This window comes from Macaca mulatta, chromosome 7 (genome assembly GCF_049350105.2).
Source record: "Macaca mulatta isolate MMU2019108-1 chromosome 7, T2T-MMU8v2.0, whole genome shotgun sequence".
Taxonomy (NCBI): Eukaryota; Metazoa; Chordata; class Mammalia; order Primates; family Cercopithecidae; genus Macaca; species Macaca mulatta.
The window spans coordinates 5486164-5558252 of NC_133412.1; the positions used below are offsets into that span (position 1 = coordinate 5486164).

General features: G+C 38.0%; 1 long non-coding RNA gene across 1 annotated transcript; it reads right to left on the bottom strand.

Moving 5' to 3' along the window:
• Window positions 1-19188: 19188 nt before the first annotated feature.
• On the bottom strand, window positions 19189-24030 carry LOC106999082 (uncharacterized). Its single transcript, XR_013395460.1, has 3 exons — window positions 23829-24030; window positions 23531-23662; window positions 19189-19318 (listed from the first exon to the last, which is right to left on the bottom strand). It is a non-coding gene; the product is annotated as an uncharacterized LOC106999082 (long non-coding RNA).
• Window positions 24031-72089: the final 48059 nt, after the last annotated feature.

Sequence of the window (72089 nt, forward strand, 5' to 3'; positions counted from 1 at the left end):
ATTTTACAACTCAAAATAAAAAGGCAAGTATCACAATCGAAGTGGTAAACTATCTGAATAGACATGTATCCAGAGATACTATATTCATGTCTCGTAAGCACATGATATGGGGCCTAAGTCTTTTGTCATTAAGAAAATGCAACCCTAAGCAACCATGAGATACACTTCACAAATCTAACGGGTATATTGTGAAAAAAAGGTAAATTTAAAAAGGCAAAATACTTTGTGAGATTTTGGTGATGTGACACTCTGGAATGTGAAAAAGCAGAGAGATAATAAAATGGTATTTACTAGGAGCTTGGAAGAGAGGCAGGTCAAACTGGTGAGGTACAGCAGATTCGATCTGGGCAGTGAAATTACTCTGGTATCATACAGTAACGATAAATACATTATTGTATTTTACAAATGCTAAATAACTTTATAATACAAAAAGTGAACTTACAATATACAAATTAAACACCTTATACAGCAGGTAGCAGATAGCACGGGGCTATACACATAAAAGAATTAAATAACACATCAGTGAAATCACCTCACTGAATGGAGGGGGGAAAAGCAGCTGACCCAAGTAACGTAGCAAGTCAGTGGATATTCTGAGTCTAAAGGGTAAAGATTTATCCATAAAATCTTCAGTTGGTAAAGTTCTTTCTAACGGCCATGTACATTTCTAATTCTGAATATGCTTATACAAGTCTTTGGATTATGTGATTAAATAACAGAACCATCTTTATCATTGTTAGCGTGGTAGGCTACACACAAGTAAGTGGGAATAGGGGTGCTGATTCATGTGGTACTGGATTAGATCATGGGGTGCTGGAGCGTTATGAGGAAGGAATTCATGTTTAACTTAAAGATACAGATACATGATAAAACATTTGTGTGCGCGCGCGCGTGTGTGTGTGTGTGTGTGTGAATCAGTATACATAGATGTATCTGCTCTGCACACAAGGTCATGAATCAACAGATGCCCCAGGAGCAATGAATATGCCAAGGGCCCGATCTCCATTTCTAATTCAATTTTCCAATAAAATAACTAGGGCTCTGTAAAAAAAAAAAATGGTTAATACCAGGCTTGTGAGGAAATCCACACAATTAGCATAAGCACCTAGTAGTGCCAGAAAAAGTAAAATGCCAAACAGTGCAAACAACTAACCAACCACATAACAATAGCAAAGCTCAGTTATGGTGGTGTTTCAAAACGACAGATGATCCAACTGAAAGAACTTCCAATAGTCAACATTGGAACAATTTAAACAAATAAATGAAGTAGTAGAAGTAAAGAGTAAAATAAATATCCATGTTTGCATACTGACATAAAAATGATTGCATAAATGTAACGATTATTGGAGAAGAATAGATATGTCCAGGATGAATGTTCCAGATAACTTTTGGTAGACCTCTGCTCATAAAGAAGAGCATTTCTTTTGTTTTGTTTTTTGTTTTTCAAGATGGCAGATTGGAGGCTTTGTTAGTGTGCCTCACCTGCTTAGAAAGAGCAAAATAGTGTCTAGAGATTCACACTGTGAATTTGTATCCAACAAACACAGGAACTCAACAAAAACTGTGAAAGAACCTCTGGATACTTTGAAAGGAGCAGGAGGCAGCAACTTGCACTACGTGTAGGATGGGCAACTGAGCCTTGAGAGTGCAAAAGGGTGAGACTCTCTCTGTGATACATTCCCACTAGGGAACCAGGCAATCCAGGTCACAGGGAAGCGCCTGAACCCTGCCCAGCGATGGAGCTGACGTAAGAGAGGTGGGGTGCATGAAAGTAAGAGTGGCACCTGGATGTGCTGCGTGTGCACTCCCAGACCCCAGCAGCAACAGAAGGAAGATATTCTTGACCCTAATTCATAGAATATCTTGAAGAAATCAGCGAAGTAACCCAGGCAGTAGGCATGCACTGGAAGAAGCCCCCAACTGAGGAAGAAGCTGACCAACTAAGATTTGTATTTGATCTAGTATTGAGCAGAGGATGAACCCCCGAAGGCCCGAACCAAGGGGCATCAAGGAAGCATTCTTGTGCCAGGGTCATGGGACCTGGGTACTGCTGTTTCACATGTCAAATCAAGGGGTGTGGCCTCAGAGCTACTGTTCCAGTTTCAGTCTCCAGTGGGAAGTCTTGTGGCCTGGGGTAGGTTTGTGTTCTGAGCCTAGACTGCCTAGGACTTAGCTGGCTGCTGTGGGTTTTTGCCAGCAGAAGTCTGCATGTGTAAGACCTTCTGTGTCAAGGTAATGGGAACTGACCTGCCACTTTCTACCCCTCTCTCCATGTACAGACTCTCATGGAGCAGAGGCTGTTCTCCTCCCTGGAACATTATCCCAGCGGTCAGGGAACTGTCCACCGACCACCACTGCAGCTTCTGCTTACACCCACATTGGAGAGGAAGAGTATGGACTTTCCTGACCCAGCCCACACCTGGCTTTGCCCCTCTACCTGTCCTAGTAGCAGAACTGGAACTGGGACTTTTTAGACTTCCATGTCACTTCCCATCAGCTGAATACTTCCCCTGGGTAACAAAGGCTAAGCATAAATCCCAGCACCATGACACCTGGCTCTCTCCTGCAAGTGCCACCAACTGCCCAAGGTCAACCAACACAGTCCGTTATAACATCTGCTGGCATACTAACATGGTACTGGAATAAATGTAGACATACACACCGGAGGAACAGATAGAGACCCCAGAAATGAAGGCAAATACTTACGATTAACTGATTTTCAACAAAGCAGACAAAAACATATACTGAGGAATGAACATCCTATTCAATAAAAGGTGCTAGGAAAATAAGACGGCCACATGCCAAAGAATGAAATTGGATCCTTATCTGTCACCATATATAAAAATTAACTCAAGATGCATTAAAGACTTAAATGTGAGACATGAAACCATAAAGATTCTAGAAGTAAAACTAGGAAAAAATCTTCTGGACATTGGCCTAGGGAAAGAATATTTGACTAAGACCCCGAAAGTAACTGTAACATAAACAAAAATAAATAAATGGGACTTAACTAAACTGAAAAGCACAGCAAAAGAAATAATCGACAGAGTAAAGAAACAACCTACAGAATGGGAGAAAATATTTGGAAACTGTCCATCCAACAAAGGACTAACCCAGAATCTACAAGAAACACAAATCAGCAAGAAAAAATAAATGATCCTATTAAAAACTGGGGGGATGACGTGAACAGGGAAAAGATATACAAACGGCCAGCAAACATATGAAAAAAAAAATGCTCAACATCACTAGTCATTAGGGAATGCAAATTAAACCCTAATGCGATACCAACCTTAGCCTATTCAGAAGGACCATTATGAAAAAGTCAATAAATGATTGACATTGGTGTGGATGAGGTGAAAAGGGAATGCTTATACACCCTTGGCAGGAATGTAAATTCTTACGACCTGTATGGTAAACAGCATGGAGATTTCTCAATGAGCTTTTACAAGCAGAGCTACCATTCAATCTAGCCATCCCACCACTGGTTACGGGCCCAAATGAAAAGAAGTCATTCTATCAGGCGCCACCTCCAGTCTTCCTGGACCCAGCAATTCAGGGGTTTCAGGTTCGGGACAAGTGCAGGGTTCTCCATAAATGCAGCGTTGGTGGTGGACCCGACCCCTTGCAGCCCCACGCGGAGGGAGTGGAGGGGCGCGTTCTGCAGCCTGCTGCACAGGATAAAAGGTAGATTCCACTTGGTGAGTGGAAGGTGCATGTGGCAGCTCTGCTGGGGCTGCGGGAGTATAGGAGAGAGTGGGTGGCTGCCTGGTGCACAAGTGTCTGCGGAGCACATGCTCAGAAGGCTGGGGCAGAGAGGCAAAGGTGCTGGTCGCAGAAACTTTGGTTCACGGGCTCAACACGCCCGCCAGGGATGTGGCCCATCATCTGACCTTTGGAAGCAACTTTGTGCTCCTCACTCGGGTTCCTGTTACAAATCGTGGCAACATATTTCAGAGGACTTGGGGGAAAATCGCCCTCTTGGCACCATCAGGTCCATTCTCAGTGGCATCCAGGGAAGCCTGTCTCTGGTGTCACTGTGCTCTGTGCCAAGTACGGAGAAATGTTTGTAAGGAGTTGACAACTCCCGAGAAAGCATTTCAGTGGTTACTGGAGGACCTGCACTCTGGAAATGCAGAGAACCCAGGACTGTTACCAGGATTAACTGGGTGACTAACAAGAGAGGGCAGACAGAGCCTGGCTCATTTCGGTACTCTGCATGGGTTAGTTGCCACCATCAGCTGTGATGGGCACATGTGGTGACTGCTTTGTGACACTCCTGGGCATCGCTCCACTTGGTTTCAGGTACCTGTGGAGCTGTTTTGAACAGAGGAAAGAAATTCAGGATTGTACCCAGCCCTTAACTGGGGTTTGTTTGGAAGCTCACCATTTGTTTGTAAGTGTGAGTGTATGACCTTTGAGTGTGGGCCCTGGTCTCTTCCTATCTTTTTCACTTTCAACTTCATCTTCCTGATTATCTTGGAAGCCACCTACAGCCTTACTCATCTCAGTCAAAGGTACCCCTAGCTCTCTCCAGCTGTCAACAGTTTCCTTTGCCCATGACTTGCAGAGGTGGGAGGGATTCGTCTCACACTGTGCATGTCCAGGGTACTGGGGCTCTCCCTGATGGGATGTCAGCAAGAGTGGTGGGGGTGCCAACCCTATACCATGCAGCAGCTAGAAGGTTCACAAACCTCCTTTTCTATCTTTTTCTCTTTCCCTCCATTAAAACCTTTTTCCCAGGTTTAAAACCTGGCTCCCTTGCAGAAGCCTGGCAGGAACTTCATATTCTCATTCTCTTTGGGATTTCAGCTGGTTACTTATTAAGACCTACTTTTGTGAACATTTAAACAGAGAGGCAAACTATAGCAAGAAAACTTGAGCGCTCAAATGGTTAACTGCAGCTATTAAGTGAAGCAGAGTCATCAAAACCTCTCTTTCTTCCTCTGTTTTGTTTTCTGCCTGCTTCAGATTGGCTGTTACTAAGCTGTTGGTGCTGTGATAAGACACATTATTTACGGACTAACTAGAAAGTAAACACAGGAAACTGGTTTAAAACTGAAGGGAAAAAAAAGGTAATAGATGCCTTTTTAAAAACATAACTGCCATAAAGATAGCTTTACCCAAAGTTTGGTTCACAGCTTTCACAGATTATGTATTGGAGAAAACACAATTTAGCCATGGAAACAGGTTCCAGTTTTGTCAGACGATAACAGGTATCCAGCTATTTTTTATAAAATACTGAGTGTGTACTGTTACTTTACGGTTAGAATCCCAAGGTAAAAGCTATGAGACCTTTGCTTGTGTGTGTATACCTGTTTAGACATGTTTGTGTGTATGTACATATGTAGATATGTTTGTGTGTATGCACATACGTAGATATGTTTGCGTGTATGTACACATGTAGATGTTTGTGTGTATGTACATATGTAGACATGTTTGTGTGTATGTACATATGTAGACATGTTTGTGTATGTACATATGTAGACATGTTTGTGCGTATGTACATATGTAGACGTGTTTGTGTGTATGTACATATGTAGACATGTTTGTGTGTTATATCTAGCCTGCTAGCAAATTGACTTACAAGTAAATAAGCGCTCATAAATTAATTTGGGAAGCTTTTCAAGTTCACGTAAATTTAGTAAACCTTGACAAATAAAACTGGTTTTAAGATTATTGGTGACATAATATTAGAAATATCTTCAAAATGATCAGCATATATATTTTTTTAATTTATTATTATTATACTTTAAGTTGTATGGTACATGTGCATAACGTGCAGGTTTGTTACATATGTATACTTGTGCCATGTTGCTGTGCTGCACCCATCAACTCGTCATTTACATCAGGTATAACTTCAATGCAATCCCTCCCCCCTCCCCCCTCCCCATGATAGGCCCCGGTGTGTGATGTTCCCCTTCCTGAGTCCAAGTGATCTCATTGTTCAGTTCCCACCTATGAGTGAGAACATGCGGTGTTTGGTTTTCTGTTCTTGTGAGAGTTTGCTAAGAATGATGGTTTCCAGCTGCATCCATGTCCCTACAAAGGACACAAACTCATCCTTTTTGATGGCTGCATAGTATTCCATGGTGTATATGTGCCACATTTTCTTAATCCAATCTGTCACTGATGGACATTTGGGTTGATTCCAAGTCTTTTTTATTGTGAATAGTGCTGCAATAAACATACGTGTGCATGTGTCTTTATAGCAGCATAATTTATAATCCTTTGGGTATATACCCAGTAATGGGATGGCTGGGTCATATGGTACATCTAGTTCTAGATCCTTGAGGAATCGCCATACTGTTTTCCATAATGGTTGAACTAGTTTACAATCCCACCAACAGTGTAAAAGTGTTCAAGAACCACATGATTATCTCAATAGATGCAGAAAAGGCTTTTGACAAAATTCAACAGCCCTTCATGCTAAAAACGCTCAATAAATTCGGTATTGATGGAACGTACCTCAAAATAATAAGAGCTATTTATGACAAACCCACAGCCAATATCATACTGAATGGGCAAAAACTGGAAAAATTCCCTTTGAAAACTGGCACAAGACAGGGATGCCCTCTCTCACCACTCCTATTCAACATAGTGTTGGAAGTTCTGGCCTGGGCAATCAGGCAAGAGAAAGAAATCAAGGGTATTCAGTTAGGAAAAGAAGAAGGCAAATTGTCCCTCTTTGCAGATGACATGATTGTATAGTTAGAAAACCCCATTGTCTCAGCCCAAAATCTCCTTAAGCTGATAAGCAACTTCAGCAAAGTCTCAGGATACAAAATTAATGTGCAAAAATCACAAGCATTCTTATACACCAGTAACAGACAAACAGAGAGCCAAATCAGAAATGAACTTCCATTCACAATTGCTTCAAAGAGAATAAAATACCTAGGAATCCAACTTACAAGGGATGTAAAGGACCTCTTCAAGGAGAACTACAAACCACTGCTCAGTGAAATAAAAGAGGACACAAACAAATGGAAGAACATACCATGCTCATGGATAGGAAGAATTAATATCGTGAAAATGGCCATACTGCCCAAGGTAATTTATAGATTCAATGCCATCCCCATCAAACTACCGATGAGTTTCTTCACAGAATTGGAAAAAACTGCTTTAAAGTTCATATGGAACCAAAAAAGAGCCCGCATCTCCAAGACAATCCTAAGTCAAAAGAACAAAGCTGGAGGCATCACGCTACCTGACTTCAAACTATACTACAAGGCTACAGTAACCAAAACAGCATGGTACTGGTACCAAAACAGAGATATAGACCAATGGAACAGAACAGAGTCCTCAGAAATAATACCACACATCTACAGCCATCTGATCTTTGACAAACCTGAGAGAAACAAGAAATGGGGAAAGGATTCCCTATTTAATAAATGGTGCTGGGAAAATTGGCTAGCCATAAGTAGAAAGCTGAAACTGGATCCTTTCCTTACTCCTTATACGAAAATTAATTCAAGATGGATTAGAGACTTAAATGTTAGACCTAATACCATAAAAATCCTAGAGGAAAACCTAGGTAGTACCATTCAGGACATAGGCATGGGAAAAGACTTCACGTCTAAAACACCAAAAGCAACGGCAACAAAAGCCAAAATTGACAAATGGGATCTCATTAAACTAAAGAGCTTCTGCACAGCAAAAGAAACTACCATCAGAGTGAACAGGCAACCTACAGAATGGGGGAAAATTTTTGCAATCTACTCATCTGACAAAGGGCTAATATCCAGAACCTACAAAGAACTCAAACAAATTTACAAGAAAAAAAAAAAAAAAAACCAAACAAACAACCCCATCAAAAAGTGGGCAAAGGATATGAACAGACATTTCTCAAAAGAAGACATTCATACAGCCAACAGACACATGAAAAAATGCTCATCATCACTCGCCATCAGAGAAATGCAAATCAAAACCACAATGAGATACCATCTCACACCAGTTAGAATGGCGATCATTAAAAAGTCAGGAAACAACAGATCAGCATATTTTAATCTGAGTTTACTGAACAAAGGGTTTTGTATTTATCTCTGTCTACACATTAAGGTGTCAGGATATGACATAAAGGCTATAAGACCACAAACCCAGCCAAAAACAGAATAATTTTTGTTTGTGTGATTTTATAGATGAGTTAGACTAATTTAATATTACTAGTTCAATGAAAACAGTTAAATCTTCTGTGCTATTAACAAAATGCACATATATTGAACTTTAAGGTTTCTACTTAGGTAAAACACCTTATGTCCACAGACTTTAAAAATGGGTAATAGGGACATAACTAAATAATTACTACTTTTGGGTAATATCCCAGTTTTCAAAAGTACTCTAGGTAAACTGTTAAAATGGAAAAACTGAGTACATGTCAATGAGATCAATGCTTCTTTGTGAAATTTTTGTATAATTTAAAATCTAAAAATCATTTTGGATGCTTACTGGATGTCTTGGTCAATTCCAATTAAGAAAGGGTTATTACATAGAGAAAACTGTTCCAAAAATTTTGAAATGTTTCTCATCTATACAATACTAATATCTGATAGTTCAGGATTTCTTTTTTCCTAGGTTTCTATAAAATGTGCCAAACAAGAGGTGTCCTTATTGAGAAAAAGAATTGTTTTGTCTAATTCAAACGTTTTTTAAAAGTTGATTCAAATTACGAGTTTGAAAAGGTTATTTATGAAACTAACTAGAAAGGAAGCAGTAAATGGTGAAGAGAGATGTGAAGAAAGATATAGACAAGAACATGTAGTTTTGGTAAGGAAGGTTATCAAGAAAAAAGAGTAATTTTATACGAGAAAGAATCTTACATGGTAAATTATTCTCCTAAAGGAAAATGACTGGTTATTTAAGAAACAGGTTCTTATTACAAGGTTAATCTAGAAAAAGAAAATCGAAAAAAATTTTAAAAAGGAACAGGTACCATAGGACAAGTATACAGTCCAACCATGTGACAGATGGTCTGTGTAAGTCATGATAAGGCTTGTGAAGGGGAATTTATAAAAGGAATTTTGTATGTAATTAAGTTAGGTATAATTAAAAAGGAATTGTTTATAATAGTCTTTCTAAAGAATGATCCCCTATATTAAACCAATATTTTCTTAAGGTATCAATTTGCTCTTAATAAAATGACAAGAAATTTTGATTTTCTCCATAATCGATTTCTTTGGAAAACTTCTGAGATTCATATCTCAAATGTTCAATTGTTGTCTTGCTGCTATCAGCTTTTTCTCCCTTTGACGTGCCCTGGGATAACTCTATCCTTCAGCTTCCTGTCAGCTCCTGTAACTTTTCTTAGTTCTAAATGTTGTGGCCTGATGCTGAAATATTTTATCTTAGAGGTCTATAAAAGCAGTGTTTTCCTCCAGGATAACTTGATTCTATACTCTTGGGGTATTTTTTGTGTGTGTGTGTCTAAATTTTCACTGTCATCAGGAAACTTATCATGCAGCTACTAAGAGTCATCTATTCCCTAGTTCTACTCATAACCGTGTACACACTCTTCCCATGTTTGACTAAATTCAAGCACTTTTTATTATCAGTTGTACTTCCAGATCATCTCAACGGGCTTTCCCCTAAGGAGAGGCAGTCGCACTTAAAAGGGTTTTCCTTTGACTTTTTGGTAACTGCCTTAAGAAACAAGAGTTTACATTTCATCAAGATAGTTCCTACGTTGCCTTTATAAAGTGTTTAATTGGTTTTTAAAAACCTATGAAATTTGAAAGGAGTAAGGTATTTACACATGTGTAACTTTCTGTATTGCCTTTAAAGTCTTTCAAATATCACTTTGATTAAATGAATTACTATTGTTTTACAAGGACCTGTAGTTTGCTTTTGATCAAATATTTTAAGCTTTTGAACATCTTTGACAGACATCTCCAAAATTGAATTCTAAATTAAGTCTCTGACTTATTGCTGGGGCTTATCAAAGCTAAAAAAAAATTAATCACTGTGAAGTGTATCACCACCTCCAACACCCTGAAAAAGTTCTTATCAGGTGTTATTAACTAACCTTTGTGGTGTTAAGGTACAAGGAATTGACTCCTGGATACATGTAGCTCCTCTAAAGAAGACAGACTCCTGCCAGCATCTAATATCAACCTGAAGTTAACCAATCTCCAAATCTCCAAATTGAAGAGTGTCTGCCTTTCCTGGCCATCCTGACTGAAACTCCCACATTTTTCCTTGGTTTAGATAAAATATAAATTATCTATTTTATTTCACCTAAGATTTATCCCTTTAAAATAAAAATTTGGAACTGCCTGGTTAAAAACTGTTTGGGGCAGGGAACAGGTAATCAAGAGACTGATGATCTAAAATGAAAAAGAAAAACTTAAAAACTCACAAATGAAGAATCCATATAACTTTACCAGATCTGCTTCTCTATGTCTGTGTATTTATATGCTTCATATAATTAATATTTTGCTAACAAACTATATAAAAGAGCTCTAATTAATTGGCATATTTATGCACTTAAATAAAATATTTTATCAAAAAAATTAACTACAATGCTTTGTAGTTCACATGACTCTAATGATCTTTGAATAATAAAGATAGCTCTAAAGATTACTGGTACAATAACATTATTTCTTCAACATTTAGACATTTGGACTAAATTAGGCAGGTCAGATATTCTCTTTGCTTTTTTAAGGTTATAAATATCTGTGACTTTCTGTAATTGTCCAACCTGCCTGCATTAGAGCCAGTAGCTTCCAGGTAAAGCCTGGGGACATGTTGAGTTAGCCATGCCCCCTAGGTATGTTGGATAGTGTCAGACATTATCTTCATTTCTGTCCTGTGTCCTAGGCTCTGCATTTGATATGAAATTAAAACTGCTTTCACTAAAAATAAAAGTTGTGAAGATTTAACACTGTAACACGTGTGATACTACTGAGAAAACATTTACATTCAAGGCATGTAAAAATTATAAAATGTCTTTTTATAAAAAATTATAAAAAGACCTAAAGATATGATTTTTGTTTTAAAAAGTAACCTTGTCTAAATTAGAGGTTTTAAAAATTGTCTTAAGTTAAAAAAATAATAGGACAAAAATGTAAGGTTTAAGCAAATTATAAAGGTTTGTAGAAGATTGGTCTTGTAAAGAAAGTTCTGTGTGTGAGTGTACCTAGCTTACCAAAACTTGAAGCGGGTTAGTTTTTCTACAGAATGATCATTAAGGTAAAAATCACAATGACACAGGCCCAGAATCTGCACGCTAAAGTGTGATAAACAGAGTTTTCATTGAGCATTAATCAGTTGTTTAGTAGGAAGTTGTAAACAGTTAGAGTCAAACTGATTTAGATTTGATAGTTTTGTTTATAAGGTTTTATGTAAAAATTGGGTTTGACATTAATAAAACACTAATACAAAGGTAAAATTTGGTCTTCTCTTTAAACAAGATTTCTGTATACTACTGAGAGATAATAAAGTATTTTTATTTGTCTTCTAAACTGAAAAAAGTAGAGGAGAGAGAAGATACAGATTCAGATAGCCTCATGCTGACTTTATTTGGTCCTGTTGTTGGGAGATCAGAGTCGCCTCTCTACCAATGAATAAAGGCTTTTGCCTTTTTGAATTTTTGAGCTACTGTTTTGGCTAAGCAAATGATTTGTGGTTATCTGGGATTCTATATGGTGATATGAAGTGTTTTAAGCCTTTAACATTCACAAACTTTGAAAAATACAATTATAAACTAAGAATTTTTCTTTTAACTCATTAGTCTTTTAAGTATTAGGTCCCCTGAAGTCCAAAAGAGACATATTTCATTTATTTGGTATATTAACCTACAGAAAACATTGTCAAATACAAAATTATGCTTAACTTTCTTTGGGTTATATTTATATAAATATGTTATTAGGATGTATTCCAAAATTATATGTTTCCTGTAATTCTAATATGTCTTTGTATATGTTATCACTAATAATTATGTTTATTATGTTAAATTGTTATGTTCCACAGAAATGACCGGATTTCTTTGTCGATTGTGTCTTTAACAATGGCCTCGTTGGACACAGTGGCTCATGCCTGTAACGTCCTCACTGGGCACGGTGGCTCGTGCCTGTAATACTATAACTTTAGGTGGCTAATTGGAAGGATTGCTTGAGCTCAGCTATTTGAGATCAGCGTGAGCAAGATAGTGAGATCTTATCTCTACAAAAAAATGAAAAAATTAGCTGTATGTGGTAGCACTTGCCTGTGGTCCCAGCTCCTCTGGAGGCTGAAGAAAGAGGATTGCTTGATCCCAGGAAGGTGAGGCTACAGTGAGCCATAATTGTGCCACTGCACTCCAGCCCGGGTGGCTTGAGAAAAAAAATCAAAGTAAAATTAATAAAACAGTGGCTGTCCTGAGATAATTGTCATCCACAGATTACTGTGTTTTTTTTTTTTCTTAAACTATTCAAAAGGTGTTTGCTGTTTGAAATGTTCTCCTGAATACAGGTTTCTCATAACTAAAGACTGGGGCATTGAAATAGGAAAAAAACAAAACAAACTTCCAAACTCTCATAGATAGCTGTATGTTTATGAGGACTGCTGGCTCAAGGTCAGACAAAGTTAACTTCATGGACTGAACTAATAGAAGACCAAAATAATCCTTTTATGACTTGTTGCTTGAAAAGTTGCTGAGCCTTTTTGTCATTTTTCAGAGTCAAGACAACATTTTTCGTTTCAGCTATTTACAGCTTCTCATGATTGACTAAAGTATATTCCTGTGAGCAAAAGTTGAAAGATAGTTCATATTCTCCACTTGATTTCTCCAAAATTTGAAAACTACTTATGAGGATTCCATACCAAGGAGATATAGTTATTTACCTAAGTACAGTAAGAATCTGATTTCTTTTGTAACAGAACACAACTGTAGGCACAGATTATTTTACCAAAGATACGGTTATTTTACCAGTGGAATGGCCTACTTTCAAATACAAAAAGACAGGCTTGAGGAATTGAAGTTGACCAACAGAGATGATAAAAGCCCCTTGAAGAAACTGGCCTCATAACTATCTACACAGGCCTTGCACAGGGTTCCTGACCTGTGGTAAGTAAAAACTGTCACATTCTGACAGGCCTATGATTCCCAAATTATCTTGGGAGCTGAAGAAGAGAGAAATTCAACCAACGTGTACTAGTATTTGCAGGCACAGATACATCCCTTCAAGGCTTTAAAAAACTTCAATCCGAGATTCCTTAGGGAACAAAGTTCCAGCAAATCCAGTTTAGAAAGAGCTAATATGGGAAATAATTAATCTGGCTGAACTTTACACAAATAATCAGGCTAACTATAATAATACCAAAACTTATTTTGCAAATAAATGTGTCCTACTATGATATGTCTTAAATAAAAATGAAAACTAAGGAGCGAAACATTATATTTCAGAAAAATACTATAGCACACTTGTTGTTAGATTCTGGTCTTGTCCATTGTTTTTGAGCTTTTTATTATTTTCTGCACTTTGTACTGAATCCTGAAATCTCTCAGAGCTAAAGTCCTCAAACTAATACATCCACATTTTTCTTCCACTTTTCTGACCTGGACTCAATGAAATGGCTACGACCTTCTTCCGGATGCCCTGCATACTGAAGCTTATCCCTGGAGATACAGATAATAAATACGTGAGATTGTCATCGCTATCCTCCTTTGCAACTTAAAAATGCTTTGAATCTGACATCTGGATACATTGTGCCCAACATCAACCTTTGTTATTATTTTCTATTTCCATACAAATGCCTGTTGTTGAAAATATTTTTTGCCTTAATCACATAAGGGAGCCTACTTCATTTGCAGTGACACCTCCTGGAATGAAACACAGCTAGGATATATTCGGAGAACTAGGAAACTAACTAAAAAGATATGAGATGGTATATTTAAATTTGCTCTTTCCTGTTTATCCCAATTTGTCTTTCTAACAACCTCTGACCCAAATCTCTCTTGACTATTGACCCCATGTCTGATTGGTTCTTAGGGCTATTCACTCTAATCCTTCAGGGATTTTGACGAATTACATAAGGACTTCTGAAGCTAGGACTTCCACTCCTTATATTAGGACCCATTATCCTAGAGTTTGCTGTTCACTTAACTGCTGTACTGAAACTGTGGATGACAGTACTAACATCAGCCATGCAAGCCTAGGAACCCCAACCACGCATCTGCGAATACATGCAGACAGCTACAAAGCAGTTTCATTCCACTTACTCTGGGGCCAAACCCTATCTCAAGTACACCCCTTGTCAGCAGACAGAAGTTAGAATGGTCTTTGGCCTTTTCCCAACTCTGTACCTCACGCCTTAAGAATAAGATGCAATGAAACTCAGAAGGGGAAATTGAAATCCCATTTACAAAAACAGTAATTGAGAAAATTATGACAGGGAGAGAGATATAACCTAAGTGACTTCATCTTGCATTCAACCTCCAAGCGGCCCTTGATTATTCCTGGGCAAAAACAAAACCCACTTTGGAAGAAATTTACTTTGTAGCTTAATTTTGAAACAAAGATAATAACAGCTCCTCCCTGAAACAAAACCACTCATTGTTTAGGGACCACAATCACCTTTGTAAAACTAACAAATTAAGCACCGTATTAGAAAGCATGGCTCCGGAGTCATACAATCAGAGGCCACAAGATTAATAAACTCCCCAATGGCTCCTATACATAACATTACTATTGTAAAACCTAAGATTGGTGTTTGAGGTATTTCTCATAACTTGCATTCTGAGAGATCAGCGGGTGCCACCCAAACCAGTAAACTGGCTCATCTGGATATGTGCCCCCACCCAGGAGCTGAGTCAGCAAAGAAGACGGCTTTGACTTCCTAAGAGTTCATCCCTGACCCAACCAATCAGCATGTCCCTTTCTCTAACCCCCTGCCCACAAAACTATCTATAAAAACTCTAGTTTCTGAGTATTTGGAGAAGCAGTTTTGAGTAATATGAAAACTCTGCTCTCTCTTTTAGCTGGCTCTACATGTATAAAATTTTCTCCATAGTAATTCCCTTATCTTGGTAAAGTGGCTTTCTCTGGGCAGCAGCCAACATGAACCCAGTGGGCATTAACAATCCAACGGCCAAATTTTGTATCAAGAAAACTTGTTTTGATTTCATGGGCTGACAGAGGAGACTTTAGATTTTTGCCGAATTTTCTATCAAGAAATCTTGTTTTGATTTCATGGGCTGACAGAGGAGACTTTAGATTTTAGAACTTTCTGTTGGTGCTGGAACAATTTAAGCCTTGGAACTATAGGAATGAAATAAAACTTTTGTGACAGGGTGTGATTTTTAGAGAGTCAGAAGTGCAGTGCTAGGGATGGAATATAGCTTCTTTTCCGAATTTATGCTGAAATTTCATCCCTAACATGGCAGTGTTGAATTGTGAGGCCTTTAAAAGGTGATTGGATCATGAAGAGTCTGACCCCATAAGTGAATTAATCCCTTCATGGATCAATACATTAATATTTAAAGATTAATAGTCTATTATGAGAGAAGAGTGGCTTATAAGAGGGGAGACATGATCTTGCATGTCAGCAAGCGCTACTCCATTGCCATATGACACCCTGTAGACTTCAGAACTCTTCAGAGAGTCCCAACCAGCAACAGGATCTCGCCACATACAACCTGCCAACCTTGGACTTTTCAGTCTCCATAACTGTATGAAATACATGTGTTTTCTTTATCAACTACCCAGTTTCGGGTATTCTGTTATCAGTAACAGAAAATGGACTAAAACAAAGTCTTAGTATTACCTATTCCCTGTTATTAAGTTCAATGGATTATTACAACCATTCCAGACAAGAATACAACTGCTCCAGATGTTTCAGGAATGAAGGTTTGCATCACCCTGCCTGGTAAAGACCCAGGACCACCAAGGGGCTTGCTGAAGACAAAGAGAATACAGAATGGGTAGCAGTAGAAGGGAGTTATAAATACCAGACAGGGCCAGGCACAGTGGCTCACGCCTGTAATCCCAGCACTCTGGGAGGCTGAGGCAGGTGGATCACAAGGTCAGGAGATCAAGACCATCCTGGCTAACACAGTGAAACCCCGTCTCTACTAAAAATACAAAAAATGAGCCAGGCGTGGTGGCGGGTGCCTGTAGTCCCAGCTACTCAGCAGGCTGAGGCAGAAGAATGGTGTGAACCAGGGAGGCGGAGCTTGCAGTGAGCCGAGATCATGTCACTGCACTTCAGCCTGGGAGACAGAGTGAGATTCTGTGTCAAAAAATAAAAAATAAAAAATAAATGATAAAATAAATAGATGCATACATACCAGACAGCACCAGGTGACCAGTTACAGAAACAAGGATTAAAATTGTCACTAGTATTTCCTATCTACTTTGTTAAGAACATATTTGCATGTTTTATATTAATATATTTGGCAAATAACGTTTTTATTTCCCTCTTCTTCTTTTATCACAAAACACAAGAATGTGTTAAATTGATACTAACAGTTAAGTGTTAGCAATTTAACATACTTGTATTGAAATTATGGGGTATCCGAAGAAGAGTAAACATCACCCACAAACTTCCACTGCTCTTAAGACAAATAGTATAGTGTGTTTTGGTTGCACACAGGATGGCTGCATCATGTTAGGTAGAACTATTGCCTTGTTATTGTCTGTATCTAAAGGTTAGTTATGGCTTGAGGTGATACATATAGGTGCCAACTAGAAAGGTGCTGGACTTGTCATGGTTAATTTAAGACGCTGACTGGATTAAAGAATACCTAGAGAATTGGTAAATCATACTTCTGGGTGTGTCTGCCAGGGTGTTTCCAGAGGAGGTTGGTATGAGTCAGGGAATTTAGTGGGAAAAATCCACCCTCAATGAGGGAAGGCAGCATACAATCTCCTTGGGGACCAAATAGAACCAAAAACGAAAAATTTTAAAAGTTTTCCGGTCTCTCTCCAGGAGAAAGTATACTCCGTTTCCTGCCCTTGGAAAATACAACTCCATGATCTATGACCTTGAAACTCCAGAACTTATACCAGTAACTGTCCTGGATTCTCAGGCCATTGGTCCCAAACTGAGAATTACACCAAGAGCTTCCCTGGTTCTGAAGATTTCAGCTTTGGACTGAGCCATCACGCTACAGCATCCAAGGTCCTTAAACTCGCAGATGGCTGTCTTGGGAATTCTCCGACTCTACAATGTTACACGAGTAAATCCCCAAACAAAATGCCATTCATCTAACTATTGTCTATCTATCAACTCTCCATCTACGCATCTATCTACCTACCTACCTACCTATCTATCTCCCTGTAGAAAAAAAAAAAACTGACAAATACACCCATAAAGACTTCAGACAAATGGCGCAATAGCATGTCTTTCTCTAGTTCCTCCTCAATCACCCCTGCTGCTTATGAGTGTGTGGCCTGGAGAGCTCTTCATTTTCATTGGTACTTCAAGGAATGCTGGCCTCTTCTTACTGGGGTTGGTTAGTAATACATTACTAACACCATTATACACATTGTGTTGAGTTGCCTCCTCTGTATTTCACTTGACGAACACACATGGACATCACTTTTCTCCCACTTAGCACTCTCCCTAAAGAGTGGTTACCTTGGTAGAAATAAACTAGACACAGGTCAGACAGGATCCACAGGGTGTCTCACAGTATAAACAAGTACTCTCTGAGAAAGATACCCGGATGTAAGCTAGACAGTTCGGCTTTAGGCCATCGATCAGGATAAGCAAGCATCCCATGAAAGGCACAGCCAGTACCAAACCCTGAGTCGTACTGTGCAAGGCTATAGGTTATATCCACCGTCCATAGAGGCCTTAGAGAAAACATAAGTAAAAATAAAATACATGCTGTGTGATAATTTTACAAACTATAGTTCCAGGAATCCTTGAGAGGGAAAGTAAAAATGGCAAAGCATTATTTGAAAGTTTGCGCTGGAGTCGTAGCTCTCCAAAGATAAAGAAAAATTTCAGGCCTGGTGCAGTGGCTCACACCTGTAATCCCAGCACTTTGGGAGGCCGAGGCAGGTAGGCCATGAGGTCAGGAGATCGAGACCATCCTGTTTAACACGGTGAAACCCCGTTTCTACCAAAACCAAAACAATTAGCCGGGCGTGGTGGCAGGCACCTGCAGTCCCAGCTACTCGGGAGGTTGAGGCAGGAGAATGGCATGAACCTGGGAGGTGGAGGTTTCAGTGAGCTGAGATCGCACCACTGCACTCTAGCCTGGGTGACAGAGTGAGACTCCAATTCAAAACAAACAAACAAACAAACAAACAAAAAACTCTATCTAAAGGATTTGAGCCCTAATAATAGAAATGTAAACAATGATCTCTGTAACTTATTTATGTATTAATTTAATTAATTTATTTAACGGGGATTCACTATGTTGCCCAGGCTGGAGTGCATGGTTATTCACTGGCACAATCATAGCACACTACACAGACTCAGACTCCTGGTATCACATGATCATCCTAACAACCCTCCCTAGCAGCTGGGACTGACTACAGGGGTATGCCATCACTCTTGCACAGATACGATTTTTAAATCAAGAAAGTTGCATTTCTTTTTCTTCTTTCCCATAGTCATTCTAATCATGTGAAGAATGATCATACAAATCATTTTATGATTAGTAACTGAAGATGTAGATGCATTATGGTTTTCATACAATCTTTTATGCCGTCCACTTGTTACTTGGATCAACTTGAGTTTTGGATACTTGAGAAGAAGAATGGACTTTAGTGTTCCCTGAAGAATAGAGTGAGTAAAATAGAAACTCATCTCATTTATATTTTATAATGTTATTGCATTTGTACCATGAGTTAAAACTCCATGAAAGCTTAATTAAGTTAAGAGGAAGACCTGATCTCAAATATATGAGCCATGTCTACACTTCTATTTATTTTGAAATAATTTTAGATTTATAGAGAGTTGTTAAAATCTTACAAAATTTGGATATACCCTTCAATTTCCTGCAACATTAATATCATACACATAACCATAGACTATCTGTGAAAACTCACAAACTGACAAAGGCACAAAACTATTAACTAAAGTACTGACTGTCTTCATATTTTACCAGGTTTTCCACTAATGCCATTTTTCATTTTTTTGGATCTAATCAAGGATAACATACTATGTTTACCATCAAGTGTATTATTGTTTATTGCAGCATAGCCAATTACCTCATAGCTTAGTGGCTCAAAAGCATACACAAATTACTCACAGTTTCTCTGGGTCAGGAATCTACATGTAGATGACTGCAAAGGCTGAGGTCTCATCTGAAGGATCAGCTGGGGAGGAATCATCTTCTAAGTTCATGTGATTGACCAGGTTGAGAAGATTACACTGATGAATTATTCCAAACCTTTAAAATAACAACAGCAATTTTTTACTAACTGTTCTCCAAAAAAATAAAATAACAGAGAAGAGATCAGTGTGCAGTGTGTCCTATAAGGCAGTTTTCTCTGAGGTAACAACCAGACAAAGACAATCCAAAAAATGAAAACTATAAACTAATATGCTTTACGGATAGCTAGGCAATAATTCTCAAGGAAATAGTTTCAACACAAATCAGGATTGTAAAACAGAATTAAACACTAATTTATTTATTTACTCAGGATCATAAGTTTGGTAAAACATATAAAAAGAATTAGTGTAATAACTATATTAATATAACAACAAAATTTTCATTATCACATCTAAAAGTATGGAATAAGCACTTTCCAATTCAAAAACCCATTCACAGTAAAAACACTAAACAAATTTTGCATAAAGGGAATGTTCTTCCCTAAAACAGGCACCTATGAAAAATTCACATGAAAACACATGGTATCAAGTAGGTCTCATTAATATTCCCAAAATTATAAACACAAAAGTTTACCTATTCCCACTAATTCAACTAAACCTTATGCTCGAGGACATAATTTATAAAAGTAGGATAGAAAAATAAATATAAGACTTCCAAATTGAAAGGGAAGAAGTCAAACAATCTGTTGGCCAGTGACATAACCTAATATATAGAAAATCCTAAAATATTCACTAAAACAACATTGAAACAAAAACAAAATTCAGTATGCATGATCTATGTAATAAATTGCATTCCTATACAATGGAAACTAATCAAATAATGACTCTCAAAATAATTTCATGTAACATGGCATCAAAAAGAAAATATATTTGAAAATAACATAATAACTGCAAGATATATATACTGAAAATTACAAATAATATTGAAGTCTTAAAGAAATCCTAAATAAATGAATACAAGAATTAGTGTAATATACTATATAAACTAGTTTTTCATTGATCAGAAAGCTATTAAGTATTAACCAGGATGCTTATACTTTCTAAATACATCTTCAGATTCAATACAAGCCCTACTAAAATTCTAAATTTTTTTCATTTTTAGCAGTTCTTGGACCACTGATTCTAAAACACACAGAAAAATGCAAGTGATCCAGAACAGCCCAAAGAATGTTAAATGTTTTTTACAGAAACTCAAATGATGTTTATAGAAAGTCTGCCCATAGGGAAATGGGGCATAATTTCCTACTTTCTATGTATGCGCTGGGCATAGTGATGTTTTTTCCAAAAGGTACAACATGAAAAGAGGAATAATATTAATTTTATAGTGAAGAAAACTGAGCTAAACTGCCTCATCCATGCGATCAAATAACATTAACCATGATAAAGCAGCTGGGTACAGCGGCTCACACCTGTAATCCCAGCACTTTGGGAGCCTGAGGTGAGAGGAACGCTTGGGGCCAGGGCTTAGAGACCAGCCTGGGCAATGTCTTGAGTTTCTGCCTCCATAAAAGTAAAAGTAAAATGAAATCACCCAGATGTGGTGGCACATGCCTGCAGTCCCATCTACTCAAGAGGCTGAGGTGGAAGATCATTCCAGCCGAAGAGTTCGAGGCTGCAGTGAGCTTTGTTCACGCCACTGCCCTCCAACCTGAGCAAGAGTGCGACCCATCTCAAAAAAAAGTGATAGAGCATGTTGATACTATGTACTCTTGTCACAGTATCATGAGAATAAAACCTTCCCTCTGTGGTTTTCCTCTGCTAAATCCACACCGGCCATCCAGTCATTAGGAAAACACCAGAGACATCCCAAAGGAGGGATTTCAATGACATCAGAAATAGGAAACATCTGAGAAACTGGCACAAGATACCTAAATGTCATGTGGTGTCCTGGGCGGAATCCTGGAACAGAATATGGACGTTACATGAAAACAGAACATCTGATTAATTGTGAATGTTGGTGAATGATAATGTATAATATTGGTTCACCAACTGCAACAAGTGTTTCAAATGAATGTAAGAATTTATAAAAGGGAAATTATGTGTTGAGTATATATAAACTCTCAGTATGTACTTCCAACTATTCTGTAAATCCAAAAGTATTGTAAAAAATATTTTAAAAAAACAAATAAATAGCCCGGGCGATGTGGCTCATGCCTGTAATCCCAACACTTTGGGAGGCTGAGGCGGGTGGATCACGAGGTCAAGACCATCCTGGCCAACATGGGGAACCCCGTCTCTACTAAAAAAACAAACATGAACCGGGCGTGGTGGCGGGCGGCTGTAGTCCCAGCTACTCGGGAGGCTGAGGCAGGAGAATGGCTTGAACCTGGGAGGCGGAGCTTGCAGTGAGCCGAGATTGTGCCACTGCACTCCAGCTTGGCAACAGTGGGAGATTCCATCTCAAACAAAACCCAAAAAACCAAAAAAACAAAACAAGCAAACAAAACAAATAAATAAAACATACATATTTTTTAAATTATACTACTGAGCTTACTAAGCAGAACACTGTCGATCTTGTAGTGTCCCAGGTGCTCACTTCCCTACTACCCTTTTTGTTACCCTGGTGAACAGCACTATTATTTTTAATTTTCCTTTTTCCATTTGCAAACTTTTCTTTCTTAGTTTTGGTCTCTAAATCTGTATTTGTAAATAATGTCCTGTTCGCTGTTTCTTGTCTTCACAAATAGACAATTACATGTCTTTAACTATAAGGCTCAGTAAAATCATGAGAAACATTCAGAGAAATCCAGATTCTGATACATTTTACAAATTATGTGACCTGTTTTCTCACAAAGGCCAAGATCAGCAAAGTAAGTGAGGACTGAGAACCTGTCTCAGATTAAGAAAGACCTGATGTTGGCAGGTGAGCGCTGAGATGGTGCGCAATGATCCTCACAGCTTGGTGTACATAACCCAATATTCTAATCCTTTCCTTTTGACTTTGCGGAGAAACCGAGACTTGCTTTGATACATCAGAAAACTACAATGTGATAGGACGTCACTTGAATAATCATGTTACCTAAGATTATGATTCCTGTCTTGCTGCAGGCTCTCTCCCATGGTGGCTTTGATGACACATTCTGCCATGGGAGAGAAGCCAACATAGGAAATAACTGAATGCAGCCTCTGGCCACAGACAGCAAAAAACTGAGGCTCCCGTTCCAGTATCCTGCCCTAGAGGTTGCAATTTATATTTACAACTAATCTAAGCTCCTTTCATATAAAATCATACTGCTTCAGAAGTAGTGTAACCATCTTATAATAGTTCTAACTATTTCTTCCTTTTTCCTGTATTTTTCCTTTTGTCCCTGTTTTCCTGTCTTTCATTTTACTTAGAAGTGTGTATATATATCTTATACTTACAAAAATATAATTAAATAAATTGCTTCTTTTTTTTTTTTTTGAAACAGAGTGTTGCTCTATCAGCCAGGCTGGGGTGCAGTGGTGCATTCTACGCTCACTACAACCTCTGCCTCCTGCATTCAACGATTTTCCTGCCTCAGCCTCCTGAGCAGCTGGGATTACAGATGTGTGTCACAACGTCCAGCTACATTTTGTATTTTTTTTAGTAGAGATGGGGTTTCACCATGTTGGCAAGGCTGGTCTCAAACTCCCCACCTCAGGTGATCCACCCACCTGGGCCTCCCAAACTGCTGTGATTGCAAGCCTGAACCACCGACTCAGCCTTGCTACTATTTTATTGAAAGGCACCTGTCTGCTATTGAATATAATTATTTTAAATAAGCTTTTATATGTAAGATCAACTAAGAATATGAAAATTATAAGCTTTTTTTAACTAATAAAAAAGTATGAAAAAAGTCTGAGATGCTAAGAAAGAATATTGAATTATATGAAATGCTGAATAAAAACCACAAAAAAAGGAAAATGAATGGAAGACAAAATTGGAAACAGGGGCAGCGCAAAAACGAGAAGACAGTAACAAACATGGTGAATATTGATCCAACTGTATCAATAATCACTTTGAATAAGTGTCAAAACCTAATTCAGAACAATCAGAATCAGAATATCAAGATATGTGTGAGTTAATTTAGGAATTAATTTCAATATTGCTTTCATTTGTATATGAATGAAATGTAAATTTAAAACTCTAGACGAACTTTTTCAGTAAGTGTAAATAATTCTACTATGTGTATAAGACTTTAGATAGAGATATTATTATTTGAGATCCTACTTAAGTCTTTGATTCATTGACATGCTGTGGATGTCCCCAACAAGACTACTACAGACATTACATATTCACCAATCTGACCTTCCCTTTAGTGATACGAAGGCCAGCTCGCTTGTCCATTTTTCTCTGTGAGACTGGTGCACGTTGTTCCTTACTCAGCATCACACTGACAATTACATCCATATAGGCGGTGGTACAGTAATGATGGAGTAACTGCAGGAAGAATGAAACAAAATGTTGTGGTAAAACTTATGGGGATTGGACATGGCTTATCACATTTAAAAATGGATGATTCATCTGGAAGGATGGATTGCAAGACAGTGCACATCAAACAATGAAGGAAGTGACATCCGAGAGAGGCGAAACAATGAGGGTTTACTGTTGCTTCAGGTTACTGCTTGGGGAGAGTTTCCAGGCTGTGGTGTGACACGGACTCTGGAAGACAGTTGGAGTTGAGAAGATGGAACTGACTGGAGAAAGAGGTGGCTGAATTTCATGAGGCGGGAGCACTCAGGCCAATACCCATGCAGGCTGGAATGTGGTGCCATCATTACTCCACTCAGACGTGGTTCACAGGAGTACTGGAGCAGTACAGAAACAAAAAGCAAAGATACAAAGAAAAGTAATTTAAATGAATTCTTTAATAAAGAATAATTTACCTTTATGCTTTCATCTCATTTATGACTACAAGAACACAAAGTTTTCCATGACTCAGTAATCCTGCATCAAGTCCAAGGATGAAGGATATTTTTAGAAATCAAGTAAATGGTTTGTTAGGTAGATTTAGTGACCCTGTGTGGACACCAACCTGCCTTTCCTATGTTATGCTGCTAGTTGTGGCTGGTAAAATCACTACCTTATGAAATAATTAAAGTACAATTGTCTACTTATAAGAGAATATTTCTCACCAAAAGAGGAAGCCAATAAAGGTTTCTTCCTTCACTGATTTTCCTTAAAAAAATCTCCAGTTACCTTTGCACTTCAAAACTATTTTTTTCTCTTTTCGTCACTCCATGAATGCCGCAGGCTATGTAGTTTGCATGAAGTATAGGGTAGCTCTTTAGACACAGTGAAATTATGTTAAATTGTAACCCACTATAGCATTCTCCTAAAAATTACCTGTGTATTTTTTCTCTTTCTCACTGTTCACCTCTTGCTTAGCTCCTTAGAAAGGCAAATTTAACCTTTTCCTTCCTTCGTTTCCTCCAGTGAAACAGCCTGCAAGGACTGCCAGCTTATCTAAGTATGTTTCCTTAGAAATTCTAAGGACCAAATGTTGAATGGAAGCGGCACCATCCAGAATTCTCCCTCACAGGGAGACTGTCTCAAGACAAGAGTTAATCCACATTCCGATTCTGTCCTCAATGACACTGGTCAGATTAACGGATGACCTCTTAGCTAAGTTTTACAGCAAGTCACATAGACCCCGCACCTCCATGTTCCTTGCACGCCCTGCATATGAAAGTTTCTCTTCTTAAAACCCTGCTTTCATCCCAGAAAACCGAAGCGGCTCCTTTAGATACAAACCCGGTTCTTCTCCATTGCTAAACTGTGAAATAAAGTCACTTTCTTTTTACCACCCTCATGCTTGTTATTTGATAGTGTCAGTGACAAGTGGCCAAACCTGTGTTTGGTAACAAATTTGGTGGCCCATATGGGGAGCATTATGTGCTCTGGGCAACCCAAGCCTGTGAGCCTGGTTTTGCTACCAAGGCGGAGGGTTACCTGTGAGTAACTGCAGCTGAAGGCTAGCGGACCCCATGGGAGGAACGTTTGGGAACTTCCAAGTGGCTGCTGAAAATCTTTCATTTCCTAGACCCTCCCTTTCACTTCCTCGCACAACTTCTGCAGCCATCGACACTTTGCTGGTACAAAGAATGTGACCTCTGAAGAAGCTGGCAACCCTTGTAACCAAGGGAGCTGGTCGGATTGCACCCAGCTTTCCCGTGTCTTCTGGGGTGTCGCTGGGGCTCTGCTGTTTTGTCTTGTTCACTAACGGGACTATCATTTGAGTGTTTGACGGATTTGAATTTGTGGCACTCCTGGGCATCGCTCCACTTGGTTTCAGATACCTGTGGAGCTGTTTTGAACAGAGGAAAGAAATTCAGGATTCTACCCAGCCCTTAACTGGGGTTTGTTTGGAAGCTCACCATTTGTTTGTAAGTGTGAGTGTATGACCTTTGAGTGTGGGCCCTGATCTCTTCCTATCTTTTTCACTTTCAACTTCATCTTCCTGATTATCTTGGAAGCCACCTACAGCCTTACTCATCTCAGTCAAAGGTACCCCTAGCTCTCTCCAGCTGTAAACAGTTTCCTTTGCCCATGACTTGCAGAGGTGGGAGGGATTTGTCTCACACTGTGCATGTCCAGGGTACTGGGGCTCTCCCTGATGGGATGTCAGCAAGAGTGGTGGGGATACCAACCCTATACCATGCAGCAGCTAGAAGGTTCACAAACCTCCTTTTCTATCTTTTTCTCTTTCCCTCCTTTTAAAGAGGCCAGATTTTAAACCTGGTTCCTCTGCAGAGGCCTGACAGGAAATTCGTATTCTCATTCTCTTCTGGATTTCAGCTGGCTACTTATTAAGACCTACTTTTGTGAACATTTTAAACAGAGAGGCAAACTATAGCAAGAAAACTTGAGAGCTCAAATGGTTAACTGCAGCTATTAAGTGAAGCAGAGTCATCAAAACCTCTTCCTCTGTTTTCTTTTCTGTCTGCTTCAGATTGGCTGTTACTAAGCTGTTGGTGCTGTGATAAGACACATTATTTACGGACTAATTAGAAAGTAAACAAAGGAAACTTGTTTAAAACTGAAGGAAAAAAAAAGGTAAAAGATGCTTTCTTAAAAACAAAGCTGCCATAAAGATTGCTTTACTCAAATTTTGGTTCACAGCTTTCATAGATTATATATTGGAGAAAACACAATTTAGCCATGGAAACAGGTTCCAGTTTTGTCAGACAATAACGTGTATCCAGCTATTTTTTATAAAATACTGAGTGTATACTGTTACTTTCCGGTTGGAACCCCAAGGTAAAAGCTATGAGACCTTTCCTTGTGTGTGTATACCTGTTTACACATGTTTGTATGTACATATGTAGACATGTTTGTGTGTATGTACATATGTAGATGTTTGTGTGTATGTACATATGTAGACATGTTTGTATGTACATATGTAGACGTGTTTGTGTATGTACATATGTAGATATGTATGTATGTACATATGTAGATGTGTATGTACATATGTAGACATGTTTGTGTGTATGTACATATGTAGGTATGTGTGTTATGTGTAGTCTGTTACTAAATTGACTTACAAGTAAATAAGCGCTCATAAATTAAGTCAGGCAGCTTTTCAATTTCACATAAATTTAATAATCCTTGAAAAATAAAACTGGTTTTAAGATTATTGGTGACATAATATTAGAAATATCTTCAAAATGATCAGCATATTTTTATCTGAGTTTACTGAACAAATGGTTTTGTATTTATCTCTGTCTATATATTAAGGTGTCAGGATATGACATAAAGGCTATAGGACCATAAACCCAGCCAAAAACAGAATAATTTTTGTTTGTGTGATTTTATAGATGAGTTAGACTAATTTAATATTACTAGTTCAATGAAAACAGTTAAATCTTCTGTGCTATTAACAAAATGCACATATATTGAACTTTAAGGTTCTTAATTAGGTAAAACACCTTATGTCCACAGACTTTAAAAATGGGTTATAGGGACATAACTAAATAATTACTACTTTTGGGTAATATCCCAGTTTTCAAAAGTACTCTAGGTAAACTGTTAAAATGGAAAAACTGAGTACACGTCAACGAGATCAATGCTTCTAAGTGCAATTTTTGTATAATTTAAAATCTTAAAATCATTTTGGATGCTTACTGGATGTCTGGGTCAATTCCAATTAAGAAAGGGTTATTATATAGAGAAAACTGTTCTAAAAGTTGTGAAATGTTTCTCATCTATACAATACTAATATCTGATAGTTCAGGATTTCTTTTTTCCTAGGTTTCTATAAAATGTGCCAAAGAAGAGGTGTCTTTATTCAGAAAAAGAATTATTTTGTCTAATTCAAAAGTTTTTTAAAAGTTGATTCAAATTATGAGTTTGAAAAGGTTATTTATGAAACAAACTAGAAAGGAAAGCAGTATATGGCGAAAAGAGATGTGAAGAAAGATATAGACAAGGGCATGTATTTTTGGTAAGGAAAGTTATCAAGAAAAAAGAGTAATTTTATATGAGAAAGAATCTTGCATGGTAAATTATTCTCCTAAAGGAAAATGACTGGTTATTTAAGCAACAGGTTCTTATTACAAGGTTAATCTAGAAAAAGAAAATTGAAAAAAATTTTAAAAAGGAATAGGTACCATAGGACAAGTGTACAGTCCAAGCATGTGACAGATGGTCTGTGTAAGTCACGACAAGGCTCGTGAAGGGGAATTTATAAAAGGAATTTTGTATGTAATCAAGTTAGGTATAATTCAAAAGGAATTGTTTATAACAGTCTTTCTAAAGAATGGTCCCCTATATTAAACCAATATTTTCTTAAGGTATCAATTTGCTCTTAATAAAATGACAAGAAATTTTGAATTTCTATTCCATAATCGATTTCTTTTGAAAACTTGTGAGATTCATATCTCAAATGTTCAATTGTTGTCCTGCTGCTATCAGCTTTTTCTCCCTTTGACATGTCCTGGGATAACTCTATCCTTCAGCTTCCTCTCAACTCCTGTAAATTTTCTTACTTCTAAATGTTGTGGCCTGATGCTGAAATATTTTATCTTAGAGGTCTATAAAAGCAGTGTTTTCCTCCAGGAGAACTTGATTCTAGACTCTTGGGTTGTGGTTTTTTGTTGTTGTTGTGGTTGTTGTTGTTTTGGTGTGTCTAAATTCTGTCATCAGGAAAGCTACCATGCAGCTACTAAGAGACATCTATTCCCCAGTTCTACTCATAACTGTGTACACACTCTTCCCATGTTTGAATAAACTCAAGCACTTTTTATTATAAGTTGTACTTCCAGATCATCTCAACGGGCTTTCCCCTAAGGAGAGGCAGTCACACTAAAAAAGGTTTTCCTCTGACTTTTTGGTAACTGGCTTAAGAAACAAGATTTTACATTTTATCAAGATAGTTCCTACGTTGCCTTTATAAAGTGCTTATTTGCTTTTTAAGAACCTATGAAATTTGAAAGGAGTAAGATTTTTACATATGTGTAACTTTCTGTATTGCCTTTAAAGTCTTTCAATGATCACTTTGGTTAAATGAATAACTATTGTTTTACAAGGACCTGTAGTTTGCTTTTGATCAAGTATTATAAGGTTTCTAACATCTTTGACAGACATCTCCAAAATTGAATTCTAAATTAAGTCTCTGACTTATTGCTGGGGCTTATCAAAGCTAAAAAAATTAATCACTGTGAGGTGTATCACCACCTCCAACACCCTGAAAAAGTTCTTATCAGGTGCTATTAACTAATCTTTGTGGTGTTAAGGTACAAGGAATTGACTCCTGGATACATGTAGCTCCTCTAAAGAAGACAGACTCCTGCCAGCATCTAACATCTAACTCAAGTTAACCAAAGCCTCATCTTTAGACTCAAGCAAAGGCAATAATCAAAATACACTGCTTTCATGCAACACAGGGACAGGCCTATATTATGGTTTATTCAATAATTTTGCTTCTATCTGAAATAGAAATATATGAAATATATAATTTATTTTGTGCCTTAATAATAAATAATTTAAATGTTTAGTTACCTTTAGGCTTCTTTTCCTGTCACTACTGGGTTTGGTAACAAAATGGTGCCAGGGTGAATACAACAGATGAGGGGCACCTTTTTCCTTAAAGCAGGATCTGTCAGTTCTGCTTACAGCACTGAAGCTCACAGACCCTGACTGCTGCCACACCTAGCAGAGCAAATGCCCATCTGTTATTACATATTCCCATACAATATCAGTGTTTTTGCTCTGCTGACTGCTCATGTCACACATCTTGAACAAGTGTTCCCAATCCTCACATGTTTTTTGACTAAAACAAAAATTAAAATCTAAAAAGAGCACAAGCATGAAAGCCTTTTGAGAATATTAAGACTGATGAAAAGGACAATAAATAGAAAATTGAAATACCCTTTTTACAAGCAAATGGCACAAAAATATTTTCTGATCCAGCACTCTATGTACACATTTTCTAAGTGGTATTTTTTGTATCTCTGAGAACTAAAACCAAATTTAATAATCACTCATCAAAAATAAGAAAATAATATCTAATAGAATAGGTGATCTGTACAAAGACATGTCATGTACACATTTATGGAAGTCAGATGGAAGGAATTATGGAGTCCAGCCATTGTCTAAATCTTTGTGTAAGGAGAAAGTAAGGCAAAATCATGAAGTTCACACCTGCACAATTAAGAAGTGGTTGCTCCTTGTAATCAGACGTGAAGTGTTACTATACTGCTACACAAATCAATACCTTGTTAACCTTTCACATGTACAGAAACTGAGCCATATAATGGAAAGTTTCACACATCTTTTTAAGCATAAGAATCTGAGTCAATTTTGCCTTGTGGCTTCCAGAACAGTTTCTGTCCTTCTCCTTTTCAACCAGAGATATTTCAGAGAAAATTTGCAGAAAAACAAAAAACAGAGAACGTGTAACATCAGTCTTTTCTAATAAAAATGATATTCACATTAAATTTAGGAAAGAGAAATATGAGAAAAGATTAAAATAATTAAAAGTGTTCATTGAAAAATAATTGTGAATCCATTTTTAAAACAGAGGAATAAACACCTTAAATATACAACACAAAAATTAAAATATGGTTTTAGATGATGCTTATGAGAGTAAAAAAAGAAAAATATTATACTCAAGTGTTAAACACATTTGAACAACAAATCATATCAAAACCAGGATAAATATTACAATGCAAGAAATAAAGTCTTAAGGTGTCACTGGCCAGCCTGCAAAATCAGTACTGAACAAGCTCAGCTTTATTCAAAACTGAATTCCTCACCTCACCAACAGAAAGGGCAGGAAGCTGCTGCCCTTGCACATGGAGACCCCATACAGTGGCTCTGAGCTCAGAGGCTCCCATGTGGCTCTGACTTTGGTGGGCACGGTCTGGAGGAGAAGGAACCTGTCACAGAGTCGTCTACACCAGTGCAGAAGGTTACTATGGCTGCATCTCAAGGTTTTCAACACTAATGGCTGTTGTTGAAAGTATTTATACATAAAGTGGGGACTGGTGTTGGGGGATTGTCTAAGATTCACAAGGATATTAAGAGACTCAAGAGTTTACAGCAACAATTTAAGTTCTAAACCAGCCAGGTGCGGTGGCTCATGCTTGTAATCCCAGCACCTCAGGAGGCTGAGGTGGGCGGATTGCTTGAACTCAGGAGCTCGAGGTCAGCCTGCGCAACAAGACGAAACCCCATCGCTACAAAAAATACAAAAAAAAGTTTAACTTGGCAGAGTTGTACACTTGTGGTCCTAGCTACTTGGGAAAGTGAGGTGGGAGGACTGCTTGAGCCCAGAAGTCGAGGCTCCAGTGAGCCAAGACCTTGCCACTGCACTCCAGCCCAGGTGTAAGGGCGAGATCCTGTATCAAAAAAAATTAACATTTAATTTTTTTTTTTAAAGTTCTAAACCTACAGCTTTATTCAAGGTACAGCTGAAAGTACTGGTGTAGGTGCAAGGCATGCAGGTTGTTACATTTTTTACTTCATTATGGAAAAGCACTGTGGTTAGAAGAAGAGGCTCTGGGCCAGGCACAGTGGCTTACACCTGCAATCCTAGCACCCTGGGAGACAAAGCAGGGAGGATTACCCGTGGCTAAGAGTTCTACACTAGCATGGGAAACATAGGAGGACCTGGTCTCTACCAAAAAAAAAAAAAATTAATTAACCAGGCATGGTGGCTTGTGCCTGTAGTCCTAGCTATTCAGGAGAATGAGAGGGGAAGATCATTTGATCCCAGTAGTTCAAACACAGAGTCTCCTCTACGATTGAGTCACTGTACCCTAGCTGGACAACAGGACAAAATCCTCTCTCTCTCTTAAAAAAGAAAAAATACAAAACAATCTTTGGAGAGAAAATTATTGTCCTAAATAGACTCTCTTAATCATAAGACAGTGTAGGCTGGGTGTGGTGACTCACACTTGTAGCCCAGCACTTTGGGAGGCCGAGGTGGGCAGATCACCTGAGGTCAGGAGTTCAAGACCAGCCTAGCCAATATGGTGAAACTCCATCTCTACTAAAAATACAAAAGAATTAGCCAGGTGTGGTGCCGCATACCTATAATCCCAGTTACTCGAGAGGCTGAGGCACAAGAATCGCTTGAACCCAGGAGTCGGAGGTTGCCGTGATCCATGATTGCGTCATAGCACTCCAGCCTGGGTGACAGAGTGAGACCCTGTATCAAAAAAAAAAACGAAAAAAAAGATAATAATAAGACTGTGAAATTTGCACAAAGATAGAAGAAACAACCAGTACCTTAAAAAATAAAAACAGAGCTAGAAAGCAGACATATACATATATAAAAGTTAATTTATACATTGATGCATGGGGCAGAGATCAGTTTTTAATAAAATGTTCCAGGAAATTGAATATTCACAGGGAACAACCAAGATACGACCTATGACCTCACATACACACAAAATCAATTCTAGTTGGTTCATAGGCTTAAATATAAAAATAAAAAGAGTATTCAGAACACAATTTAGGAAAATATCTTCATGTCACAGGGTAGGGTGAGCTGTCTAACTAGACCTGAAAATTATTTAGCATGTCAGACAAGACACATTCTATATAGTTGAAGTGAGCAAAGACTGGGGCAGACAGTATCAAACTCAAGGGTCCTTTATACCTTTCCCGCAGAAAGTCAGCTCAGACTCCAAAATGGAGCACAGGAGTGAAAATCGTGCTCACTTCTTGAGACGTCAGTGTGCACTGTAGGAAATGATATCATATAAAGCATGCAGTATATTATCAAGCCTATACTAACCCCTAAAAATTAATTTTCTAATAAATTGTGAGATACATCTTTTGTGTCAATTGTAAGAGGTCATTACTTCATACACCAGAATGGAAGAACAAAACCACTAACAAACGAAGAAACTAATACTTTTATCACTTATAAATAAATCACATAGTAATAATATAAATACATTATAATTACTGGAAAAACTATTTTCAATGTGCATACATGTGGATATTTGTCTTGTGTCATTCCTATGATTACATGGGATGGAACAAACAAGAAAAACACATTGAAAAGGTTTTCCTAAATTTTCTCTCATTCAGATGTAACTCTCCTGAATCACTCGTCAATTCATCTTGCCCATAATTTTCCCCATATTATTATGACCTGTGCTAATCTGAAGCTTGGTGATGCTGCACTTCTTGTGAGATTCCTATGTTGCTCCTGTGAGTTTATCTTTCCAACCTTCTGAAACCCCTTATGCAAGATATGATGTTAATGATATGACCTGAAAATGTCAATGGAAGGTTTATAGACAAAGCTCATGTATATGTAAATGAGGACAATAACATTATGGTTGCCTTCTCGTCAATAGTGTTTTACACTGTCAAATTTAAGGTGCACCTGTGTTTCATAAACGTGAAAATGTGCCCTCTACGATGAGTGGAATACACTGTCCTCTGTGACTGCCAATTTCTCAGTGTTAGATTATGGGGGCTCATCAACTGTATTCTTACCTGTTATTGAAGGAATATGTTTAAATATTATCACATAAGTTTACCAAGTGCATTTACATTCTACGTAGCTATTAGACACATTAGAGTTACTAGTGGAACACTAGAATTCTTATGTTATGCATGGAAACGTAGTTTTATGAACTATGGTTTAAGAAATCCACTGAGGAAGAAGATGGCAATTATAAAGAGTTACTTGAAAAATTCACTGGAGTGATAGCTTTCTAAAGACCTAGAAAAAGCTGTATCTTGAAACTTTCCACTGCAGTCTTAGGAATATAACCAATGATCCTTGTAAGCTTCATTATAAATTCCATTCTTTCAGCTATAATATTTATGTAACTCTTTTTTCTTCATTCCCTTTTGCCGTTTTAACCATATGGCTGGTGATCACAGAAATCACTTTATACTTAGTCACTGCAGACGTAGATGCATAATGGTCTTTATAAAATGTTTTAATCTGTCCCCTTGCTACTCTGGTCAACCCTAATTTGGGTACTTGGATTTGGGGACTGGTTTTGATGTTCCCTCAGGAATACACTGATAGAAGAAGAAACACATAAAGTATGAATTTCTGTATACCCAAAATTCAGTCAACCTCCTAAACGATGGGAGTTTCTTTATGTGTATGCAGAAACTCACATACAAAAACAAAAACTCACAGAATTTAGGAGGTTGACTGAATTTTCCCCTACAGTTTTAAATTCCAGCAAGGCTAAATTAAATACACATAGTGTCATGTTCTCAAATATCCAAGACATTCTTCCACTGAACTCCAACTTCTAATCAGGTTAGAGTGTGGAGTCCAAGTGTTGGGTATTTGCCTCATGATCTGGTCTAGAATTTGGTTTCTTTTAAATGGCATCTCTTTTAGAATTGTGATGTCCAGGCCAACCTCTAAGGAACTGTTGGTTTAAGGTATTGTGGGAAATCACATCTTCCATGCAGTTAGAGTGTGTCTGGGAACTCCCTGCTCAGCACTTTGTCATCTGCTTTCTCCACTCACTAGCATCCAACTGCAAAAATCCTGTTGTGTAAAAGATTCATATCCAGGTCTCTGTAAGTAGGGTGTGGCCCAAACCCATTTTTTAGAAACGTTTGTTGTAATCTGCTTACCTGCTACCTTGGTGGCTTTCGGGTTGGCTGTGGGCAACAGACTGCATGGTCCCAAACAATTCCTGATGGAGTCTGTAGAATGAAAAGAACTAAATTAGGACATATTTTTCTGAAAGGTTTGAAGGTACAGTTGTCTTCTGATTACTTGAAGAAGAAATCCCTGTACCAAGAGAACACTATCCTGAACGCAGAAATATGATTTATGTTCCCTGTCACTGAAATTTCTAATTCTTGGCTTCTAATCTGAGTCATAGCTCCCAAAAATGCTTCAATGGGATCCTGAATATACACTGCTCAATGATGTCTGCACATGGGGCTTTCTGGATATGTGAAGGAAAGGCAGCTTTTTCTGAACAAGTGGTTGCTGACACTCCAACTGGTGACTGGGCAACAGAGAAGGAGACAAAGGATGACAGTCTCTAAAGCTTGATGGTGCCTTCCCGAAGCAGGTGTACCTGGGTTTGGAAAGGTGACTAGATAAAAAATGCTCGTTTTCTATTCTCTCCCTATGTACCCATTCATCTCTGGAAGCCAAAGATTTTTGCTTATGTCTTTGTTTTCTTTTTAAAGATATAATAATTTTAGAAAACAGATTTTGAAATAATTGCAGATTTACAAAAAGATACACAGGTAGAACAGACAGTTTCATATACCCTTCAGCTAACTAAAATGTTACTATAATAACTATAGTATATTCATGAAAACTAAGAATTTCACTATGTTTCAAAACTATTAACTGATCTACAGATTTCCTTCATATTTTACCAGAGTTTCTAATAATGATATATTTATCTGTTCTAAGACCTAATCTAGAATACCGCATTGCAATTACTGTCAGGTATATTACTTAAGACTTGGTGCATAACAGACTACTATACATCTTAGTGGTTCAAAACCACACACATATTACTCACAGTTTCTCTGGGTCTTCAGTCCAGATGTAGGTGATGGCCCAGGCTAAGGCTCAGCTGCGGAAGGGTCTCCTTCCAAGCTCATGTAACCATTCTTAGGATTAACCTCTCTGACCTCATCAAGAAGAATTCATCAGTGAATTATCATAATCATTTAAAAAAAATTAATACTAATTTATTACAAATTATTCCAAAAAAGTGGAGAAAACATGATTTCTCATTGTATACTGAGTTAGTTTACCCTGATACTGCAGCCAGACAAAGACACTTCAAATAGGGAAAATGAAGAACAATATACCTTATGAATACAGGGACAAAAATCATCAAGGAAATGTTAGTAAAACAAAGCAGAAACATGTAAAAAGTATTGTATGCTATATCAAGGGTATTTACCTCAGGAAAGCAAAATTTGGTTCAACATACAACTAGTGCTATGCACTGTATTCATATAATAAAGAACAAAAACCACATAATCATCTCAGAAGATGCATAGGCACTTGAGAATTTTCCAACTCCTTATGAGAAAAATATGCAGCAAATGACGCAGATAAGGGAACTGTCTCCCTTTTAAAGGGGATCCGTGAAAAACTAAAGTATCATCATAAGTTATCTGAAACGTTCACTAATTTCTCCAAGATTAGAAACAAGACACGGATTTCCACTCTTGACACTTGTTTTCAACATTGTACTAGAGGATACAGACATGACAGTTAGTCTAGAAACATAAATATAAGGCTTCGAGGATGGAAAGGAAGTCAAACTCTGTTGGCATATGACATGATCTTATGTATAAAACTTCTAAAGGACTCAATCAAATATGTTTAGAATTTAGAAATGAGTTCAACAAACTTGCAGTATACAAGGTGAAGATATAAAATCCTCTGAATTTCTATATGCTAGCAATTAATAATCTAAAACAAAAAACTCAGAATGTTCCATTTGAGATGACATCAAAAATAAGTTTATCAAATTAAGTATAAGATATATACACAAAAACTATAGAAAATATTTTGAAAAAAAACGGAAAAAAATTTTGACTATTCACTGCTTATAAAGGCTAATGTTGCCAGGCTGGCAATATTCTCCAAAGGGATCTATAGATTTAATGCAACCTCTATCGAAATCCCAGGTGACACTCCCTTCCTCTAAATTCACAAAGCTTATCGAAAGTTCATATATAATGCAATAGACCCAGAGTAGCCTAAATTATTTTGAGAAAGGAGAAAAAAGGTTGGCATGGGAGATACATACTTCCTGATTTCAAAACTCACTGCAAAGTAATACTAATCAAGATTTATAGAACTGGTATAAGAATATAGATGTTGATCAATGTAATAGAATATAAGGCTCAAAAAATGAATACATACATTTATAGTGAAATAATTTTATAATGCCACCAAATAAATTATATATGGATAAATATTTCTAATAAAATATTTCTAAGCAAGTGCATATTCCATGCAAGTCGAACTCCTGCCTCACACTGAAAATGTAAGTGGCTCAAAAGGATCATATATCTATATATAATAGCTAAACAGGCCCAAAAAGTAGAAAATAACACAGGAATACATCTTCGTGGTCTTAGGTTAAACAATCTTTTCTAAGATATGATGCCGAAAGCAAAAGGGAAGAAGAAGAATCAGGCATATTAAACGTCATTAGAATGTGAAACTTTTGTGATTCACACTGCACCAACAAAAATAAAGACACCCAAAGAATGGGAGCAAATATTTGCAAACAAAAGCAAATATTGGCAAATGAAACCTAATTAAACTTAAGGGCTTCTGCGCAGCAAAAGAAAACTATCTAGAGAATGAACAGACAACCTACAGAATGGGAGAAAAGTTTTGCAACCTATGCATATGACCAAAGTCTAATATGCAGCATCTATAAGGAACTTAAACAAATGTTCAAGAAAAAAAAACCAACTCCATAAAAAAAGAGGGCAAAGGACACGAACAGACACTTTCAACAGAAGATATATATGTGGCTAACAATCATATGAAGAAAAGCTCAACCTCACCGATCCTGAAAGAAATGCAATTAAAAATCACAATGTGATACCATCTAACACCAGTCAGAATGGCTATTATTAAATAGTCAAGAAATAGATACTGGCAAGGTTGTGGAACAAAGGCATTACTTACACACCGTCGGTGGACGTCTAAATTAGTTCAACCATTGTGGAAGGCAGTGTGGAGACTACAAGAAGACCTAAAACCAGAAATATCATTTAACCCAGCAATCCCATTACTGAGCATATACCCAAAGAAATAAAAAGTGTCCTGTGAAGAAGACACACGCATGCATAGGTTCATTGCAGCACTATTCACAATAGCAAGAATGTGGAATCAACCTAAATGCCCATCAATGGTCACTGCATAAAGAAAATGTGGAACATACACACCATGGAATACTATGCAGCCATAAAAAGTATCATGTCTTTAACACGAAAACGGATGGCACTGGAGGCTATTATCCTTAGCAAACTAATGCAGGAACAGAAAACCAAATACCATGTTTTTTCCCTTATAAGTGGGAGGTAAATGACAAGAACACATAAACACACAGTGGGGAACAACACACACTGAGGTTTATCAGAGGGTGGGAGGTGAGACAGGATTAGAAAAGATAACTAATGGGTACTAGGCTTTAGTACATTGGTGATGAAATAATCTACAACAAACCACCATAACACAAGTTTACCTATGTAACGAATGTGCACGTGTACCCTGAAACTTAAGTTAAATTAAAAAGCAAGTATTTGCAAGTTTTATAGGTGATAACGGTCTATTGCTAATAATATACAGCAACATCTTAAGAGCTCAAAAATAAAAAGGCATATATCTCAAACAAAAATGGAAATTATTCAAATACCCAATTCTCCAAAAAAGCTACAGTCATATCCGAATCACAAGAAGAGACACTCAATGCCTTCTGCCATTATGAGGCAGGAGACCGGCAAGTTGTCTTCTAGTCACAATCCTGCTGATCATAATGAGATATGGTCCAGACAGCATCTAGTAAAGAAACTGGCAAAAGAAGACAAAGGGATCCCTGGTTGTCCTCACTGCTCACCGGCATGAGACATTCCCTCCAGCGCATGACTGTTTACAAATTCCATGCCAACAACCAGGAATTTACCACCTCTTTCCATGGCAACAACCCAGAAGTTACTGCTCCTGTCCTGGAAAGTTCTGAATCACCTGCCATTAAGTTTCATTGGTTCACCCCTCAACTTCCATGTAATTGAAAGTATTTTACCTTAGTGTAAAGATAGTTGATAAGAGCCCATAGGTTACCAACTGATGCAACGCCTATGAGTTAGCCCTGCTCTTAAAGGAGCAGTACTGTTCAATAAAAGGCTGCCATCTATCACCACTGGCTTGCCCTTAAATACTTTCCTGGGCAAAGCCAAGAACCCTGCCAGTTGAAGCCCCAAATTTGGGGCTCATCTGTCCTGCAACAATAGGGGATGGGGAGTCTAAAAAACACGACATATACTTCAAAAATCTAAAAGGTATATTGCTATGTGAAAAAATACAAGTTGGAAAAGGCAAAATACTGTGTAATTCTACCTATATGACTCTCTAGAAAAGGAAAAAAGTATAGTGATAGCAAAGAGTCTGGTGGTAACAGGGGGCTTGGGAGAGAGAAAGGTGGAATAAGGGAAATACAGGAGGTTTCTTCGGGGCAGTGATATTACTCTCTCTGATACTGTATTGGTGGATACATAATAATGTTTTCTGAATTTTGAAGAACTTTATAACACAAAGAGAGTACTAAATTATGCAAACATAAAACCTTATTTAGTAGGTAGAGGGTTTCCAAGAAGGAATGTCCCCAAAAATAATATAACAACGTAATGAATGTATGGAATAACCTCACTAAAGAAAGTGGCGGAAAGCAATGGACCTAAGTAACTTGGGTAATAAGTGGACATGCCAAGGCTAAAAGCCAAAGTATTTATACCTAAGTGCTGTACTTTACTTGGTAAAATTGTTTCCCATTGGGGTATAAGTTACCTCTTCTGAAACCACTGTGCATGTATGTTCAGGCAGTATGATTAAGAGACCAGCATCAACTTCTTCACAGGGAGAGTAAGAGACTACATACATCATTCATGTGGTGCTGGATTAGATCATATGGTATTGGAAACATTAGCAGAAATTACACAATTATATAGTTAGCCTGGAGTACAATTAAATATAGAGTTGCCTGGAGCACCTAGTAGTGGTTAAAGAAAATGCTGAACAACAAAACCAACCAACCATAAAACACTCAACCTTAATTATGTGGGTATTTCAAAATTATAACAGGGACAACTAGAAAACCTTCCAATACCCCACCATGCAACAATTTGAACAATCAAATAAATTAGCATATGTAAAGTATAAAATTAATATCCATGTTTAGATGATGATATAAATAATTTATGTATAAATGAATAAATATGTAATAGAATAGACACATGTTTATGGTTGAGGGTTCAAATAAATTTGTAGACATTCTGCCAATAAGAAGGTAGATCATACATCCCCACATTTTTCTTAGTTTGAGATAGAGTATGGAGCCCCGCTCTGTTGCCCAGGCTGGAGTGCAGTGGCATGATCTCAGCTCACCTCAACCTCTGCCTTCCAGGTTCAAGTGATTCTCCTGCCTCAGCCTCCGGAGTAGCTGGGAGTACAGGCACGTGCACTGTGCCTAGCTAATTTTTGTATTTTTAGAGGTTTCGCCATGTTAGCCACGCTGGTCTCGAACTCCTGACCTCAGGTGATCCCCCTGCCTCAGCCTCCCACAGTGCTGGGATTACAGGCATGAGCCATCGTGCTTGGCCCATGACTCCCCACTTCTTAAATGTGTGTTGTGTTAGTGACTTTGTTCTGAAACATTCCATGGGGAAAAGGAAAAATAATAATAATTTCACACTGTGTGATAATTTGATAAAAATGACTTCATCTAGGTGATCAAATTAACATTAATAATGATAAAGCCTGTTGAGAGCCTGTGTCCTTGGTATGATGTGAGGAGAATGGCACCTTTCCTCTGTCATCTTCCTCTCCCAAACCCACAAATCTAGTCTTGTCATGAAAAAAACCTCAGAGAAATCCCACATTAGGAATGTCAATGTAATCAAAAACTAGAAAATTCTAAGAAACTGTGACAGTCAGAGAAGTCTAAGGAGACATGATACCCAACCGTGCTGAGGTATCCTGGGTGAGATCCTGGAACAGAAATTAAAAATTAAGTGAAACATAAGAAAATCTGAATCAAGTATGAAGAGTAGTTAATGATAATGTTTAAAATTGGTTAATTCTGACAAATGTCCTACATTAAGAAGTTAATAAAAAGAACAACTGTAGTAGGATATATGGAAAATCTATATACTACATTTAAAACAATTCTGTAAACCCCAAACGATTCTTAAATGTATAAGGCTTCTTTTTATTTAAAGTCACTGCTGACCTTATAAAATAGAACATGAGCAATGTGTTCATGGCCGTTAATGGATCTCCTTAGCTTAATCATGTTCCTTAATCACTTAAGGTCGCTATGACTGTGAAATTTTTTGCTAACCTCTAATTTGTGTTTGTTATATTTATCTCTGTTTATATTTCTAACATCCATAATGTTTAGTTCTTCTTGTCTGCAAACTTAGATGACAGGTGTTTAATGTATACATGTTCCTAGTTTAATCATGAGAAATCATGAGACAAATCCATATTGTGGGACATCTTACAAAGTACAAAATATCTGACCTGTACATTTGAAAAGGGTCAAGGTCAAGAAAAATAAGTGGAGACTATGAAACTTGCAGATTGGAGAAGACCGAATGTGTCAGTTAGACCCTACAACGGTGCCCAGTGATCCACACCTGCAAGAAATACCTTTGCTTTGTTGAGTTGCTTCCTCATGTCTCATGTGACCAGCGCATGTGAACTCAACTTTTTGCCAACTCGGAGCTCTCCTAGACAGTGGCTACCTTGGTGGGAATGGAGTGGACCCAGGTCTGACAAGTGCCACAAGGGTGTCTGACAGTGTAAACAAATATCCTGTGAGAAGGATGCTGCGTCAAAGACTTATGCTTCGGGGTATCCAACAGGATAAATAAGTATCCCATTGAGAGGCACACTGTAAACATCCAGGACCCAGTTTCCAGCAGAGTGCTGCTCTCTGAAGACCGAAAATTCGGTTTTCTTGAGACTTTTTGCCTTAATCTTAGAAATATAAGCAGAGATTATTCTAAGTTGCTTTCCAAATCTGATTCTTCATCCAGATCAACAACATACTTATCTCTTTCTCCCTCCCCTTTTATCCTTCATATCCCATGAATGAGGATCACGTGAATCTCACTGTAAGCAGGGAATGGAGATGCACGTGCATTGCAGTTTTCATGGAATGCTTTGCTCTGATCACTTGTTACTCTTGTCAGCTCCACTTGTTGATACTTAGAAAATGAAACAGGTTTTGGCTTTCCCCAAAGAGTGCACTGAATGAACAAGAAACTCACATAGCGTATAATTTAGAATATGTTGAGCATATTGGCACTGAGAGTTTCAGCTTCTACTAGGGCTCAATTGAGTGAACAGGAAGCCCTAATCTCCAGTAGAGGAATCATACACCCTTTATTCAGACTAGAGGGTGGAGACAGCGTTGGGTTCTTGCCTAAGGACATGGTCAGATGATGGGGTGTTTTCAGTGGCATCTTTCTGAGAATTCTGGTGGCCAATCCAGACTCAATACAAATCATATTTTCCACACTATCATAGTAATGTTTGCGAGCTTAGTGCTCAGCACAGTGTCCTCTGTGCCTGGGACATCATGGTAGCAGAGTTTCAAGTCTATCACTTTTCCAGTCTTAACCCTGAGCACTCAGAGCTCATCGACCCTCTTGCCACCTAGAGATGAGTCTGTCCTTCTACAATCTACTTCTCTCTCCTTCCTGGTCTGCCACTTGGTGATTTTTTTTTCCTCAAGAATTTAGTCACGGATGATCTTCACAGTACACATCATAATAGACCAGATGTGTGCATTGAAATGAAGAGGAAAATGGGATTGTACAAGTCACTTACTTTATAGAAACTCCTGTTATAATGAAATAAAAAGAGCAAATCTCCATGACTTAAGATCACCAATTTAAATGAAACTGTCCTTTCCTATGGGGTGAATTGTAAGATTAGAGGCGTAAGAAGGTTTACTGAATTATAAATGCCCCAAATAATAGCACCTGAATTACTGCTACAATCTTCTGAGAAGTGAGAAATATGGTCAAGGTCAGCTATGTCTCTCACTCTAGGTCTCCAGGACCCAGGAGTTTGTTTTCCCGCTGAAGCTATGAATATGGTATGGAGAATGTAGCCCATTATCACGGTCTGAAAACGCAAGTGTATTGACCTTGCAGATGTCCTTGGGAGCGTAGCATGCAGTCCCATGGCTTAGTATGCTTTGTGGGCATGGCTTCCGGAACATCCCTGGTGCTCCTCTATAAAGTGGTGTGGCTTGTGAACAGGGAGTTGTGTTGAGGAAGAGGGGACAGTCCCCCTGCTGTGGGGATCTTTGTTTAGCCAGCACATTTGCAGTCAGCACTCAGCTTGTGTCCATCTCTTAGATCACAGGAAGGTGGGCTGGGGTATGCTGTACTTGCTGTTCGTTCCTTTTTTCTATTAGGCTATTTCCACCTCTGCACAACACACTCTGTATCACTAACATGCCTCGCCTTCATACATCTGATGTCTAAAGGTTCATTTCCACATCTTTTTGAGCAGGAATTAATCTACAGCTCCATGATTATAAACGTTTTTCGTATTTAGTTAACTTTCTTCCAGGATAATGTCTACTCTGTGGCTTTTGGGCTTGTCACTTGAAATGGTCTCATTGTGTCCCCACCCAAATCTCACCTGAAATTGTAATAATCCCCATGTGTCAAGGGCAGGGCCAGGTAAAGAAAATGGAATCATGGGAACAGTTTTCCCCATACTCTTCTCATGGTAGTAAATAAGTCTCACAAGATTTGATGGTTTTATAAATGGGAGTTCCCCTGCACAAGTTCTCCTGTCTGCCGCTATGTAGGATGTGACTTTCCTTCTCATTCACCTTCTGCCATGATGGTGAGGCCTCCCCGACCATGTGAAACTGTGAGCCAATTAAACCTCTTTCCTTTATAATATACATTACCCAGTCTTAGATATGTCTTTATCTGCATCGTGAGAACAGATTAATGTACCCAAGGACAATATAGATCCATGACATGAGTGTCAAGAGAATGTGTGGTCCCATAAATTCGTGATGGAGTCTGCATAATGAAGAAAACTGAATTATCACAGTGTTTTCTCAAAGGCTTAAGGCATCGTATTCTTGCAAAACTTGGGAAAAAAAGGAATCTGTACTAAGAAAACACGCTTAATGCAGAAATATATATGTTCCCCATCACTGGTGCTTCTCAATCTTCTCTTCTAATGTCTGGAAGTCATGTCTTCTAAAATGTCTTTATACTGAGATCCTACAAAGACACTGCCAGAAAGTGCCTGCAAACAGGGCCTTCTAACATATGTGAGAAAGGCATCTTTCCTTGGAAAAGTGGTTACGAACACAGGAACTGATAAATGGATAATGGTGTCATTGGAAGAAGAAAATGGATGAGTATCCCTGGAGCGTGACGGTGTCCTTCTGAAGCAGGTGCCCTGCGTAGGAATGGGGTATAATAAGGCAAGCTACTTTGCCATAGTCTCCCTGCATCTCCATTCATCCTCTGATCTGTGGCTTTACTGTGGTTTAAATCTGTCTCTGTTATTGTTGTTTTATTTTTTGGTACCTAAATATTACATTTTAAGAAATGCTTTCATCATAGTTTTAGTTTTATAGAAAGTAGTAAATATAATAGAGTTTCATATATCCTACAGCTTCCTGAAATGTGAACACCTTATATCACCATAGCATATTTATAAAAACTCAGAAATTGACGGTGGTACAAAACTATTAACTGAAATAGATTTTCTTCATATTTTACCAGGTTTTCCACTAATGTCATTTTTCTGTTCAAGGATCTAATAGAAGATACCACATTATATTTACTGTCAGGCATATCACAGATTGATCGTTGTATAACATATTACTACACAGTTCAGACTTTCAAACCCAGCCCTACATAGTACTTACAGTTTCTCTGGGTCAGATACCTGGCAGAGAGTTCAACGGAAGGCTCACCCGACAAAGGATCCCCTTCCAGCTCCTAGAATTCTTGTAAGGATTCAATTTCTGTCCAGGTCAAGATGACTTCACTGGTGTGTTATTCAAAGCCTTTCAGCATTAATAATAATCAATAAAATCAGACGAGTAGAGAACCTTTCCCAATGCACTGTATGAAAACAGTGTTCCCTGACACCACAGCTAGACAAAGACATTTCCAGAAAGGAAAATTACACACCAATATGAAATAGGTAAAAAGTATCAAGGAAGTACTATCAAAATTAACTAGTAACATATAAAAAGGATTATACACTAGGAGCAAAACGATCTATCCTTGCAATGTAAGTTTGGTTAAACATACAAAAACAACTGGTGTTATAAACTATAGTAATAGAATTTTGTTAAAAAGACTCATGGTCACCTCTAAAGATGCAGAAAAGGTATTTGACAAATTCCAAACCCATTCATGATAAAAGCTCTGGGAAAGTTAGGCATAGAAGAAAACTTTAAGAGCATCCACGGAAAACTCACATAACGTAAGGAAAGACACACAAGCCAATGGAATAGAGTTGAGCACGCCAAAATCCATCTTTATATATAGGGCAAACTTATTTTCAAGGTTGAAAATTTGATTCAAGATGAAAAAATAGTTTCTCAACAAATGCTGCTGGGAGAAAGGGATATCCACATGGAAGTTTAACTCTTTCCTGTACCATATATGTATTTGACTCAAAATAGAATACGTGGCTAACTGTAAGAGCTAAAACTAAAAATCCCACAGAAGAGAACACAGGAATAGATTTTCATGGCCTTATGTGAAATAATGGATTCTAACATGTGACACAAAAGTGCAAGTGACAGAAAAAAAATAGATGCATTGAACTTCACGTGGATCAATACCTTTTAAGATGCAAAGTGTACCATCAAGACAACTGAAATAGTGGAAGAAGATATTCCCAAGTCATATAACTGTTAGGAGACTATTACCCAGAATATAAGAAACGTTCAGGTGTGCACCACCACACCCGGCTAATTTTTGTATTTTTAGTAGAGATGGGGTTTCATCATGTTAGTTAGGCTGGGCTCAAACTCCTGGCCTCAAGTGATCCACCCACCTCAGCTTCCCAAATTGCTGGGATTATAGGCATGAGCCACCGTGCTCAGCCTCATTCTTCTTTATTATTTTCTAAATTTGTATTTCTAAATAATATATTGTTCAGGATTTTTGTCTTCAACATTAGATAAATATGTGAATAAATTAATGTTTAATCTTAGTCAAATGATGAAAAAATATAACAAATCCATATTGTGATACATCCTATGGAACACCTGACAAGTTCTTTTCACTAGGATCAAGGTTAAAAAAATAAGTGAGGACCCAGAAACTGATACAGATTAGACAGGACCTGATGTGGCAGGTAGGTTCTAAGATGCTTCCCAATGATCCACACCTCTACATACGCAAAACTCTATGCTAATACCCTCACTGTGAGGTTAAGACATGCCATACCACATGTATACACAAACACAAAACGGGCAAAGTGTATGGAACAATGGTTTGTAAGAGAGACTATATCAACAGGGAAGGACAGTGATACTGAGACATACCATGCTGTGACACGAGCTCTACCATTGCCTCAAGACACTGCTTTGGGAGATTTTCCAGGCTGTGGTGTGGCATGGACTTTGGAAGACACTGTGAGTTGAGAAGATGGAACTGAGAGTCGAGTACAGATTGGCTGGATCGCATCTAGAATTTCTTCACATCCAGTAGTAAGAACGGGAGACAGCATGGCTGGCATTGTCATCATTACTCACTGAAATACGGTTCGCAGAAGTACAGGAGCAACGCAGAAACAAAGGCAGAGAAACAAAGAAAAGTTACTTGAATGAAGACTTAATATTGCACAAAGACTGACGCCTTTACATGTTGTACAAAACCAAGGCTTAAAAAATAACCATTTGAGATAAAGTAAATGATGTGTCTAAGTCGAATGAACCAACCAAGTGGACACAAACCTTCCTTTACTATACAATTTTCATACATGTGCCTGATGAACTCACTATATTATAAAATAATGAAAGCAGAGCTTTCTATTTATAAGAGCAGAACACAATTGTCAGAAAAAGAAGGATTAAAAATATTTTTACCTCTATTTGTTTCCCTATAAAACCTTAAGTTTCCTTTAAATTTGGAAAATAATTTGTCACTTTCTTCACTACATAAATTCCACTGCCATTCTAGTTTGCATGGAGTATAGGGTTGCTATTTTTATGCACTGAAGTTCATTTAAATTAAGTTATTGATATGCAGTGAAATTAATTTAAATTAAGTTCCTATTTATATGCAGTGAAACTAAGTTAAGTTAAATTGCCAGGCTGCAATATAATAGATGAGGGGTTGTTATTCTTGTTGTTATTTTAACCAAGATCTGTCACTGAAATTCTGTGTGTACAGTATTGAAGCCAAGAGACCTTGAAAGCCACTCACTGGAAAATCAAATGCCCATCTACTGATTTGGAGTACTTGTAAAACATCAGTGTTCACGCTCTCTTGGTTGCTCACATCTCATAAATCTTAGACGAATGTCCCCTATGTCCCCAGAATAATTTTAGAGCACTATATTATTGCCTTACTTGTACAGTAAACATATGTTATTGAGTTTCAGCAACTCATTCTGTATGAATGCTTCACTCACAAGAGGATGTGTTGTCAACATAGTCATGTTGGCATTAAGGCACTCCTCACTGCAAGCTCTGAATAAATTCTGGTCTGTTTGTTGGAGTCCTGTTAAATAATATCTGAAAATGGGGCTTTTTGAGACACGTGAGTCACAGGCATCTGTCTTTGAAAAAGTGGTTACTGATGCTAAAACTGGTGACTGAAAAATGCAGAATATGATGAAGAAGATGAAAGAGGACGAGTCTCTGGAACTTGGGGAGAATCTTCCTGAAGCAGGTGTACCTGTGTTCGAGTTGGTAAATCGATATGGAATTATGCTTTGTTATTCTCTCTTTACATGCCCTTTCATCTCCTGAGCTGAAGGTATTCTGTTTGTGCTTTGGAATTCTTTTAATATCACATTTAATATTTTTTTCAAAAATACTTTTCTCTGAAATAATTTAAATACAGAGAAATATGCACAGAATGTTTTATATATCCTTGAGTTACATGCAATGATGAGCCCTAAAAAATAGTTGGCACAAAACTGTTTATTGAAGTATAGGCTTTTTCCATATTTTACTGGGTTTTTAAGTAATGTCATTTTTTCTGCCCAGGATACCACATTGCATTTACTGTCAGGCATATTATTTATTGCTGCGAAATAAATTCTCACATACTAAGTGGCTCTCACTCACAGTTTCTCTGTATCATGAATCCAGATGCAGATGATGGCCAAGGACAAGGTCTCAAGCGAAGAAGGTTCAGCTGGGGAAGGATCCCCTTCCAAATTCATGTGATTGTTTTTAGGAGTGAAGGCCCTGTGCTCGTTGAGATGACTTCACTGGTGAACTATTCCAAACCTGAAAATAATTAATAACAATCGATCACAAACTCTCATAAAAACGTAAACAACAGTACAAGCAGAGATCACTTCCTGATGTATACTATTAGTTACTTTATACTGATATTACAACAAAAGCAAGACATTTTACGGAAGAAAAATTAAGATCAATATGTTTTATAAATAAAGGACAACGGTCTTCAATAAGATGCTAGCAATACAAATCAGCAAATGGAAAAAGAATTACACACCATCACCAAGAGTATTTGTCTCAGGAATGCAAATTTGGTTCAACTTACAAAATAATTAGTGTCATGCCCTCTAAGAATAAAATAAAAAACAAAAGCCATATGATCATCTCAAAAGATGCAGCAAAGGCACCTGATAAATCCAAAATCCATTTTTGATAGCAATACACAACAAATTGAGCCTATAAGGAAAGTTTCTTTATCTTAAAGGGCATCCATGAAAAACTCAGTATCATCATAATTTAATTTAAAGGCTCAAAAATAGTATAAACATGGACATACAGATCAAAGAAATATAGTAGAATTGAACATCCAAAAATTAATCTTTACCTTTAGAGTCAAATGATTTTGTAAGGTTGCCAAGCCAATTCAATACGGAAAAATACATTTGTAACAAATGCTGCTAAGACAATTGAATATCCACAAGCAAGTTGCACTTCTCACTCACACCATATACATAATTAGCTCAAAATAATCATATATCCAAATGTAAGCTCTAAAGAGACCAAACCCAGAGTAGATAATATATAAATATGTAATTTGGGTCTAAAGTTAAACAATAACTCCTATAATTTCTAAGATATGATACTTAAAGCCCAACAAAAATAAACAAACGTGAATATATTTAACTTTATAAGAATTAAAATCTTCTGGGATTCAAAGTACATCATTAAAAGTAAAAAGATAATGCAAAGAATAGAAGAAAATATTCACAATCATATAGAAGGAAAGGATCTATTATCCATAACATACAAAATATTTTACAACTCAAAATAAAAAGGCAAGTATCACAATCAAATTGGTAAACTATCTGAATAGACATGTATCCAGAGATACTATATTCATGTCTAGTAAGCACATGATATGGGGCCTAAGTCTTTTGTCATTAAGAAAATGCAACTCTAAGCAACCATGAGATACACTTCACAAATCTAAAGGGTATATTGCGAAAAAAAAGTAAATTTAAAAAGGCAAAATACTTTGTGAGATTTTGGTGATGTGACACTCTGGAATGTGAAAAAGCATAGAGATAATGAAATGGTATTTACTAGGAGCTTGGAAGAGAGGCAGGTCAAACTGGTGAGGTACAGCAGATTCGCTCTGGGCAGTGAAATTATTCTGGTATCATACAGTAATGATAAATACATTATTGTATTTTACAAATCCTAAATAACTTTATAATACAAAAAGTGAACTTACAATATACAAATTAAACACCTTATACAGCAGGTAGCAGATAGCACGGGGCTATACACATAAAAGAATTAAATAACACATCAGTGAAATCACCTCACTGAATGGAGGGGGGAAAAGCAGCTGACCCAAGTAACGTACCAAGTCAGTGGATATTCTGAGTCTAAAGGGTAAAGATTTATCCATAAAATCTTCAGTTGGTAAAGTTCTTTCTCACGGCCATGTACGTTTCTAATTCTGAATATGCTTATACAAGTCTTTGGATTATGTGATTAAATAATAGAACCATCTTTATCATTGTTAGCGTGGTAGGCTACACACAAGTAAGCGGGAATACGGGTGCTGATTCATGTGGTACTGGATTAGATCATGGGGTGCTGGAGCGTTATGAGGAAGGAATTCATGTTTAACTTAAAGATACAGGTGCATCATAAAACATTTGTGTGCGTGTGTGTGTGTGTGTGTGTGTGTGTGTGAATCAGTATACATAGATGTATCTGCTCTGCACACAAGGTCATGAATCAACAGATGCCCCAGGAGCAATGAATATGCCAAGGGCCCGATCTCCATTTCTAATTCAATTTTCCAATAAAATAACTAGGGCTCTGTAAAAAAAAAAATGGTTAATACCAGGCTTGTGAGGAAATCCACACAATTAGCATAAGCACCTAGTAGTGCCAGAAAAAGTAAAATGCCAAACAGTGCAAACAACTAACCAACCACATAACAACAGCAAAGCTTAATTATGGTGGTGTTTCAAAACGACAGATGATCCAACTGAAAGAACTTCCAATAGTCAACATTGCAACAATTTAAACAAATAAATGAAGTAGTAGAAGTAAAGAGTAAAATAAATATCCATGTTTGCATACTGACATAAAAATGATTGCATAAATATAACGATTATTGGAGAAGAATAGATATGTCCAGGATGAATGTTCCAGATAACTTTTGGTAGACCTCTGCTCATAAAGAAAAGCATTTCTTTTGTTTTGTTTTTTGTTTTTCAAGATGGCAGATTGGAGGCTTTGTTAGTGTGCCTCACCTGCTTAGAAAGAGCAAAATAGTGTCTAGAGATTCACACTGTGAATTTGTATCCAACAAACACAGGAACTCAACAAAAAGACTGAAAGAACCTCTGGATACTTTGAAAGGAGCAGGAGGCAGCAATTGCACTACGTGTCAGATGGGCAACTGAGCCTTGAGAGTGCAAAAGGGGGAGACTCTCTCCGTGATACATTCCCACTAGGGAACCAGGCAATCCAGGTCACAGGGAAGCGCCTGAACCCTGCCCAGCGATGGAGCTGACTTAACAGAGGTGGGGAGCATGAAAGTAAGAGTGGCACCTGGATGTGCTGCGTGTGCACTCCCAGACCCCAGCAGCAACAGAAGGAAGATATTCTGGACCCTAATTCATAGAATATCTTGAAGAAATCAGCGAAGTAACCCAGGCAGTAGGCATGCACTGGAAGAAGCCCCCAACTGAGGAAGAAGCTGACCAACTAAGATTTGTATTTGATCTAGTATTGAGCAGAGGATGAACTCCCAAAGGCCCGAACCAAGGGGCATGAAGGAAGCATTCTTGTGCCAGGGTCATGGGACCTGGGTACTGCTGTTTCACATGTCAAATCAAGGGGTGTGGCCTCAGAGCTACTGTTCCAGTTTCAGTCTCCAGTGGGAAGTCTTGTGGCCTGGGGCAGGATTGTGTTTTGAGCCTAGACTGCCTGGGACTTAGCTGGCTGCTGTGGGTTTTTGCCACCAGAAGTCTGCATGTGTAAGACCTTCTGTGTCAAGGTAATGGGAACTGACCTGCCACTTTCTACCCCTCTCTCCATGTACAGACTCTCATGGAGCAGAGGCTGTTCTCCTCCCTGGAACATTATCCCAGTGGTCAGGGAACTGTCCACCGACCACCACTGCAGCTTCTGCTTACACCCACACTTGGAGAGGAAGAGTACGGACTTTCCTGACCCAGCCCACAACTGGCTTTGCCCCTCTACCTGTCCTAGTAGCAGAACTGGAACTGGGACTTTTTAGACTTCCATGTCACTTCCCATCAGCTGAATACTTCCCCTGGGTAACAAAGGCTAAGCATAAATCCCAGCACCATGACAGCTGGCTCTCTCCTGCAAGTGCCACCTTCCGGCCCAAGGTCAACCAACACAGTCCGTTATAACATCTGCTGGCATACTAACATGGTACTGGAATAAATGTAGACATACACACCGGAGGAACAGAATAGAGACCCCAGAAATGAAGGCAAATACTTACGATTAACTGATTTTCAACAAAGCAGACAAAAACATATACTGAGGAATGAACATCCTATTCAATAAAAGGTGCTAGGAAAATAAGACGGCCACATGCCAAAGAATGAAATTGGATCCTTATCTGTCACCATATATAAAAATTAACTCAAGATGCATTAATGACTTAAATGTGAGACATGAAACCATAAAGATTCTAGAAGTAAAACTAGGAAAAAATTCTTCTGGACATTGGCCTAGGCAAAGAATATTTGACTAAGACCCCGAAAGTAACTGTAACATAAACAAAAATAAATAAATGGGACTTAGCTAAACTGAAAAGCAGAGCAAAAGAAATAATCGACAGAGTAAAGAAACAACCTACAGAATGGGAGAAAATATTTGGAAACTGTCCATCCAACAAAGGACTAACCCAGAATCTACAAGAAACACAAATCAGCAAGAAAAAAATAAATAATCCTATTAAAAAGTGGGGGGATGACATGAACAGGCAAAAGATATACAAACGGCCAGCAAACATATGAAAAAAAAAAATGCTCAACATCACTAGTCATCAGGGAATGCAAATTAAAACCATAATGCGATACCAACCTTAGCCTAGTCAGAAGGACCATTATGAAAAAGTCAATAAATGATTGATATTGGTGTGGATGAGGTGAAAAGGGAATGCTTATACACCCTTGGCAGGAATGTAAATTCGTACAACCTGTATGGTAAACAGCATGGAGATTTCTCAATGAGCTTTTAAAAGCAGAGCTACCATTCAATCTAGCGATCCCACCACTAGGTACGGGCCCAAATGAAAAGAAGTCATTCTATCAGGCGCCACCTCCAGTCTTCCTGGACCCAGCAATTCAGGGGTTTCAGGTTCTGGACAAGTGCAGGGTTCTCCATAAAGGCAGCGTTGGTGGTGGACCCGACCCCTTGCAGCCCCACACGGAGGGAGTGGAGGGGCGCGTTCTGCAGCCTGCTGCACAGGATAAAAGGTAGATTCCACTTGGTGAGTGGAAGGTGCCTGTGGCAGCTCTGCTGGGGCTACGCGATTCCCGGGGAGAGTGGCTGGCTGCCTGGTGCACAAGTGTCTGCGGAGCACATGCTCAGAAGGCCGGGGCAGAGAGGCAAAGGTGCTGGTCGCAGAAACTTGGTTCAGGGGCTCAACTCGCCCGCCAGGGATGTGGCCCATCACGTGACCTTTGGAAGCACTTTGTGATCCTCGCTCCGCTTCCTGTTACAAATCGTGGCAACATATTTCAGAGGACTTGGGGGATAATTGCCCTCTTGGCACCATCAGGTCCATTCTCAGTGGCGTTCTGCCGGGGATTGGAGGAAGTCCCCAAGGATGGTGTAAAGGAGGGGTGCCTGACCTTGGGCTTGGCAGATGGGTGAGCTCCACTTCCCAGTGCCAAAGCCCTTAGTGCATCTGCTGCAGACTCCGTGAGACTGGGCACGGTGATCCAAGAAATCACCCACGTCAGAAATCCTTTCGGTGCTGCTGCCCAGTGGAAGACCACAGCCTGCCTTCTTCCTGGGCCTGAGCGAAGTGACACGGCCACTGCCAGGGCGGGGGTCCAGGGAAGCCTGTCTCTGGTGTCACTGTGCTCTGTGCCAAGTACGGAGAAATGTTTGTAAGGAGTTGACAACTCCCGAGAAAGCATTTCAGTGGTTACTGGAGGACCTGCACTCTGGAAATGCAGAGAACCCAGGACTGTTACCAGGATTAACTGGGTGACTAACAAGAGAGGGCAGACAGAGCCTGGCTCATTTCGGTACTCTGCATGGGTTAGTTGCCACCATCAGCTGTGACGGGCACATGTGGTGACTGCTTTGTGGCACTCCTGGGCATCGCTCCACTTGGTTTCAGATACCTGTGGAGCTGTTTTGAACAGAGGAAAGAAATTCAGGATTGTACCCAGCCCTTAACTGGGGTTTGTTTGGAAGCTCACCATTTGTTTGTAAGTGTGAGTGTATGACCTTTGAGTGTGGGCCCTGGTCTCTTCCTATCCTTTTCACTTTCAACTTCATCTTCCTGATTATCTTGGAAGCCACCTACAGCCTTACTCATCTCAGTCAAAGGTACCCCTAGCTCTCGCCAGCTGTAAACAGTTCCTTTGCCCATGACTTGTAGAAGTGGGAGGGATTTGTCTCACACTGTGCATGTCCAGGGTACTGGGGCTCTCCCTGATGGGATGTCAGCAAGGGTGGTGGGGGTACCAACCCTATACCATGCAGCAGCTAGAAGGTTCACAAACCTCCTTTTCTATCTTTTTCTCTTTCCCTCATTTTAAAGGAGCCAGGTTTAAAACCTGGCTCCTTTGCAGAAGCCTGGCAGGAACTTCATATTCTCATTCTCTTTGGGATTTCAGCTGGTTACTTATTAAGACCTACTTTTGTGAACATTTTAAACAGAGAGGCAAACTATAGCAAGAAAACTTGAGAGCTCAAATGGTTAACTGCAGCTATTAAGTGAAGCAGAGTCATCAAAACCTCTTTCTTCCTCTGTTTTGTCTTCTGCCTGCTTCAGATTGGCTGTTACTAAGCTGTTGGTGCTGTGATAAGACACATTATTTACTGACTAACTGGAAAGCAAACACAGGAAACGTGTTTAAAACTGAAGGAAAAAAAAAGGTAAAAGATGCTTTTTTAAAAACAAAACTGCCATAAAGATTGCTTTACTCAAATTTTGGTTCACAGCTTTCATAGAGTATATATTGGAGAAAACACAATTTAGCCATGGAAACAGGTTCCAGTTTTGTCAGACAATAACGTGTATCCAGCTATTTTTTATAAAATACTGAGTGTGGACTGTTACTTTATGGTTAGAATCCCAGGGTAAAAGCTATGAGACCTTTGCTTGTGTGTGTATACCTGTTTAGACATGTTTGTGTGTATGTACATATGTAGACATGTTTGTATGTACATATGTAGATGTTTGTGTGTATATACATATGTAGACATGTTTGTATGTATGTATGTAGACATGTTTGTGTGTATGTACATATATAGACATGTTTGTATGTACATATGTAGACATGTTTATGTATGTACATATGTAGACATGTTTGTATATGCATGTGTAGTCATGTTTGTGTATGTACATATGTAGACATGTTGGTATGGACATATGTAGACGTGTGTGTATATACGTATGTAGACATGTTTGTGTATGTACATACGTAGATGTTTGTGTGTATGTACGTATGTAGACATGTTTGTGTATGTACATACGTAGATGTTTGTGTGTATGTACGTATGTAGACATGTTTGTGTGTATGTACATATGCAGACATGTTTGTATGTACATATGTAGACATGTTTGTGTATGCACATATGTAGACATGTTTGTGTATGTACATATGTAGACATGTTTGTATGTACATATGTAGACATGTTTGTATGTACATATGTAGACATGTTTGTGTGTAGGTACATATGTAGATGTTTGTGTGCATGTACATATGTAGATATCTGCATGTACATATGTAGACATGTTTGTATGTACATATATAGATATGTTTGTGTATATGTACATAAGTTGATACGCTTGTTTGTATGTACATATGTAGACATGTATGTGTGCACATATGTAGACATGTTTGTGTGTATGTACGTATGTAGACATGTTTGTGTGTTATGTCTAGCCTGCTACCAAATTGACTTACAAGTAAATAAGCGCTCATAAGTCAGGAAGCTTTTCAAGTTCACATAAATTTAATAATCCTTGACAAATAAAACTGGTTTTAAGATTATTGGTGACATAATATTAGAAATATCTTCAAAATGATCAGCATATTTTTATCTGAGTTCACTGAACAAATGGTTTTGTATTTATCTCTGTCTATATATTAAGGTGTCAGGATATGACATAAAGCCTATAGGACCATAAACCCAGCCAAAAACAGAATAATTTTTGTTTGTGTGATTTTATAGATGAGTTAGACTAATTTAATATCAGTAGTTCAATGAAAACAGTTAAATCTTCTGTGCTATTAACAAAATGCGCATATATTGAACTTTAAGGTTCCTACTTAGGTAAAACACCTTATGTCCACAGACTTTAAAAATGAGTAATAGGGACATAACTAAATAATTACTACTTTTGGGTAATATCCCAGTTTTCAAAAGTACTCTAGGTAAACTGTTAAAACGGAAAAACTGAGTACACGTCAATGAGATCAATGGTTCTAAGTGAAATTTTTTGTATAATTTAAAATCTTAAAATCATTTTGGATGCTTACTGGATGTCTTCGTCAATTCCAATTAAGAAAGGGTTATTATATAGAGAAGACTGTTCTAAAAATTGTAAAATGTTTCTCATCTATACAATACTAATATCTGATAGTTCAGGATTTTTTTCCTAGGTTTCTATAAAATGTGCCAAAGAAGAGGTGTCCTTATTGAGAAAAAGAATTATTTTGTCTAATTCAAAAGTTTAAAAGTTGATTCAAATTACGAGTTTGAAAAGGTTACTTATGAAACAAACTAGAAAGAAAGCAGTAAATGGTGAAGAGAGATGTGAAGAAAGATATAGACAAGAACATGTAGTTTCGGTAAGGAAGGTTATCAAGAAAAAAGAGTAATTTTATACGAGAAAGAATCTTGCATGGTAAATTATTCTCCTAAAGTAAAATGACTGGTTATTTAAGAAACAGGTTCTTATTACAAGGTTAATCTAGAAAATCAAAAATAATTTTAAAAAGAAACAGGTACCATAGGACAAGTATACAGTCCAACCATGTGACAGATGGTCTGTGTAAGTCATCATATGGCTTGTGAAGGGGAATTTATAAAAGGAATTTTGTATGTAATTAAGTTAGGTATAATTAAAAAGGAATTGTTTATAATAGTCTTTCTAAAGAATGGTCCCCTATATTAAACCAATATTTTCTTAAGGTATCAATTTGCTCTTAATAAAATGACAAGAAATTTTGATTTTCTATTCCACAATCGATTTCTTTCGAAAACTTCTGAGATTCATATCTCAAATGATCAATTGTTGTCTTGCTGCTATCAGTTTTTTCTCCCTTTGACGTGGCCTGGGATAACTCTATCCTTCAGCTTCCCCTCAGCTCCTGTAACTTTCCTTAGTTCTAAATGTTGTGGCCTGATGCTGAAATATTTTATCTTAGAGGTCTATAAAACCAGTGTTTTCCTCCAGGATAACTTGATTCTATATTCTTGGGTTTTGTTTTTGTTTTTTTTTTGGTGTGTCTAAATTTGCACTGACATCAGGAAAGTTACCATGCAGCTACTAAGAGTCATCTGTTCCCCAGTTCTACTCATAACTGTGTACACACTCTTCCCATTTTTGATTAACCTCAAGCACTTTTTATTATAAGTTGTACTTCCAGATTATCTAACCAGGCTTTCCCCTAAGGAGAGGCAGTTGCACTAAAAAGGATTTTCTTTTGACTTTTTGGTAACTGCCTTAAGAAACAAGTGTTTACATTTCATCAAAATAGTTCCTACGTTGCCTTTAGAAAGTGTTTAATTGGTTTAAAAAAAACCAATGAAATTTGAAAGATGTAAGGTTTTTACACATGTGTAACTTTCTGTATTGCCTTTAAAGTCTTTCAGTGATCACTTTGGTTAAATGAATAACTATTGTTTTACAAGGACCTGTAGTTTGCTTTTGATCAAATATTTTAAGCTTTCTAACACCTTTGACAGACATCTCCACAATTGAATTCTAAATTAAGTCTCTGACTTATTGCTGGGGCTTATCAAAGCTAAAAATTATTAATCACGGTGAAGTGTATCACCACCTCCAACACCCTGAAAAACTTCTTATCAGGTGCTATTAACTAATCTTTGTGGTGTTAAGGTACAAGGAATTGACTCCTGGATACATGTAGCTCCTCTAAAGAAGACACAGACTCCTGCCAGCATCTAACATCAAACTCAAGTTAACCAAAGCCTCATCTTTAGACTCAAGCAAAGGCAATAATCAAAGTATACTGCTTTCATGCAACACAGGGACAGGCCTGTATTATACTTTATTCAATAATTTTGCTTCTATCTGAAATAGAAATATATGAAATATCATATAATTTATTTTGTGCCTTAATAACAAATAATTTAAATGTTTAGTTACCTATAGGCTTCCTTTCCTGTCACTCTTTTTTTTTTTTTTTTGAGACAGAGTCTTGCTCTATTGCCCAGGCTGGAGTACAGGGGTGCAATCTTGGCCCACTGCAATCTCTACCTCCTGCTCAAGCAATTCCTCTGCCTCTGCCTCCCGAGTAGCTGAGACTAGAGGCACGCACCACCATGCCCAGCTAATTTTTTGTATTTTAGTAGACACAGGGTTTCACCATGTTGGCCAGGATGGTCTTGATCTCCTGACCTCGGGATCCGTCCGTCTCGGTTCTGTCACTCTTAGAAGAAGACAATGCTTATGGCATTTTTGCTTAAAATGTTGCTAATGGTGAATATTTTGTTTTTTTAATATATCCAGAATTTAAAACCGTTCAGTTCCTCCAGACCCTGGGACTATCATGGAAGATACAAATGTGTGAGATTGTAAGGGCCGGTTCTTGTGAGATAAAATTAATTCAGACCCCCCAAATCAAGGATGGGCACACAAATGCCTAAACAGCTAAATAAAATACTTATGTTTTGTATAGCTAGTGAGATCATTCCTATAAGCCAAGATTACAATAGTTCAATGCATACAATTCATAGACAATTCAGTTATATAACCTTACCTTTTGACTTTTAGTTGTTGGCTCTTACATTGCTTAAAAGGGGTTTTAAGGATTAATGGCTGCCTGCCCACCTTCATTCCAGTCTGGTCTACAACATCTAATTGGATATAAGACTTTTGATTCTCAGTCCCACCATAGTCGGTGCAGCAAGGAACATGATGGACCCAGGTCAGGTGGCATGCCACTGTGGCATTGACATGAGAAAAAATAAAAGCGTGGCTACCGATACTGCCTCTGGCATACCTTGACAAAAAAGAGGAATATAAACTATAAAATAAAATCCTAAGCCCTTGCCAACTTAATGGACACTCCTTACCCCCATATTAGCCACAGCAACTTGAAAAACTAACTCAGGCCATGACAACAAGAGGGGGGTTGAACATGCTTCACTGTATCTTCCTCCCACTATTGGAATTTAGGCACAACTGATCAGCATTAATGTTACAATAGAAATTGTAAAACAGACTGTTTATAACAATAAAATTCCAAATTATGAACAGGATTTAGGAACATGCAAGAGTTAAGTCACACATTCCTACACTTTTAAAAAAGCAGACTACGCTCACACTTGCCACAAGGTTTCTGTGTTTCTCTAGCAGCAAAACAAGCACTAGCCTCAAGATAAGCTGACTGACTGACCCCTAGCCACTGTTCTACAGCTTAAAGTAGACAAGAGACCAATTTCAGTAACTTTCTCCTGATGAAAGATCACTGACCATAAACCAGTTTTGGCCGGTTTACAGTAAATGCACACTTGCATACCTTTGTCCTCAAAAGAACTTTTGAAATATAGGGCATAATTATAATACATTTAAAAGTTAAGTCTCTGCCCCAAAATAAATGAGTCATATGTTCCATGGATATTTGTTAATACACATGGGTCAGGACCACCTTCATGAATATTTACAGCTCCTCCTGTAGCCTGTTAAATATGTATAGTTAACCAACTTGTCCTCATATCTCCACAGCAGCTCTGGGTGCAACTGACACTTGGGGCTTTGCACCATAATTAAGACTAAATGCTGTGTGTATTCCTGGATAACTCCAGAAACATATCCTCAACCCTAAAAGACATGCACAAGCCAACTAATGCTATGCCTAATCTCATGATGTCTTTAAATCATATGGCTTTAGATATCTTCACTGCAGCCTGGGGTGGCACTTAACATTCATTAAGGATGACCATTTTACACACACACACACACACACACACCCCCCAGATTATTCTTACAATATAATATAACCCAAGCTATGCATGTAGATACCCATATTTCTGCTATAGATGCCCTCTCTCAGGACTCTATGACATCATGATTTAGTCGGCTTCCTGGTGCAAACAATACTTTTATATATATAATTAATACTGTTAAATGCCCTCTTCAGCTGCTATGAGCTTTATTGCTGTTGTACACTCTACATGGAGAGGCAGGAAATCATTCTCAGAAATTCTTGGATCCTCACACCATACATGCACAGTAAGTTCCTGCTGGAAACTCAAGAATATTTCCAACTCCAAGTAAACAGATTCCATCTAATGCTCTATAACTATGCCCCCTTTCAGTAGGAAGCAGACCAAATGAATATGATGCTCCAATCCCATAAAATTAAAGGGGAATATTACAGTGGGTGCTGTAACCAAGTACTTCATTTTCCTTAAAAAATATTTTCTTTTTCTCTTTCTCCTGTGTGTTCATGTCTTACTTAGCTCCTTAGAAATGCAAATTCAAGGCTAGGCTCGGTGGCTCAAGCCTGTAATCCCAGCACTTTGGGAGGCCGAGACGGGCGCATCACGAGGTCAGGAGATCAAGATCACCCTGGTGAACATAATGAAACCCTGTCTCTACTAAAAAAATACAAAAAACTAGCCGGGTGAGGTGGCGGGTGCCTGTAGTCCCAGCTACTCGGGAGGCTGAGGCAGGAGAATGGCATAAACCCGGGAGGCAAAGCTTGCAGTGAGCTGAGATCCGGTCACTGCACTCCAGCCTGGGCAACAGAGCGAGACTCTGTCTCAAAAAAAAAAAAAAAAAGAAATGCAAATTCAAACTTATCCCTCCTTCCTTTCCACCAGCCAAAAAACCAGAAAGCACTGTCAGCTTACCTAAGTATGTTTTCTTAGAAACTACCAAATCTTGAACCAAAATAAGCATCCGCCAGGATTCTCCTCCATAGAGAGATTGTCTCAAGACATCAGTTAATCGACAACCTGACTCTGTCCCCAGTGATGCTGGGCAGACTAATGAATGACCCATGACTGAAGATAAATCATCCAGCAAGACATGTAGATCCTGCACCTCCACACCTCTTCCGCATACCCTGCTTGCCAATATTTCTTCTTAAAACCCTGTTTTCTGCCCAGAAAACTTACGTGATTCCTATAGATATGAATCCAGCCCTTCCACACACATTGCTAAGCTCTGGAATAAAGTGACTTTCTTCTTTTTTTTGGAAACGGACTCTCGCTATGTCCCCCAGTAGCTGGAATTGCAGGCGCGCGCCACTGTGCCCGGCTAATTTTTGTATTTTTAGCAGAGACAGGGTTTCGCCATGTTGGCCAGGCTGGTCTTCAACTCCTGACCTCAGGTGATCATCCCGCCTCGGCCTCCCAAAGTGCTGGGAGTACAGATGTGAGCCACCGCGCCTGGCCAGTGACTTCCTTTTTACTAACCCTCTGTAATTTGATATTGCAAGTGGCCATGGCCAAACCTACCGGGTTTGGTAACAAAATGGTGCCAGGCTGAATTCAACAGATGAGGGGCCCATTTTTCCTTAAAGCAGGATCTGTCAATTCTGCTTACAGCACTGAAGCTCACAGACCGTGACTGCTGCCACACCTAGCAGAGCAAATGCCCATCTATTATTACATATTCCCATACAATGTCAGTGTTTTTGCTCTGTTTACTGCTCATGTCACATATCTTGAGCAAGTGTTCCCAACCCTCGCATGTTTTTTGACTAAGACAACAAAAATTAAAATCTATAAAGAGCACAAGCATGAAAGCCTTTTGAGAATATTAAGGTAGATGAAAATGACAATAAATAAAAAATTGAAATTCCCTTATTACAAGCCAATGGCACAAAGATATTTTCTGATTACAGCACTCAATGTACACATTTTCTAAGTGGTATTTTTTCTATCTCTGAGAACTAAAACCAAATTTAATAATCACTCATCAAAAATAAGAAAATAATTAATATCTAACAGAACAGGTGATCTGTACAAAGACATGTCATGTACACATTTATGGAAGTGAGATGGAAGGAATTATGGAGTCCCGCCATAATGGTTTTAGATGATGGTTTATGAGAGTAAAAAAAGAAAAAATATATACTCAAGTGTTAAACACATTTACACAACACATCATATCAAAATCAGGATAAATATTACAATGCAAGAAATAGAGTCTTAAGGTGTCATTGGTCAGCCTGCAAAATCAGTATTGAACAAACTCAGCCTTATTCAAAACTGAATTCCTCACCTCACCAACAGAAAGGGCAGGAAGCTGCTGCCCTTGCACATGGAGACCCCATACAGTGGCTCTGAGCTCAGAGGCTCCCATGTGGCTCTGACTTTGGTGGGCAAGGTCTGGAGGAGAAGGAACCTGTCACAGAGTCGCCTACACCAGTGCAGGAGGTTACTATGGCTGCATCTCAAGGTTTTCTACACTACTGGCTGTTGTTGAAAGTATTTATACATAAAGTGGGGAGTGGTGTTGGGGGATTGTCTAAGATTCACAAGGATATTAAGGGATTCAAGAGTTTATAGCAACAATTTAAGTTCTAAACCAGCCAGGTGCGGTGGCTCATGCTTGTAATCCCAGCACTTTGGGAGGCTGAGGTGGGCGGATTGCTTGAACTCGGGAGCTCGAGATCAGCCTGGGCAACAAGATGAAACCCCATGTCTACAAAAAAATAGAAAAAAAAATTTAACTGGGAAGAGTTGTGCACCTGTGGTCCTAGCTACTGGGGAAAGTGAGGTGGGAGGACTGCTTGAGCCCCGAACTCGAGGCTCCAGTGAGCCAAGATCTTGCCCCTGCACTCCAGCCCAGGTGTAAGAGCGAGATCCTGTCTCAAAAAAACATTAACTTTTTTTTTTAAAGTTCTAAACCTACAGCTTTATTGAAGGTACAGCTGAAAGTACTGGTGTACGTGCAAGGCATGCAGGTTGTTACATTTTCTACTTCATTATGGAGAAGCTCCGTCATTAAAAGAGGCGGCTCTGGGCCAGGCACAGTGGCTTACACCTCTAATCTTAGCACTCTGGGAGACAAAGCAGGGAGGATTGCTTGTGGCTAAGAGTTCTACACTAGCATGGGAAACATAGGAAGACCTGGTCTCTACCAAAAAAAAAAAAAAAAAAAAAACCTAATTAACCAGGCATGGTGGCTTGTGCCTGTAGTCCTAGCTATTCAGGAGGCTGAGAGGGGAGGATCATTTGATCCCAGTAGTTCAAACACAGAATCTGCTCTACAATTAAGCCACTGTACCCTAGCTGGACAACAGGACAAAATCCTCTCTCTCTCTTAAAAAGGAAAAAATACAAAACAATCTCTGGAGATAAAAGTATTGTGCTAAATAGACTCTCTTAATCATAAGACAGTGTAAGTTGGATGTGGTGACTCACACTTTTAATCACAGCACTTTGGGAGGCCAAGGTGGCCAGATCACCTGAGGTCAGGAGTTCGGGACTAGCCTAGCCAATATGGTGAAACTCCATCTCTACTAAAAATACAAAATAATTAGCCAGGCGTAGTGCCACACACCTATAATCCCAGTCACTCGGGAGGCTGAGGCACAAGAATCGCTTGAACCCAGGAGGCGAAAGTTGCAGTGATCCATGATTGCGCCATAGCACTCCAGCCTGGGCTGGAGACTCTAGAGACAGAGTGAAACTCTGTATGAAAAAAAAAAAGATAATAATAAGACTGTGAAATTTGCACAAAGATAGAAGAAACAACCAGTAACTTAAAAAATAAAAACAGAGCTAGAAAGCAGACATATACATATATAAAAATTAATGTATACATTGATGCATGGGGAAGAGATCAGTTTTTAATAAAATGTTCCAGGAAATTGAATATCCACAGGGAACAACCAAGATCTGACCTTTGACCTCACATACACAGAAAATCAATTCTAGTTGGTTCATAGGCTTAAATATAAAAATAATAGAGTATTCAGAGCACAATTTAGGAAAATATCTTCATGTCACAGGGTAGGGTGAGCTGTCTAACTAGACCTGAAAATTATTTAGCATGTCAGACAAGACACATTCTACACAGTCGAAGCGAGCAAAGACTCTGGGGCAGACAGTATCAAACTCAAGGTTCCTTTATACCTTTCCCGCAGAAAGTCAGCTCAGACTCCAAAATGGAGCACAGGAGTGAAAATCGTGCTTACTTCTTGAGATGTCAGTGTGCACTGTAGGAAATGATAACATAGAAAGCATGCAGTATATTATCAAGCCTATATTAACCCCTAAAAATTAATTTTCTAATAAATTGTGAGATATATCATTCGTGTCAATTGTAACAAGTCATTACTTCATACACCAGAATGGAAGAACAAAACCACTAACAAATGAACAAACTAATACTTTTATCACTTATAAATAAATCACATAGTAATAATATAAATACATTATAATTACTGGAAAAACTATTTTCAATGTGCATACATGTGGATATTTGTCTTGTGTCATTCCTATGATTACATGGGATGGAACATACAAGAAAAACACATTGACAAAGGTTTTCCTAAATTTTCTCATTCAGCTGTAACGCTCCTGAATCACTCGTCAATTCATCCTGCCCATAATTTTCCCCATATTATTATCACCTGTGCTACTCTGAAGCTTGGTGATGCTGCACTTTTTGTGAGATTCCTATGTTGCTCCTGTGAGCTTATCTTTACAACCTTCTGAAACCTCCTATGCAAGATATGATGTTAATGATATGACCTGAAAATGTCAATGGAAGGTTTATAGACAAAGCTCATGTATATGTAAATGAGGACAATAACATTATGGTTGCCTTCTCGTCAATAGTGTTTTAACACTGTCAAATTTAAGGTGCATCTGTGTTTCATAAACGTGAAAATGTGCCCTCTACGATGAGTGGAATACACTGTCCTCTGTGACTGCCAATTTCTCAGTGTTAGATTAAGGGGGCTCATCAACTGTATTCTTACCTGTTATCGAAGGAATATGCTTAAATATTATCACATAAGTTCACCAAGTGCATTTACAGTCTACGTAGCTATTAGACACATTAGAGTTACTAGTGGAACACTAGAATTCTTATGTTATGCATGGAAATGTAGTTTTACGAACTATGGTTTAAGAAATCCACTGAGGAAGAAGATAGCAATTATAAAGAGTTACTTGAAAAATTCACTGGAGTAATAGCTTTCTAAAGACCTAGAAAAAGCTGTATCTTGAAACTTTCCACTGCAGTCTTAGGAATATGACCAATGATCCTTGTAAGCTTCATTATAAACTCCATTTTTTCAGCTATAATATTTATGTAACTCTCTTTTCTTCATTCCCATTTGCCGTTTTAACCATATGGCTGGAGATCACAGAAATCACTTTATAATTAGTCACTGCAGACGTAGATGCATAATGGTCTTTATAAAATGTTTTAATCTGTCCCCTTGCTACTCTGGTCAGCCCTAATTTGAGTACTTGGATTTGGGGACTGGTTTTGGTGTTCCCTCAGGAATACACTGACAGAAGAAGAAACCATAAAGTATGAATTTCTGTATACCCAAAATTCAGTCAACCTCCTAAACGATGGGAGTTTCTTTATGTGTATGCAGAAACTCACATACAAAAACAAAAACTCACAGAATTTAGGAGGTTGACTGAATTTTCCCATACATTTTTAAATTCCAGCAAGGCTAAATTAAATACACATAAAGTCATGTTCTCAAATATCCAAGACATTCTTCCACTGAACTCCAACTTCTAATCAGGTTAGAGTGTGGAGTCCAAGTGTTGGGTATTTGCCTCATGATCTGGTCTAGAATTTGGTTTCTTTTAAATGGCATCTCTTTTAGAATTGTGATGTCCAGGCCAGCCTCTAAGGAACTGTTGGTTTAAGGTATTGTGGGAAATCACATCTTCCATGCAGTTAGGGTGTGTCTGGGGACTCGCTGCTCAGCACTTTGTCATCTGCTTTCTCCACTCACTAGCATCCAACTGCAAAAAACCTGTTGTGTAAAAGATTCATATCCAGGTCTCTGTAAGTAGGGTCTGGCCTAAACCCATTTGTAAGAAACGTTTGTTGTACTCTGCTTACCTGCTACCTTGGTGGCTTTCGGGTTGGCAGTGGGCAACAGAATGCATGGTCCCAAACAATTCCTGATGGAGTCTGTAGAATGAAAAGAACTAAATTAGGACATATTTTTCTGAAAGGTTTGAAGGTACAGTTGTTTTTGATTACTTGAAGAAGAAATCCCTGTACCAAGAAAACACTATCCTGAATGCAGAAATATGATTTATGTTCCCTGTCACTGAAATTTCTAATTCTTGGCTTCTAATATCTGAGTCATAGCTCCCAAAAATGCTTCAATGGGATCCTGAATATACACTGCTCAATGATGTCTGCACATGGGGCTTTCTGGATATGTGAAGGAAAGGCAGCTTTTTCTGAATAAGTGGTTGCTGACACTCCAACTGGTGACTGGGTAACAGAGAAGGAGAAAAAGGAGGACAGTCCCTAGAGCTTGATGGTGCCTTCCCGAAGCAGGTGCACCTGGGTTTGGAAAGGCGACTAGATAAAAAATGCTCATTTTCTATTCTCTTCCTATGTACCCACTCATCTCTGGAAGACACAGATTTTTGCTTATGTCTTTGTTTTCTTTTTAAAGATATAATAATTTTAGAAAGCAAATTTATTTTGAAATAATTGCAGATTTACAAAAAGATACACAGGTAGAACATACAGTTTCATATACCCTTCAGCTAACTAAAATGTTACTATTACAACTATAGTATATTCATGAAAACTAAGAATTTCACTGTGTTTCAAAACTATTAACTGATCTACAGACTTCCTTCATATTTTACCAGAATTTCTAATAATGATACATTTATCTGTTCCAAGACCTAATCTAGAATACCACATTGCAATTACTGTCAGGTATATTACTTAAGACTTGGTGCATAACAGACTACTATACATCTTAGTGGTTCAAAACCACACACATATTACTCACAGTTTCTCTGGGTCTTCAGTCCAGATGTAGGTGATGGCCCAGGCTAAGGCTCAGCTGGGGAAGGGTCTCCTTCCAACTTCATGTAACTATTCTTAGGATTAACCTCTCTGACCGCAACAAGAAGAATTCATCAGTGAATTATTGTAATCATTTAAAAATATTAATACTAATTTATTACAAATTATTCCAAAAAAGTGGAGAAAAGATGATTTCCCATTGTATACTGAGTTAATTTACCCTGATACCGCAGCCAGACAAAGACATTTCAAATAGGGAAAATGAAGAACAATATACCTTATGAATACAGGGGCAAAAATCATCAAGGAAATTTTAGTAAAACAAACCAGAAACATGTAAAAACTATTGTATACTATATCAAGGGTATTCACCTCAGGAAAATCAAAATTTGGTTCAACATACAACTAGTGCTATGCACTGTATTCATATACTAAAGAACAAAATCCACACAATCATCTCAGAAGATGCATAGGCAATTGAGAATTCTCCAACTCCCTATGAGAAAAATATGCAGCAAATGAGGCAGTTAAGGGAACTGTCTCCCTTTTAAAGGGGATCCATGAAAAACTACTGTATCATCATAAGTAATCTGAAACGTTCACTAATTTCTCCAAGATTAGAAACAAGACACGGATTTCCACTCTTGACACTTGTTTTCAACATTGTACTAGAGGATACAGACATGGCAGTTAGTCTAGAAAAATAAATATAAGGCTTCCAGGATGGAAAGGAAGTCAAACTCTGTCTGTTGGCATATGACGTGATTTTATGTATAAAAATTCTAACGGACTCTAATCAAATATGTTTAGAATTTAGAAATGAGTTCAACAAACTTGCAGTATACAAGGTGAAGATATAAAATCCTCTGAATTTCTATATGCTAGTAATTAATAATCTAAAACAAAAATCTCAGAATGTTCCATTTGAGATGACATCAAAAATAAGTTTATCAAATTAAGTATAAGATATATACACAAAAACTATAGAAAACATTTTGAAAAAAATGGAAAAAATTTGACTATTCATTGCTTATAAAGGTTAATGTTGTTAGGCTGGCAATATTTTCCAAATGGATCTATAGATTTAATGCAACCTCTATCAAAATCCCAGGTGACACTTCCTTCCTCTAAATTCACAAAGCTTATCGAAAGTTCATATATAATGCAATAGACCCAGAGTAGCCTAAATTATTTTGAGAAAGAAGAAAAAAGGTTGGCGTGGGAGATACATACTTCCTGACTTCAAAACTCACTGCAAAGTAATAGTAATCAAGATTTATGGTGCTAGTATAAGAATATAGATGATGATCAATGTAATAGAATATAATGCTCAAAAATGAATACATACATTTATAGTGAAATAATTTTATAATGTCACCAAATAAATTATATATGGATAAATATTTCTAATAAAATATTTCTAAGCAAGTGCATATTCCATGCAAGTCGAACTCCTGCCTCACACTGAAAATGTAAGTGACTCAAAAGGATCATATATCTATATATAATAGCTAAACAGGCCCAAAATGTAGGAAATAACACAGGAATACATCTTCGCGGTCTTAGGTTAAACAATCTTTTCTAAGATATGATGCCGAAAGCAAAAGGGAAGAAGAAAAATCAGGCATATTAAACCTCATTAGAATGTGAAACTTTTGTGATTCACACTGCACCAACAAAAATAAAGACACCCAAAGAATGGGAGCAAATATTTGCAAACAAAAGCAAAAATTGGCAAATGAAACCTAATTAAACTTAAGGGCTCCTGCACAGCAAAAGAAAGCTATCTAGAGAATGAACATACAACCTACAGAATGGGAGAAAAGTTTTGCAACCTATGCATATAACCGAAGTCTAATATGCAGCATCTATAAGGAACTTAAACAAATGTTCAAGAAAAAAAAACCAACTCCATAAAAAAGAGGGCAAAGGACATGAACCGACACTTTCAACAGAAGATATATATATATGTGGCAAACAATCATATGAAGAAAAGCTCAACCTCACCGATCCTGAAAGAAATGCAATTAAAAATCACAATGTGATACCATCTAACACCAGTCAGAATGGCTATTATTAAATAGTCGAGAAATAGATACTGGCAGGGTTGTGGAACAAAGGAATTACTTACACACCGTCAGTGGACGTCTAAATTAGTTCAACCATTGTGGAAGGCAGTGTGGAGACTACAAGAAGACCTAAAAACAGAAATATCATTTAACCCAGCAATCCCATTACTGAGCATATACCCAAAGAAATAAAAAGTGTCCTGTGAAGAAGACACACGCATGCATAGGTTCATTGCAGCACTATTCACAATAGCAAGAATGTGGAATCAACCTAAATGCCCATCAATGGTGGACTGCATAAAGAAAATGTGGAACATACACACCACGGAATACTATGCAGCCATAAAAGGTATCATGTCTTTTACACGAAAACGGATGGAGCTGGAGGCTACTATCCTTAGCAAACTAATGCAGGAACAGAAAACCAAATACCAAGTTTTTCCCTTATAAGTGGGAGGTAAATGACAAGAACATAAAAACACAAGTGGGGAACAACACACACTGAGGTTTATCAGAGGGTGGGAGGCGACAGAGGATCAGAAAAGATAACTAATGGGTACTAGGCTTTAGTACATTGGTGATGAAATAATCTACAACAAACCACCATGACACAAGTTTACCTAAGTAACAAATGTGCACATGTACCCTGAAACTTAAGTTAAATTAAAAAGCAAGTATTTGCAAGTTTTATAGGTGATAATGGTCTATTGTTAATAATATACGGCAACTTCTTAAGAGCTCAAAAATAAAAAGGCATATATCTCAATCAAAAATGGAAATTATTCAAATACCCAATTCTCCATAAAAGCTACAGGCACATCCGAATCACACGAAGAGACACTCAATGCCTTCTGCCATTATGAGGCAGGAGACCGGCAAGTTGTTTCCTAGTCACAATCCTGCTGATCAAAATGAGATCTGGTCCAGACAGCATCTAGTGAAGAAACCGGCAAAAGAAGACAAAGGGATCCCTGGTTGTCCTCACTGCTCACCGGCATGAGACATTCCCTCCAGCGCATGACTGTTTACAAATTCCAGGCCAACAACCAGGAATTTACCACCTCTTTCCATGGCAACAACCCAGAAGTTACTGCTCCTGTCCTGGAAAGTTCTGAATCACCTGCCCATTAAGTTTCATTGGTCCACCCCTCAACTTCCATGTAATTGAAAGTAGTTTTACCTTAGTGTAAGGATAGTTGATAAGAGCCCATAGGTTACCAACTGGTGCAACGCCTATGAGTTAGCCCTAGTGTTAAAGGAGCAGTACTGTTCAATAAAAGACTGCCATCTATCACCACTGGCTTGCCCGTAAATACTTTCCTGGGCAAAGCCAAGAACCCTGCCAGTTGAAGCCCCAAATTTGGGGCTCACCTGTCCTGCAACAATAGAGGATGCGAAGTCTAAAAAACATGATATATACTTCAAAAATCTAAAAGGTATATTGCTATGTGAAAAAATACAAGTTGGAAAAGGCAAAATACTGTGTAATTCTACCTATATGACTCTCTAGAAAAGGAAAAAAGTATAGTGATAGCAAAGAGTCTGGTGGTAACAGGGGGCTTGGGAGAGAGAAAGGTGGAATCAGTGAAATACAGGAGGTTTCTTTGGGGCAGTGAAATCACTCTCTCTGATACTGTATTGGTGGATACATAATAATGTTTTCTGAATCCTGAAGAACTTTATAACACAAAGAGTGTACTAAATTATGCAAATTTAAAAACCTTACTTAGTAGGTAAAGGGTTTCCAAGGAGGAATATCCCCAAAAGTAATATAATTATGTAATGAATTTATGGAATAACCTCACTAAAGAAAGTGGGGGAAAGCAATGGGTCTAAGTAACTTGGGTAATAAGTGGACATGCCGAGGCTAAAAGCCAAAGTATTTATACCTACGTGCTGTACTTTACTTGGTAAAATTGTTTCCCATTGGGGTATAACTTACCTGTTCTGAAACCACTGTGCATGTATGTTCAGGCAGTATGATTAACAGACCAGCATCAACTTCTTCACAGGGAGAGTAAGAGACTACACACATCATTCATGTGGTGCTGGATTAGATCATATGGTATTGGTAACATTAGCAGAAATTACAGAATTATACAGTTAGCCTGGAGTACAATTAAATACAGAGTTAGCCTGGAGCACCTAGTAGTGGTTAAAGAAAAGAAAATGCTGAACAACAACAAAACCAACCAACCATACAACACTGAACCTTAATTATGTGGGTATTTCAAAACTATACCACGGACAACTAAAAAACCTTCCAATACCCAACCATGCAACAATTTGAACAATCAAATAAATTAGCATCTGTAAAGTATAAAATATCCGTGTTTAGATGATTATATAATTTATGTATAAATGAATAAATATGTAATAGAATAGACACGTTTATGGTTGAGGGTTCAAATAAATTTGTATACATTTTGCCTATAAGAAGGTGGATCATGAATCCCCACTTTTTTTTTTTTGAGATGGAGTCTGGAGTCTCGCTCTGTTGCCCAGGCTGGAGTGCAGTGGCGTGATCTCAGCTCACCTCAACCTCTGCCTTCCAGGTTCAAGTGATTCTCCTGCCTCAACCTCCCAAGTAGCTGGCAGTACAGGCGCATGCACTGGGCCTAGCTAATTTTTGTATCTTTAGAGGTTTCGCCATGTTGGCCAGGCTGGTCTCGAACTCCAGACCTCAGGTGATCCACCTGCCTCAGCCTCTCACAATGCTGGGATTACAGGCGTGAACCATCTTGCTTGGCCCATGGCTACCCACTGCTCAAATGCGTGTTGTGTTAGTGACTTTGTTCTGAAACATCTATGGGGAAAAGGAAAAATAATAATAATTTCACAGTGTGTGATAATTTGATAAAAATGACTAGGTGATCAAATTAACATTAATAATGATAAAGCCTGTTGAGAGCCTGTGTCCTTGGTATGATGTGAGGAGAATGGCAGCTTTCCTCTGTCATCTTCCTCTCCTAAACCCACAAATCTAGTCTTATCATGGAAAAAACCTCAGAGAAATCCCACATTAGGAATGTCAATGTAATCAAAAACTAGGAAAATCTAAGAAACTGTGACTCTCAGAGAAGTCTAAGGAGACATGATAGCTAACTGTGCTGAGGTATCCTGGGTGAGATCCTGGAATAGAAATTAGACATTAAGTGAAACATAAGAAAATCTGAATAAAGTATGAAGAGTAGTTCATTCTACTGTTTAAAATTAGTTAAATGTGACAAATGTCCTACATTAAGAAGTTAATAAAAAGAGCAACTGTAGTGGGATATATGGAAAATCTATGTACTACATTTAAAACAATTCTGTAAACCCCAAACGATTCTTAAATGTATAAGGATTCTTTTTATTTAAAGTCACTGCTGACCTTATAAAATAGAAGATGAGCAATGTGTTCATGGCCGTTAATGGAACTCCTTAGCTTAATCATCTTCCTTAATCACTGAAGGTCGCTATGACTGTGAAATTATTTG